The sequence below is a fragment of the Furipterus horrens genome, unplaced genomic scaffold (assembly GCF_987537825.1).
Source record: "Furipterus horrens unplaced genomic scaffold, mFurHor1.1.pri manual_scaffold_17, whole genome shotgun sequence".
Lineage (NCBI taxonomy): Eukaryota > Metazoa > Chordata > Mammalia > Chiroptera > Furipteridae > Furipterus > Furipterus horrens.
The window spans coordinates 23,584,899-23,656,566 of NW_028327187.1; the positions used below are offsets into that span (position 1 = coordinate 23,584,899).

General features: G+C 39.0%; 2 pseudogenes; both read right to left on the reverse strand.

Annotated features, from left to right (window-relative positions):
* Positions 1-27,672: 27,672 nt before the first annotated feature.
* On the reverse strand, positions 27,673-27,987 carry LOC149990692 (peptidyl-prolyl cis-trans isomerase A pseudogene; annotated as a pseudogene).
* A 14,724-nt stretch (positions 27,988-42,711) lies between these two features.
* LOC149990693 (glycylpeptide N-tetradecanoyltransferase 1 pseudogene) lies at positions 42,712-59,857 on the reverse strand (annotated as a pseudogene).
* Positions 59,858-71,668: the final 11,811 nt, after the last annotated feature.

A 71,668-nucleotide genomic window follows, 5' to 3' on the forward strand; every position in this document is an offset into this window, starting at 1 on the left:
GATCAGGGCACATAAAAGAATCACCCAATGAATGTATCAATAAGTAAAACAACAAATCAATGTGTCTCTCTGTCTTTCTTTCTCTCTTATTTCTTCTCTTTCTCCTTTCCTTTCTTTCTCTCTAAAATCAAGAAATTAAACAAAATTTTAAGAAAAAATTTCAATTTGTAGCAAGCCAATACTTTTATAAAATACAGTAAAATGAACTATTAGAAGAACTTTCATTTAAAAACATTACTAAGATATAGAAAATTAAAATCCAAAAATTTTAAAGATTCTATAGACATGGAAATTACCTTATCAAATTTCTATAAACATTTAAAATGCTTAATCTTAATTACTGTATTTATCTAGGCTTGGAATGGTAACAAAGAGTCCACAGACTACTCTTTCAATAGCATATCCTCAGGGAGCAAGGAATCTTGTTAGGGTAAACAGTATGAGAGTACATATCACTTAGTCCAAAATTGTACTGAGATCTATGCTACCCCATACCTCAGCAGCCTGGAGTAACATAAGATACATGATTGCTGTGAGATTATTGAAATATATATATTGTTCTCAGTCCATGATTTCTGGCACAGGAGTCCTAAAGCTTTTGTATTGTCCTAAGTGGTAAGAACATTAGGAGCATCTTTATTCTAGTATTTTGTTTTTGACCCTGATTCCTGACACAGAGCTCCTAAGTCCTTAGGAATTTCCTGGGTGATAGCAGTGTCTTTTGTTCTAATGAGGTGACTGTTGGTTGTCTCTTGGGGCTGGTCATCAGAAAGACCAAGAGAGAAGAGCTAGAAATGGAATTAATAATTGATCATGCCTATGTGATAAGGCTACTATAGAAGTTCCAGCAGTGCACGGTTCAGGAAGCTTTCAGGTTGGGGAATACATCCATGTACCTGGTGGGTGACATATCCCAACTCCACAGGGAGAGAAGCCCCTGAGTTCAGTACCCTCTACCCTCTCGGACCTTACCCTATGTTATCACTTCATGGGGTTGTTCATCTGTATCCTTTATCATAACACTTAGTAAACTCATAATGTAAGTACCTGTTTCCCTGTGTTCCGTGGACCACTGTAGCAAATTAATTGAACCTTAGGAAGAGGTCTTCAGAACCTTTGATTTATAACAGATGGGTTAGGAGCACTGGTGATAACCTCAACTGGCGATTAGCACCTGAAGAAAGAGATGGTCTTGAGGGACTAAGCCTTCAACCTAAAGGATCTGATGCTATCTCCTGGTAGATAGTGTCATAATTGAGTTAAATAATAGGAAACCCAGCTGGTGTCACAGAGAATTTCTTGGTGGCAGGCCTTTCCTTCCCATTTGGTGTCAGAAGTGTTGTAAGCAGGGTGGTAGAGTGAGAGTAAAAGATATACAGGAGGAGAACTGGGGTTTTTCCTTCTTATCTTAAAGTTGCATACAACATGGGTAGGGGAGAATATGTCTCTGTTCTCAGATACACAAAAAAGATGTTAACAGTTATAAGAAGTAAAACTGTCAAAAATAGATGAAAACATCTACATAACTTGTGAAACATTTTATGGTTGTTTTAGTTGCATAACTGCAACATTCACAGATTTCATGTAGAAAACGGCCATTATCATGTCTAAATAATCACGATGTGGTCAGAAGAAGTCACACACATCATTTTTCTGGATTTACTTCCATCCAGTCTTGTGGAATCTCCATTTTCCCTCTATACCAACCCTCACCCCATTATTTCTTGGAATCTCCAAGAATGTAATCTCATTCATACTCACAGCTCTCAAGTGGCCTTCTTTCTACTCTTGCATTATTTGGTGACCTTCCTGAGGAAATCTGCTTCATTGGTAGCAGTTTGGATCAAATCATTAGCAACTGTAGCACGATGTTCCTTCTGCTCTGGTAGCAGAAGCCATGGAATAAATTTTGCCATGACATGATTCATGCCAAGATCTGGCATCAGTATCTTGGATACAGTAGTTTTTGGAATCCCCAGATCAGCTTCTAGTTCTTGCACTCAGCTGCCAATCTTTGTTGATTGCAGCCCGTACACACTCAACATTCTCAGGTGTTCTGCTTTTTCCAGGTCTTCCAGAACATGGATCACTTTCAATAGATTCTCGACCATCTTTGAAGTGTTTGTGCTACATTTTATTTGTGCTGCACTCATTGTATCATCTCTGAAAGCCTTCTGAGTCAGCTGAATAGTTTCCACAGAGGGATGTTCAAGCTTCACGCAGAATTTGATGCAGATTTGTTGCTCTACTCTGTCATTTTGAATGTGATGGCCACACAGCACACATGCTCACTTAACAGTGTCTCCCACCCCCACTGACTAGTACAGTGAAATCATCATTGTTCACACATGCACATTCCAGTCTATTCTCCTTGGCTGCCAGGTTATATCAATATCATGCAAACTCTTCTCATTATATTTACAATGGCTGGACTTTTTCCAGACAGACCTCATATGTACTGTTGGCTGGTTCAGGGTGATTCCACATCCTTTAGCACAGCATCCCAACCTTACAAGGTGTAAGTTTCCCAGGTAGTACCATAACTGAATCTTCAGTAAGCCTTTCCAACAATTTTTGAGACCTGCTGCTTCTGTGATGATCTACAGTGAATATCATGGACTTCAATCCAATTTAGAAGTGATAACAACAAACTTTGAGCCCCACATAAAATAACATACTTTGAGATGACTAGCCATACCCATGTGGAGGGTTGATTGCACTGGACCCCTTCCATCATGGATTGGGTAACAATTTCTCTCACTAGAATAGAAACTATTTCTAAATTTGCTCTCCCTGACCCTGCTGGTACTATCCCTCTGCAATCGAGACTAGGGCCTTTTGGGAAGTATTATACTCGAAACATGAAATTCTCACTCTCTGGGCCCATTCTCAGGCATTCTTAACATTTTTATCTTTCAAAGGCTTTGATAGATAAGCTCCTGGCAAAGCTTATGAACCCTTTTTCAAAATAATATTTTTTAAGTGCAACATATAAGTACTTAATATTATTAAATAAATCAGTATAATATAATATATTGTTCTATCTTCAGACCACTTAGGGTCCTGTGGACCCCAAGTTAAGAGGTTAACCTTGTTACCAATCCTCCATTTCACTTCTACCAAATCCATAACCATCTGACCAAATCATTAGCTTCTGCCAATGAACTAGGATAGACAAGAGTTTGCAAAACTTCAGTTTGTTGCTTGCCTTTGTAAATAAAGTTTTATTGCAACACAGCCACACCCATATATTTACATACTATCTATGATTGGTTTTTCATTACTAGAGTTGAACAGTTGCAACAGAGATTGCATATAGCCTGTAAAACTAAAAATGCTTACTATATCACACTTTAGAAAAAAATATTTGCTGATCCTTTGCATGTATCTTCATCTAAAGACCGAACAGGCAAATGGACTGCAAGTTGTACTCCTTGAAGTTCTGCCCACTAGGAGGGTTTTACTTCTCCACTGTCCTTCAAGAATAGATCTCAGGGCTATAATGTTAAAACAGGTCATTTTGGCTAGTTGCAGTCATATTATGCAGAGCTGGTTGTAAACAAGCCCTGAGTTCCCATGAGGTTGTAGGTGTATGTGTGAGGTTGTTAGAAGAATAGCTATTTGGCAGGATAGGTATGGTAGGACTTTTACCTTCAAGACTTGTTCAGGCCACATTCCAAATATATAGCTTCAGTTGAATATTAAATGCTTCAGAGCACACCCAAGTTGATAGCTAGGCAGCTCTCAGCACCCAATTGATGATGGATAGTTTGGGTTACATGGTCACTTGAAGTTATACATTAGAAATTCAATCTCAACCAGAAACTAGCAGCAAGAAAACAACTGGTTTTAAAGAAAAAAAATGACTTCCCTAAGGGAGCATGCATTGATTTCAGAGCTCCAGAAGCTTCTTGCTGTGATTCTTCTGTATGGACTTCCCACAGGCTGTCATGTTCCAATCTGCCACAAATGTTTTGGTACTACAGTACTCGGTACTACAGTATTCGGTTTATTGGGCGATAAGAGCCAGGTGGTATAACCATTCTCACTACAGCCTGGACCAGAGAGAGCACCATCTCTTGCTCTGAGCCCTCTCAAAGGTAGAAGATTACAGCTTTGCAGACCACAAAATTGAAAGGGGCAGCTTGTCAAATGTGATATATGTTACCTGCAATATCTGTTGAAGCCCATTTAGTGGTAGGGGGGTCCAAGACACAACAACTTTTCATTCACTTTGGAAGAGATATCCAGTACATTCCACATCAGTGGACACACCTATCCTCCCACCAAAATTTACTGACGTATCAGCAGGCCTCTGTATTTTCTAGAGATTTATCACCCATTGCTTAGCATCTGGCATATCTGTTAATTTTTGTTCTCCAGAGTCTGTCAACATGATGTCATCAATGGAAGACCAGCATAATGATGTCCTGTGACATGGTGAGATGTTCAAGATTCTCTGGAAATTAGTAACACATGACTGAAGAGTTGACATCCACTGTGGCAAGACAGTGAAAGTGTTATGCAACTGGTGTTCTCTGATTGTTCAATCTGTCTCTAAAACTTTGCTCTCTTTTTTGGTATTAATTTTAGTTTTATAAAATATTGCTTTAAAATATTATTTATTTTGGTTACTGAGTTTTTTCGCATTCCCTTAAATTTTGTGCCAGAGGTGAGTGCTTCACCCACCTCACCCTAGTTCCAGTCCTGTTGATACACAGAGAAAATGCTTTCATTAAATCAATAGCTAGTTGCCAAGTACTTATAAGATTATATCTGTAACAGAAGTCACAATTAAAGTTGATATACAATTAGTGATAATCTAAGGCCACTTTGAGACATGCTTTCTTTTGAAAGTAGCCAAATAGTAATTAAGTCATCAGTCCTACATTTTTCAAGTCAGTGGTGGCAATATCTATCTCTGTTGTTCTGAAGGAGGCAGTGTTGCTTTCTTGTTAGGGATGTGCATTTCATTTATCAGGTACTGAAGATATTTCCACTGCGTTTGGCAGTGTCATTAGGCTTATAGTGAAACTGACTAGGATTAAAACTGTATTTACATCTTGTCAATCCCTATTCTAAATATCCATGACTGGTGGTCATAGTGTTCTGGTTGTCCAGAAATCACTGTTAACTCAGAACTAAGATTTACTATCCCCCAAAATTGGGGTCTTTTCCTTTATTCAGAGAAAATGGCTGCAGGTTCACTGAGGGAAGGTGAAGTGGAAAATGCACACACATTTTTGGTGTTCTTCCTTAATGGTACCTTGCCTCCCCTTCATTTGTGGGACATAATCAACTCAGATCTGGTCACTGGGTGAAAGGTTATGACTCCTGATTTTGGTAGGTCAAGTCATGTTTTCATTCACTAAACCAGGAGTTTTGTCAGTTGTACAAGGACCTCAGTGGATGCCCATCTGTTTCTTTCTAGAGTCCTTGCTCAATTATATAATGCCAAAGAGCCCTGTGAATTACAGTAAAGATTGGTTTACGCAGGAATCATGAATTGATACTAAAACGAAGAGGAAATTTTGATGAGGATCAGGATATTTACATTGTTCTCAAAGTGTCTCTCCACAAACTTATTATTTGTTTTTAGAGGAAAAATAGTAGCTTTAAATTGGAAAAATCAGAAAAAAATAATCTTGATTTGGTGATCAAATTTACACCACCCATGAGGGACAATTGGGGGGTGCAGATAGATATCCTGTGCCTTCCAAACTTATGCCCAAAGAAATACACAGCATCAATTATATAGTTTTCTAGCCAGGAATGCATAATAAGAATCTAAGCATGAAGAAATATTAGACAAACTACAAATGAGAAACATCTTATTAGAACAAACAAAAGGACTATGTTTTTCTAAAATCTCAGTGTCTTAAAATAAAGACTTTATAAATGTTCCAGACTAAAGGAGACTGAAGAAACATGACAACTAAATGCAATATCTGATCCTAGACTGGATTCTGTGTGAAAGGGTAAAAAAGTGTTATGAAAGGCTATTGTTGGTTCATTGACAAAATTGAACTGTGGAAGTTAAGAGTAGATCAAAGCTTTTTAGTAATGTGAAATTTAATGAAGTTAATAACTGCACTGTGGTTGTGTAAGAGAATATTCTAAGAAAATATACAATAAATTATTTTGGGATAAAGGGTCATGATGTTTGCAACTTATTCTAAAAAGTTCATATAAATTCACATATACATGAACTGTTATATTTTATATATATAAGTGTGCAAATGATAAAGCAAATGAGGTAAAATGTTAACATGAATTTGGATAAAGGGTATACAAGTATTGTCCATTTTATTCTTGCAACTCACCTAAAAGTTTTTTGTTATCTTTTAAATAAAAGATATTTGGGTTTAACTCAACAATTTTTCTAAAGTTCTTAGTGAAAGATAGTCATCTGCCTGTTCACAGGACTTAATTAGGGTGTGAGCAGGCAACTCACATGTGATCAATTTATACTAGCACATTTCTCTTGTTAACTCCTTGAATTCCTTCCTCTGCATCATGCCAGGATATTTCTAAGGTCTCAGCATCTGGTCTAGATTTGTGTTAATCACATCAGTAAATGAATAGAAGTGCATCCCAATGTTCCAGTTAGTAAACATATGGACAAACTCCATCTTTGGTAGAGCATTTTCAATGCCTAGATTCCTGATACATAGAAATTAACAAATTCCTGCAGGAATTTTTGACACTGACTTTACATTTGGGGTGTTAGAGGTGGAGGGGCAGCTTTCTTTAACCAGAGATAAAATTCTTTTGGCAGGGTCAAATAAAAACTGGAATTTCAACCCATATTTTGAAGTAAGAAATTAGGGAATTATTTTTTTTTAGTTTAAGATAAAAATTTTTATTTTCCTGAGCATAGACCATGAATCATACTAGGGAGAAAGAGGATCCTATTACAAACATTTTTTTGTTGGGAAAAAAAAAAAGGAAGACCTTGAGGAAAACAGCTCTTTCTCTGGGCAGCTGGCCCAAGCCTTTGAAGCCTCTCCCCCTTGACTCTCTGAGCCCTGCCCTTCTAGTCATAAAGCAACCCCCTCCTTCTTGACTGCCTAGAGCCCTTCCTTCTCATCTTTCTGAGCCCCCTTCTCTGGCTTCCTGAGACTCCAGCTCCATTAGGTTTTTTCTGCCTTTAATAAGGAATTCTCAGAGAATTCCAGTTCCGTATGACTTACTCTGCAGGAATCTATGTGGCCTGTTACCTCTCCCAAGTTCTCCCAAGCCAGCACTGAAATTACCCTAGAATTATTTTTTTCTTTTAAGATCTTATTTACTTATTTTTCGAGAGAGGTTAAAGGAGCAGAAGAGAAACATCGGTGTATAGTTGCCTCTCGCACGACCCAAACTGGGGATCAGGCCTGCAACCCAGGTATGTGCCCTGACTGGAAGGACCTAGCCTGCAACCCAGGCATGTATCCTGACTTGGAACTGAATCAGCGACCCTTTGGTTAGCAGGCTGGTGCTCAATCCACTCAACCACACCAGCCAGGGTGATTTTTTTTTATTGCTGTTCTATTACAGTTGTCCCAATTTCCCTCCCTTGCTGTCCCCTGCCCCACCGCTCCTCCCACAGTCAATTCCCATCATTCTGTCCATGTCCATGGGTCATTTATACCTATTTCTTGACTAGTCCCTTCCCTTTATTTCCACCCATCCCCCTCCTCCCTCCCCTCCACTCGCTGTCAGTTTGTTCCTTGATTTCATGCCTCTGGTTCTATTTTGCTCACTTGTTTGTTTTTTCATTAGGTTTCTCTTATAGGTGAGATCATACCGTATTTGCCTTTTGCTGCCTGGCATATTTCACTTAGCATAATACTCTCCGGTTCCATCCATGTTGTGGCAAATGGCAGGAGTTCCTTCTTTCTTTCTGCTGTGTAGTATTCCATTGTAGAAATGTACCACAGTTTTTTAATCCACTCATTTACTGATGGACACTTAGGCTGTTTCCAGCACATGGCTACTGTATGTAAACAATACTGCTATAAACATAGGGGTGCATAGGTTCTTTCAAATTGGTGTTTCAGGATTATCTGGGTATAATACCAGCAGTCGAATTGCTTGATAAAAATGAAGTTCCATTTTTAGTTTTTGAGGAAATTCCATACTCTTTTCCACAGTGGCTGCACCAGTCTGTGTTCCCAACTACAGTGCACTGGGGCTCCCCTTTCTCCATATCCTTGCAAGCACTTGTTTGTTGATTTGTTAATAATAGCCATTCTGACCACTGTGAGGTGGTATATCGTTGTGGTTTTAATTTGCATCTCTCTGATGGCTAGTGATGTCGACTATCTTTTCATATGCCTATGGGCCCTCTGTATGTCCTTGGAGAAGTGTCTTGCTGGTGTTGAGTTGTATGAGTTCTTTATATATTTTGGAGATCAAACCCTTGTCTGAGGCATGATCATTGATAAATATGTTTTTCCATACAGTTGGTTCCCTTTTCATTTTGAAACAACTATTGTATGTTATAGCTAGGGCTTACCTGGAACAAAGTGTTCACCTGAGGAAAAGGTTCTGGGGAACTGCAACAGTTTTGCTTTAGAACATTAATGTAAAATAGTAGCTAGGGGGTAGAGATGTTGCATTTTACAGCATTGCATAAATTAAAACAAAATCCCTAATTTCTAAATCCAAGATGGCGGAGGAGTAAGTGGAACCTTCACTAACCTTCCAGGTCCAACCTGGAATTACAACTAAATTGTAGAGAAATCATCTGGAATAACCAACTGAACACCAGCTGAAGAGAAGCCTTATAACCAAGGATAGACAGAAGAAATGACTTTACCACAAGGAGACTGGTAGGAAGTGTGGAGGAAGCATGTGAGGGCTGGCTAGGCTTTCACAGGTGGCAGCTAAAATGCCAGTAGGAAATTTCAGCAGCCAGAGAATTCCCCCTGAGAAGTGTGGGGTCTAAACCCCAAGCTGGGGTCCCTAGCCTACAGCACCAGAGCCAGGAAAGGAACTCAGACAACATCCAACTGTAAAAGGGGCAGGGTTTCTCTCTGCCAGGGCAAGATAGCTAGAGATGCAGAGAGTCTCTTAAGGGGCGAACACACAAATTCCATTTGCAGCCACTTACCCTGGGTGCTGGAAGAGAGAGGACAGAGTGGACTAGAGACATGTGAGGAGAATCCAGGGCTGATGGCTCTGGGGAGAGAACTAAAGGGACAGCCTCCAGGATCCCTGTGCCCAGTCATTCCCTGTACTGCAGAAGCCATCTTTCTCAGGCAGAGCAATCCCCTCCAAGTGACATCAGCCTGAGGGGAAGCAATAGCCCTACCCACAGGAATAACTGTGCCCCACCTTGTGGAGCTTAAACCTTGCTGTTGATTACAGTTAGAGGCTATATCACTACCTAAGTTTAACAACTAAAGTGGATCTCTGGGAGCTCTGAGACTTTAGCAGATCCTCCCCCAGTCCCGGTGCTTGTAAAAGCTGGGCTTGGTGTGCAGTCTGTTTCTTTTTACACACAACCAGGCCCAGCAGAGGGAGCTACAAGCTGTGGATCGCTGATAGCTCTAAACAGTTTGCACAGGGCCAGTCACAAGCAGAAACTGACAAAGGCCTGCACCAGAATCTTTGCAGATCTGCCTAATACATAGAAAGAAAAACAAAGAGGCAGCCAAAGTAGGAGGATAAAGAAATAGGCCCAAAATGAAAGAACAAGAGAATTCTCCAGAAGACGAACTAAATAAATGGAGGAAAGCATTTTATCAGATAGAGAATTTAAAGTAATGATTATAAGGACACTCAACATCATGAAAAAAGACATAGACACCATAAAAAAGGACCAGTTAGAAATAAAGAATGCAATATCTGAAATAAATAATACACTAGAAGGAATAAACAGTAGGTTAGTTGAAGCAGAGGATTGAATCAATGATTTGGAAGAAATGTAAAAAAAAGTCAACATCTAAGGAGAGCATCAAAAAGAAAAAAGAATTTAAAAAGTGAGGATAGCTTAAGAAATATTTTGGACAACATGAAGTATAACAACATCCACATCATAGAAATATCAGAAGCAGAAGAGAGTGAGCAAGGGATTGAGAACCAATTTGAAGAAGTAATCACTGAAAACTTCCCTAATCTGGTGAAGAAAAAAGACACACAGGTCCAGGAAGAACATAGAGTCTTGAACAAGTCAGACCCAAAGAGTCCTACACGGAGACACATCATAATTAAAATGGCAAGGCTTAAAGACAAGGAGGGAATCCTGAAAGCTACAAGAGAAAAGTAGGTAGTTACCTACAAGGGACCACCAGTTAGACTGTCACTTGTTGTCACAACAGAACCATTTTAGGCCATAAGGGAGTGGTGTGAAATATTCCAGGTGATGAAAAGCAAGGGCCTACAATCAGGGGTGCTTTAGCCAGCAAGGCTATATTAAAATCAAAGGAGAAATAAGGAGCTTCCCAGACAAGCAAAAGCTAAAGGCATTTGTTAACACCAAGCTGGTACTGCAACAAATGTTAAAGGACTTGCTTTAAGAAGAAGAAAAAGAGAAATTAAAAAAAAAAAAAAAGAGGAAAGCAGTCTAACAATAAAATGGCACTAAATCGTATCTATCAATAATCACCTTAAATGTAAATGGCTCTAATGCTCCAACAAAAAGACATAAGGTAGCTGAATGTATAAGAAAACAAAACCCATATATATGCTGCTTCCAGGAGACCCACCTTAGATTGAAAGATACATGCAGACTAAAAGTAAAGGGATGGAAATAGATATTTCATGCAAATGGAATGGAAAAAAAGGTGGGATAATATTAGTTATATCTGACAAAATAGACTTTAAAGCAAAACTTCTAGCAAGAGACAAACAAGGACACTACATAATGATTAAGGGAACAATCCAATAAGAGGCTATAACCCTAGTAAACATTTAGGCACCCAAAATAGAAGCTCTTAAATATATAAAGCAAATCTTGATGAACAAAAAGGGAGAGATTGACAGAAATACAGTCATAGTGGGGAGTTTTAACACCCCATTTACTTCAATGGATAGATCTTCCAGACAGAAAATCAACAAAGAGACCACGGCCTTAAATGACACACTAGATCAAGTGGATTTAATTGATATCTTCAGAGTATGTCACCTCAAAGCAGCAGAATGTACATACTTCTCAAGTGAACATGGAACATTTTCTAGGATAGACCACATGTTAGGACACAAAACAAGTCTCAATAAATTCAAGAAGGTTGAAATCATATCAAGCATCCTCTCTGACTATATGCTATGAAACTAGAAATCAATCACAAGAAGAACACTGGAAAACACACAAAGACATGGAAGCTAAATAACATGTTAAACAATGAATGGGTCAACAATAAGATCAAGGAAGAAATCAAAAGATACCTTCTAGCAAATGAAAACAAGTACACAACAGTCCAAAATCTGTGGGACACTGGGAAAGCAATCCAAGAGGACAAAGGACCTGAATAGACACTTTCCCAAAAAGGACATACAGATGGCTAATAGACATATGAAAAGATGCTCAACATCACTAATCATCAGAGGAATGCAATTTAAAACCACAATGAGATATCACCTCACACCTGTCAGAATGGCCATCATCAATAAATCAACAAACAAGTGATACTGAGGATGTAGAGAAAAGAGAGTAATTTAGCACTGTTGGTGGCAATGCAGATTGGTGCAGCCACTGTGGAAAGCAGTATGGAGATACCTTAAAAAATTAAAAATGGATCTGTCTTTTGACCCAGCAATCCCACTTCTGGGAATATATCTGAAGAAACTCAAAACACTAATTTGAAAGAGGATAAGCACCCATAAGATCATTGCAGCATTATTTACAACTGCCAAGATATGAAAGCAGCCCAATTGTCCATCAGTAAACGAGTGGGTAAAACAACTATGGGACATTTACACAATGGAATACTATTCAGACATAAAAAGTAGAAAAAAATTTACACTTTGTGACAGCATGGACAGACCTGGAGAACATTATCCTAAGTGAAATAAGCCAGTCAGAGAAAGACAAATACCATACAAATCTAATGAACAAACTGAACTAACAGGTAAAATGGGGACAGACTCATAGGTAGAGAGCAGGCTGACAGCTATTTGGGGGGAGAGGTTAGGGGGTAGAAGGGTGGAGCAGAAAGGAAAAAGGACTCATGGATATGGACAACAGTGTGGTGATTGCAGTGGGGAGGGAGTATAAGGAGGTTAAATGGAAAAAATACAATAAAATTCTTTTTTAAAAAAGAATGTATGCCCTGGCTGGGTTACTCAGTGGATTGAGCCCTGGCTTGCAAACCAAAGGGTTGCTCGTTCAATTCCCAGTTAGAGCACATACCTGAGTTGTGCACCACGTCCCCAGCTGGGGCACACAAGAGGCAACCACACATCAATGTTTCTCTTTCTTTCTCCCTCCCTTCCCTTCTCTCTAAAATAAATAAATACATTTTAAAAAAGAAAATAACTGTTAATCTTCATTATCTAGACAATCTAGACACATCTTGGATATGACAACTGAAGCACCAGCAATTAAAGAAAAAATAGATAATTGGGATTTCATCAAAATTAAAACTTTTTACTTGATAGGGTAGCATCAAGAAAGTGACGATAGAATCCGCAGAAAACTAGAAAATATTGGTAAATCACATAAGCGGTAGGTGTCTTGCATAAAGAATATATAAAGAACTGTTGCAACTCAATAATAAAAAGACACCCCAAGTTAAAAATGGACAATGATTTTGATTGTACATGTCTTCAAAGATGATGCGCAAGTGGCTAATAAGCATATGAAAAGATGTTCAATATCATTCTTCATTAGAGAAATGCATTATCAGAATACAATGAGATACCAGTTCGTACCCAGCAGGATGGGTATAGGGGCTAAGATATACTATATATAACAAGATGGACAATAATAAATGTTGCTGAAATGAGAACCCCTAAGCATTATAGTGGTAATGTAAAATGGTGTATCTACTCTGGAATACAATCTGGCAATTCTTGAACTGGTTAAACAGGGTTTTGATGTGATCCAGTAATTTCACTCCTAGGTATATATCCAGTAGAAACAAAAACTAATATCCACACAAAAACTTGTACATAAATATTCACAACAGAATTATTCATAATAGCTCCCTAATAGAAACAAGTCAAATGTCTCCCAGCTAATGAATGAATAAAAAGAATGTGTTATATCTGTGCAATTGAATAGCATTTGGCAATAAAAGCTAAGAAAGTACTGATACCTGCTACCACATGGATGTAGCTTGAAAATATTGTGCTTCATGAAAGAAGGCAGCTAGAAAGTACCCATATTGTATGATACGTTTAATATGAAGTGTCCAGAATAAGCAAATCTATCAAGGCAGAAAGCACATTAGTGGTGGCCAGTGGCTGATGGGAGGGAGAAATGGGGAGTGATTGCTAATGAATAAGGATTTTCTTTTGGGGATGATAAAACTTTTCTGGAATTAGGGACTGGAGATGGTTGAACAACCTTTTAAATATATTAAAAATCACTGAACTGTATATTTTAAAATAGTGAGTTTTTGGGTGTGTGAATTATTTCTCAATAAAAATCTCGGATCTATAAAATTGCTTGCTCTTTCTTTGTAAACAATATAAACAGATGGTATAAAGATTGACAATTTCACTTATCAAGTTAGGGTCTACGATATAAATGCAGTTCACATCTTTCAATTCCTAGAAGGAGGCAGAAAGACTGTTCTCTGTTGTTTTGCAAAAGTATACTCTTTCCTACAAATAAAATTCAAATGGAACAGCAAGTAGATGCTATTTTTTGAGGATAATCTTAAATGTTATTTACAAATTTGCTATTCCTCTTCTCATGTGAGAAAATTGTAGAACTCTTTTCAAAACAATTTTTTTGTGTGTTTAAAATGTGTTTAAATTTTCAAATTTTAAAAATGGAGAAGCCTCTGTGTTTGATTCCCAGTCAGGGAACATACCTAGGTTGTGGGTTCGATCCCTGGTTAGGGCACATACAGGAGGCAACTGACTGATATTCCTCACTCTCCTTTCCTCTCTCTTTAAAACCAATAAATATATCCTCGGATGAGGATTTTTTTAAAGTTAGTAAACTAAAAAAAAAAAAAAAAAAAAAGGAAAGAAAAGAAAAGAAAGGAAAAAGAGAAAACAGGAACTTCCTACAGAGTCATGGTTGAACAGGTAACTAACTACCTATATTCTGATTTTACAATAGTCACTACAGGATCTTAGGCTATTGAGGGTGAAAGAAGGGAAACATGATGCAGTAGCCATCTTTCTTCAATTTTTTATTATTGTAGACAAAGTATGTAGAAGGTAGATTGAGGCTATGCAGAAAAACATAAGTCGCTCTGGTCAAAATTGTGCTCTCATCTCATTTTGAAAGTATTAGGATTAGTAAAGGGATAAAGAAAGGATTTTGGAAGACCACTCATTGGGAGCCATCATAGAGAAAGCAGGGAACATAAATCAAAAATCTTACTCAGATTATGTGTTTTTGCACTAGCCTACTATTTGAATTAACCCCACGAACTCAGTAGGAAGACTTTGAGCACACCCCTTTCTGAGACAACAAAAGTAAAGGAAGATCAACAAAGTGCTGAGGAACAGAAAAGTATGTTGGTAAGAAAACCCAGATATTTTCCTTTTTACACAAACCCAAGATATCTCTGAAGTTAGAACACTATCACAGATTTTGATTTCCTCACTGCCAAAAAGACTGGAAGAAGCCACAGAAAGTCTGGAGAAGAGCATTTTAAAAAATTAAGTGAGTAGAGGAGACTGTTATATGAGGCCATGCTAAATAAATAACATGGCTTTTCATGAAGATAGTGCCAAAAATGAAGAAGAAAGCTCCTGACCCTCGCAAAGTTGAAGGCAAAACAAAGGCTTTGAAGGAAAAAAAAAAAAGAAGAAAATAAAAAAGCAGCGATGAAAGGAATTCACAGCCAAAAAAAAGAAGAAAAAAAAAGAAGGTCCACACATCACCCCAAAGCAGCCTAAATACCCTCAGAAAAGTGTCCCCAGGAGAAACAAGCTTGACCACTATGCTATCATCAAGTTCCCCCTGACTACCAAGTCAGTCATGAAGAAGATAGAAGACAACAATACACTTGTGTTCATTGTGGATGTCAAGGCCAACAAGCACCAATTCAAGCAGGCTGTGAAGATGCTTTATGGCATTGATGTGACCAAGGTCAACACCATGATCAGTCCTGATGGAGACTAGAAGGCATATGTTCCACTGGCTCCTGACTAGGATGCTTTGGGTGTTGCCAATAAAATTGGGATCATCTAAACTGAGTCCAGCTGCCTAATTCTAAATATAAAACTTTTACACTGCAAAACAAACAAACAAATAACATCATGTACTTTTCAAGCTAGAAAATGAAATCCAAGAAATGATATTATACACTGTGAAATCAGTACAGTGACCATAGGCTTGTTTGTTACCTTTTAATATTAGAAATTTTCATTTCTTACCCCTCTAGCCATGTTGTAACATGTCTTGCTGCTTCCAAACTTGAAAGCTCAGTCCTATCAAATATGAGAAACACCTGGAAAGCAGACAGGCTATTTAGAGCTCCCCAAAACAGTGAAGTCTTCCTTCCCTAAACCTGGCATGTTAGGGCTCTCCAGGAAAACAGAATGATTATGAATATAACATATTTGGATTTGTCAGCCTCCATAATCACGTGAACCAATTCCTTAGAATATCCTCATATATAAAATAATACATTTATATATTTATTACATAACTAAAAATAAATATTATAAATATATAAATAAATATAAAATAAACTCTAAAGTATATAAAGAGATTTACTATAAGGAGGCTGACAAGTGCTAAGATCTGCAGGTTAAATCGGTAAATTGGGGGACCAAGAGAGCCGATGGTGTAGTTCCAGTCTGTGAGCTTAAGATCTAGTAAAAGTTTGTTCTGTTCAAGACCAAAGGCAGGAAAAAGCTGATGTCTCAGATCAAACACAGTCAGACAGGAAGAATTCTCTTCTACTTGGAGGAGGATCAACTTTTTAACAAAAATTTATTTCTTTTTATTTCTTTCTAGAGAGAGAGGAAGGGAGGGAGAAAGGGAGAGAAACATTAATTGTGGTTGCCTCTTGTGCACCCCCAAATGGGGACCTGGCTGGCAACCCAGGCATATGCCCTGAATGGGAATTGAACTGACAACCCTTTGTTTCACAGGGAGGTGCTCAATCCACTGAGTCACACCAGCCAGGACTCGACTTCTTAAAAACCTTCACCAAAGGATACATTTATTGATTTTAGAGAGAAAAGAAGAGGAGGGGGGAGGGAGAGAGACAGACAGACAGACATTGATGTGAGAAAGAAACATCTATCGGTTGCATTCCATATGTGCCCTGACCAGGGATCAATCCCACAACCTAGGTATGTGTCCTGACTGAGAATACAACCTACGTCCTTTCAGTGCATGGAATAATATTCCAAACAACTGAACCACACTGACCAGGTTGAGGATCAACCTTTTTATTCTATTCAGGTCTTCAACTGATTGGATGAGGCCCTTTCATATTGTGGAAGACAATCTGCATTACTAGGCCTATTAGTTTAAGTGTTAATCTCATCCAAAGCATCTTCATACAAGCACCTAGAATAACGTTGGACCGAATATCTGGACACTCCATGGCCCAGTCAAGTTGATCTATAGTAAATATACCCCTGGCATATAGTAAATGAACCCTAAACACTTTATTTTCTCAATTTCTCATGTTTTTCTCTTTCTTGTACCATGTTTGCTAGTCTGAACATCTGGAATTTTGCCTTGGTTTCTTGGACTTTCCCTCTTGCTCTTCTCAGCAGCGCCTTCCCTCACTTTCTATATTCTGATTTGTTGGTTAGCGTTCTATTCTTAACTGGATAGACCACACCAAACCACATTGCTGACTCACACTTCATTCACAGGTTTATTTATTCCAGTTTGGAGACTCCTGCTGCCATAGTTCACTCTCCTAGCTGACTCCTTAAGATGTTATACTAGTATAAATCAAGACCCAAATTATCTTGACCTTTTGGCTAGTGATTTAAATCGTTAGCTATCATTTATAGGAGAGAATCCAGCAGCTGAATTAGTTTCCCCAACATGAGCCTCACTATTCATAGTGTCCTCTCTTTCCCTGTGGTCTTTCTGTTGAAATACTACTTCATATACATAGGTTCACTTAAAGTATAAACATAACAAGGTTGTACCTTTCACCTCTCACTTTACCTTTGGTCCAATTTCACAGTTTTGAAAGAATTAGACTTAAAGGAAAATACAGTGAATTAGACTACATCAAAATTTTAAAATGTGTTGTAAATAATATTATCAAAAAAATGAAAAGACAATCTATAGAATCAGAAAATATATGCAAATAATATATCTGAAAGGTCATAATACCCAGACTACATAAAGAACAATTACAACTCAACAATAAAAAGACAAATGACCCAATTATAAATGGGCAAAGAATTTCAATAGAAATTTCCCCAAAGAAGACATATAAATGGCCATTAAGCATATGAAAACATGCTCATCATTATTAGTCAATAGGGAAGTGAAAATTAAAATCATAATGAGGTACCACTTGAACATACTAGTATATTTATAATTTTTAAAAAATCAAGCAACAGGCCTTGGCCAGGTAGCTAATTTGGTTGGAGCATCATCCCCATACACTGAAGTTTCGGGTTCAGTCCCTGGTCAGGGTACATACAAGAATCAACCAATGAATATATAAATAATTGGGACAACAAATCAATCTCTCTCTCTCTCTCTCTCTCTCTCTCTCTCTTTCACACACACACACACACACACACACACACACACACACACACACAAGTAAAGGAAAAAAAAGTCAGGGAATAACAGATGTTGGCAAGGACATTAAGAAATTGGAACCTGCATACCTCATACATTACTGTTGAATATAGAAGGCTTAGCTTCATTGAAATGTAGTTTGGCTGTTTTTCAAGAAGTTAAACAAAAGGTGAACATATGACCCAGCAATACTACTAGAGATATTGAAAATACCCAAGTAAATTGAAAACACATGTCCATGCAAAATTCTTTTTAATCCTCACCCGAGGACATGTTCATTGATTTGAGGTTGGGGGAGAGGAACATTGATCAGTCAGTTGCCTCCTGTACATGCCCCAACTGGGGACTGAACCTGCAGCCTAGGTATGTATCCTGACTGGGGATAGAATCCACAACCTTTTTGGTGTACAAGACGATGTTCCAACCAACTGAGACACCCGACTAGGACCATGCAAAATTTTGCATAAAAATATTTATAGTAACATTATTCATAAAAGCTAAATTAAAGAACAACCCAAATGTCCATCAGCTGATGAATAGATAAGTAAATACTTTATATTTTGTGGCTGAGTAATATTCCATTTTATAAATAGAAAATATTTTATTGAATTAAAAGGGTACATCCAAATGAAAACTTGCATGGATTTTCACATAAGCATTATTCATAATCGCCAAATAGTGGAAACAAGTAAAATGTCCATCAACTGATGAATGGATAAACAAAATGTGGTATAGCTGCACAATGGAATATTATTCAATAATAAAACTATAAAACACTGATAAAAGAAATTAAAGCAGATACAAGTAAATGAAAAGATTGCCCATGTCTATGGATCAGAAGTATTAGTATTGTTAAAATATCCATATTACCCAAAGTGATCTACAGACTGAATGTAATTCCTATCAAAATTTCAGTGGCATTTAAAAATATGTATATAGAAAAACAATCCTAAAATTCATAAGGAACCACAAAGACCCCAAATAACCAAAGCAATTTTGAGTAAGAAAACCAAAGCTGGAGGCATTACACTTTTTGACTTTAAAATGTATGACAAATCTACAGTAATCAAAACAGTATGGCATTAGCATAAAACAGACATATAGATCAATGGAATGGAATAGAGTCCAGAAATATATTAAGGCATATGCAATCAACTGCTCTTTAACAAGACTGCCAATATTATTCAATGGGAAAAGTACAGTCTCTTCAACAGTGGTCCTGGGAAGACTAGATATCCAAATGCAAAAGAACGAAATTGAACCCTTATCTTACACCATATACAAGAATTAACTAAAAATGGATTAAAGACTTAAATAAGACCAAAACTGTAGAACTCCTACAATAAAATAGGGGAAAATCTTCCTGGCATGGGTCTTGGCAATGATTGTTTGGGCATAACACCGAAAGCATGGCCAAGAAAAGCATAAATACACAAGTGGGACTGTGTAAAACTAAAAATCCATGTCCAGCAAAGGAAACAATCAACAAAATAAAAGGCAACCTAAGAAATGGGAGAAAAATATTTGCAGATTATATATCTGTGAAGGATTAAGATCTAAAATGTATAAGGACTACCTACACCTTAAAAAAAAAACAACAATTAAAAAATGGGTCAAGGATGTGAAGAGGCATATTTCCAAAGAAGAAATACAAATAGCCAACAGGTGTATGAAAAGGTGCTCATTACTAATTACCAGGGAAATGTAAATGAAAACCACAATGAGATACCACCTCACACTTGTTAGGATGGCTATTATGAGGAAAAAAAGAACCAACAAATATAAGTTCTGATGAGGATGCGGATAAAAGGGAACTCTTGTGCACTGTTGGTGTGAATGTAAATTGCTGGAGCCACTATGGAAAAAAGTATGTAGTTCCTCAAAAAATTAAAAATAGAACTACCATATGATCCAGCTATTCTACTTCTGCATATATAGCCAAAAGAAAATAAGGATATCAAAGAGATATCTGTACTTCTATGTTTATTGTAGTGTTATTCACAATGGCCAAGATGCGAAAGCAACCTAAATGTCCATATATAGATGAATTGATAAACAAAATTTGATAATTATTCAGCCTTAAAAAAAGAAAATCCTGTCACATGCTACAACATGAATGAACTTGGAACTCATTACGCTAAGTGAAATAAGCCACCTGAAAAAAGACAAATACTGCATGATTCCATCTATATTAAGTATATAAATAGTCAAATTCATTAGAACAGAAAATACAATGGTGGTTGCAAAGGGGAGAGACTGAAAGGAGGGGCAAGGGGGAGCTGTTTTTCAATGGCTATAGTATTTCAGTTTTGCAAAATGAGTAAGTTTTGGAGGTTGAGTACACAACAAAGTGGATATATTTAACAATACTGAACAATAGAAAGGGTTAAGATGGTAAATTTTATGTTGTTTATTTTTACCACAATTAAAACTTTTTTAAAAGAAAGAAAAAATTGAGGTGCTGCTTTACACCACAGGCAGCAAATTCAAGAACTCAATTAGCCATCTTTGAAGATGGCTTATATAGGTTCGTATTGTAAATAAGTTTGAAGTACAATTATAGGTGATAACATTAAAAAGGACTTTTAATAGAAGTTGGGTTGTTTTGATGACACCCCAGATTTTTAAAACAATCACTAATTAAGGGACCGTTAGACTATCAGTCAACCTAGCTCTTGGTACATATGAAAGAGAGACTTCTGGCCTGGAAGGACCACAGCTCTGAGAGAATGAAACTATTACTACATTCCAGTAAAATTAGAAGTCTAGAGTGTGCTTATTTAATTATTCAATTGCTTAAATAGTATTACAGTACTTTAATGTAAGTTTGTTGAAGCAAAGTGATACTGTACAGAGCTCTGTATAACAACCAAACCCAGACAGTGCTATATATTTCATAATCTAAAAGGACCCTCAATCATTAAATCATTATTTTATAGTTCTATATTTTCATGGCAGATGTTGACATTTTACCATTGTCCCAGAATCAAATGTCAAGTTATTCCTGTTCAGAATTTTCCATTTATATTTTCAAATAATTCCATTTGCAGCTGTATTTATAAGTGAATTCTGTTTGCAGAAAAGCCCAGCATTTCTAAGCAGGTTTGTAAATAGGTTTGAAGGAGGACATGCAAGCACTGGAGACCATCCTGGGTTAATTAATTCTCTTTTCAGACGTTAGAACCTACACAAGGAGGCCAGCTGGAGGTGAGTGTTTCTTTTGAAAGTGATAATTATATGCCTTGTCAATTGTTTCCTTTTCCACGTTTCCCCCAGTCAGATTCCCCAGAATTCGTCAACTAAGTATCTGGAGAGGTGTTCTTGTCCTTCTAGGAAACTGAACATGTAGATGAGCTGAGATAATAATTGTGGATAATACAGATAGCTTGAAGGTCTGGATGATGCATACAAATAGTTGCAAAGAGGGGATTGTGCTAGATATAGCATGTAGAAACTACTATGGCATTGTGAATTGGTAATTATGCTTCCATTCACATTGTCTTTCTTATTACTTCTGAGATGCTATTCCCTCGGTTTTCACACTATGCACTTTCCCCCCCCCCAGCAGAGTGCTGAGGTAAATGGCTCTCTACATCACCTAGCATGTGTCAAGCAAGGGGGGCTGGCCCCTTTCCATCCCCAGAAGAGAGCATGGTGCCTCAGCACCAGCAGAGGGTGGTTAGGAAGGGGTGGGACTCAGCTGGGATTCCCCTTGCAACTAGCCTTTATTTCTCCCAAGCTGACTTCACCCAGATGATGGCATCCCCAGGCAGTTTGTTAAGTGAACAAAAGTTTTCTTTCTTTCTTTCTTTCTGTTTAAGGCTCAACTATGCCTGACAGGCCCTCGAAGGAACTGTCCAGGCCTGCTTCTTGAAGCAGTATGAGGCTAGGGAGAAAGTTCTGTGTTCCAGGCTACTTATCAGGATGTTTGCATAAACTCGATGCAAATCTGAATTTTACTCCCACTAGTCTTTTCTTAACTGTTTAGAAAACAATCTGTAAAGACTACAAGTTTCACATGCTTCTCCCCTGCCATGCCTACGACTGTGTTTGCTCTATGCTGTTGGGGTAGTGGAGCTTTATAAAGCTCAAGAACTGCAGTTCCTTGATGTCTTCCCTCTTCCAGCTTCATGTACACCCAAGGGAAAGACTACATGGGGAACAGGTCAAGAATGTCCTTTACTTGCTGTGAGGAATAGAAGGGGACCAGAGGGAGGTTGTCTGGTAGCACCTAACTGAGATACAGGTTAACAGCTTTCTCCACAGTAGAAGCAGCAGGGATAAAGGAACAAGTAACATTGTTGACCAGTTCACAGCAGCTTCTCCTTCTCAGTTCAGTGCTGTTTTGTGCCTCAGGCTCTTGCAGATTTATTTTCTCATTTTGCCAGTATTGCTGTGTTGATGCCTCTATAGAAGTAAGGGAATCCTGGTGCCTAATGTCTTCTCCTCATCCTGCTGTTCAGGAACAAAGTGTGTGGTTATTCATAAGTGGAATAGATAAACAAAGGCTCCAGACTGGCTTATTTGTATGAAAGTTAGTCTACAGTGAGAAAGAGTGGGAGGTTTTTTGGTGTTAGTCCATGATGTGGAAGATGGGGTAAAAGCTGAGCAGCCCTATTCCCACTAGCCCCTTCTTCATGGGCCTCTTACCTTGTGGATCCCACCCAATTGCTCCATTACACAACTATAGGCCAGGAGTTCCTGATGGCTTTTCTTCTCCTCCTCCTCCTCTTCCTTCTTCTTTCTTCTCCTTCTCCTCCTCTTCCTCCTCCTCCATCTTCTTTTTTGTCTCTTGTTACATGCAAAGCAAATTTACAGAAAAGGGAATTGAGTATAATTGAATCTTGCATTAATTGAAAAAATGAAAGGTTCACTGAAGGAGATTTTTGCGATAGGTACAGAAAGGGTAATGCTACATATGTTCATTTGAAGCAGAAGAGAAGCTGGTCTATAGAGTTTCCTGTTAACACCAGCATCTCCTTCATAGGCCACTATTGCCCAGGGCCTGGGAGTTTTAGAGAACTTGTTTCCTCTCCTTTAGAGAGACTGAAAAAGAGCAGCTGCATTAACGCTTTTACAGAGACTGAGAACTGGAAACACCCTTGGATTTTCCATTTTCCTACAGATGATATTTTATTTTTAAAGTTTATTCATTTTTAGAAAGAGGGGAAGGGAGGGAGAAAGAGAGAAAGACAAACATTTGTGTGTGGTTGCGTCTCGCACACCCCCGAACTGAGGACCTGGCCTGCTACCCAGGCATGTGCCCTGACTGCAAATTGAATTGGGAACCCTTTGGTTTGCAAGCCGGTACTCAGTCCACTGAGCCACACAAGCCAGAGGCAGCAAGATCTATTTTTGATAGAAACAATAACACAATGACTGCAATGGAGCTGGATCAGGAGTGATCCATACCTTGTTTCATATATTTTATCTATTTATTTATTTATTTTATTGTTTTTCAATTATAGTTGTCCCATTTTTCCCCCACTGCTCCCCACCCAGCCTACCCCTTCTCCCACAGTCATTCCCCACCCGTTGTCCATGTGCATGAGTCATTTATACATGTTTTTTGACTAGACCCTTCCCCTATTTATCCCCCTTCTCTCCCTCCCCCTCCCCCCTAATAACTGTTATTCTGTTCCTTGTTCAATTTTGTTCATTTGTTTGTGTTGTTCTTTAGTTTCCTGTATTAGGTGATATCATATGGTATTTTTCTTTCTTTGCCTGGCTTATTTCACTAAGCATAATTCTCTCTAGTTCCATCCATGTTGTCGCAAATGGCAGGAGTTCCTTCTTTCTTTCCGCTACATAGTATTCCATTGTGTAAGTGTACCACAGTTTTTTGATCCACTCATCTACAGATGGGCACTTAGGTTGTTTCCAGCACTTAGATATTGTAAACAGGGCTGCTATGAACATAGGGGTGCATAAATTCTTTTGAATTGGGGTTTCAGGATTCTTCAGGTATAATCCTAGCAGTGGAATTGCTGGTTCAAAAGGTAGTTTCATTTTTAGTTTTTTGAGGTAATTTCATACTTTTTTCCATAGTGGCTGCACCGATCTGCATTCCCACCAACAGTGCACTAAGGTTCCCGTTTCTCCACATCCTCACCAGCACTTGTTGTTTGTTGATTTGTTGATGATGGCCATTCTGACAGGTGTAAAGTGGTATCGCACTGTGGTTTTTATTTGCATCTCTCTGATGCCTAGTGATGTTGAGCATTCTTTCATGTGTCTATGGACCCTCTGTGTATCCTCCTTGGAGAAGTGTTTGTTCAGGTCCTTTGCCATTTTTTAATTGGGCTGTCTCTCTTCTTGGTTCCTTGTTTCATATCTTGGAAGGCAGCCCAAAGGACAGTTTGGGGGAACTCTGGTATATGTCTCCAGAGAGAAAGTAGTGGTGGAGAAAACGTCAGTATGCTGTGGTGGCTATAACCTCGTTTACATGCCGCTATTGCGCTGTACCTATAGGCTGTAGCTACCACTCCTCTCTAGTTTGTTAAAATAAAATTTTAATTTTTGAATAGTTCATATATACAGAAAAGTTGTAAAAATAGTACAGAGAACTCCTATGTAGCCCATACTCAATTTCCACTCTTTTAAACATCCTACATATTTTGGCCCATTTGTCATAACTAATGAAGCAAAATGGGCACATTACTATTAACTAAACGGCACACTTTGAGTTTCATTTATTTTCCCTAATATCCTGTTTCTGTTTCAGGATTCCATCCAGTCTGTTAGGGTTGCCATAGCAAAATACCAGAGCATAAATGGCTTAAAAAAATAAAGAGCACCAGTGAGGTTACCTACCTAGATAAACATAAAATATAGTATATATGTACTTTTGTTTATAAGTTATTTTTTTATCTGAGTTGATTTAAAAGACAATTGCAAAACCAGGTGTCATAAGTCTGTGTCCATGGATGTACAATGCACAAAGTTGCAAAGCAAAAAGGAAGGGAGAGGGAATGGAGTTTTATGAGAGTAAAGTTTTTGTATGCTATTAAAATTAAATTGAGACTGGTTTGTGGGTTATGTTGCATAAATTAACATGTGTTTTCTGTTTTCAAAGGGCATAAGCCTATGATCTCATTACCTGAGTGATTGTCTGTACATATAGACCTCACTTACTCCTGTCTGCAGCGCTGCCTGCTGAGACTCAATGGTTTGGCTGAACTAAGTGGCTGGGTTGGTGAATAATGGGGTGGTCTGTCGGCTTCACTTTAAAACTGGTTTCTCTTTTCTATCCTAATGACTTGGATGGAAAGGACCCAGAGGTCTGAGAGGGGGGAACCTAAAATATTTCCCTCAGCCCAAGCTAAATATAATGGGCAAAACGGTTTTGGACAGGTGTGACATGCCTGGCACACCTTCCTCCAAAGAAGCCCCCTTTTTTTTTTTCCCTAATGTGGGACATTGAAAAATTAATCCCTGCCTTTTGTCATGTAGTAGTTATGGATTGAACGATGCCTTTTAACCCTGTTGCCAAATCTCTTGCCTCTAGAATACAACAATGATGCCAGCATGTTAAACAATGCGTGCCATGGTCCAGGGACAGCCAGCTGACCTGGAGTCTGCAAGATCCTTCCCCATGTGGGAAGACCACCCTCCCCTCCACACCCCTACTCTTATTAGGGATTTCTGGACCCAAGGATAGGTAGGATGATGACCATGTCCAGCTTGAAGCAGCTAGAGGAGCAGAAGACCTCTATAAGATTATAAAGGGTCTCAAGTCTGAGAAGGGAATTGTTATTTTTTTATTGTTATAAAAACAACTAATTAATTTAAAAAATAATAATAATATAGGAAAGGGAGAAACCAGAGAGCTTGTATGCGTGACTCATGGGCATGGACTGGGAGGGGGGTTGCTGGGGCAGGTACTGGATGGAGGGGAGCAAAGGGGAAGAAATGGAACTATTGTGACAATATAATCAATAAAATATACCTAAAAAAATTAAATTGATATCACACAAACTAGATTGTTATAAATTAAGATGTTAATTGCAATCACCAGAGCAATCACTAAGAAAGTAACTCCAGGGAAAAAAATGGGACAAATATAATAGAATAACAATAATAATTTTAAAAAATTAAAAAAGTAAATCCATGTTATTATGCTAAGCAGGGAATACTGGGTTACTCTCTTTACATCTGCTCTGTATGTAGCATGGTGTGCTCTCTCCCTTACTCAGTTCCCTGTGTTTTTCCTCCAGTGCTGTGAAGTTAGAACCTTGACAGAGCTGGGGGTGTAAAGTGAGGGAGACGTTGTTTATTCTGCTTCATACGTTTCTGAGGTAAAGGAACTAATTATGCCCAATCCTGTGTTAGTCACAAGTTATTTTCATCTGAAGTTAATTGAAGCAAAAATAATTCTTTTGTGAAATTACTTTTGATTGGTGAGTCAATTCTGGCTGGAAGGGTTGACTTTCTGAGCCCTCTCTCTATCTCAGTCAGGCTGGCTACACACAAGCCTCATGCAAACTATGTGTCTATGGTTCATAGTGCGTCTGTGACTGCAGTCACTCACTTCAAGGAGCTTAGGGACCAAAGAGGGACTTTCAGGGACAGTATCTGTATAAGGTACCAACTGAGTCACAGTACATCTAAGAAGGATAGAAGTACAGCTTACTCTGAATGTTTCACAAGAGCTTCTCCACAGGACTTACTTGCTTTGGGCTGAAAACCTTTGTTGATCTCACCCCATTTTCTGCCCCCTTTTAAATTTTACTTGCCTTTTCCCCATCCCTCAAATGTGGGGTTAGTTATTTTAATATTTGTTCCCTCTAAAATAAATGTACTTTCTACCCACACCCCATAGTACTCACATGCTGCCCTACCATTTGAAAAGAAAGAAAAAAAAATTATTTGGTTGTGTTCCTTTCCTTTTCTGCCTTTCTTCCCTTGCTTTCAGACTTGGGAGGCTGTCTCAGTTTCTAGAACAACAAGCTGTGGCTCAGACTTAGGCTGTGAGGAGCACCAAAACGGAATCACACTGGGATCAGATAGGGCCAGAGACAACCAGGAAGCAGGTAGTACTTCGAAGTGTTTGATGTAAAGGCCTCTGTTTTTCTTTACTACACAGATCTGGTGCAAAGCCAGGCCAGCGGACAAAGTGTGACCACAATAGACAACAATGACAATCAGTGTTGGGGGCAGGGGTGGTTAATGTGTGTGCCATAAGAAATGGGAGGCACATCTAGACAGGCGGGTTATTATTGGTTGGATGATGTGAGAAGTCAAAGCAGGATGTCACTAGGAAACAGGTATGAAAGTCTAGAAGTGAATAAGATTTCGGTCCCTAGAAGGTGAGCCAGCAAGGTTGGTGTTGTGATATCCAGGAACTAGGCAGGACACCCGAGTGAGGGCTTAGGATCAGGGAGGAGGTATATAGGTCCAGTAACCAGAACTGAGGCCCAAGGAAGGCCTGAACCTTAGGACAAGGTATGTGCAGAGTGGTCAAGAACACAGCTTTGCAGCTTTTCATTCATCTTGAAATTTCAACATGTAGGCATTGGGCTAGGTTCTGGGTATATAATGACGACTAAGCCTTGCAAAGTTGGGGGAAAAAAATAGCCTTGCCTTAACTCTGTTACTCGATGTGTGACTTTTTTGTTTGTTTTTTGTTTAGTTTTTATTTCATAATCATAAACTTAACTCTGCAATCCAGCTAGACTTGGAAGGGATAAGGAAAATATGGAACCCAGTGAACTGAGGTGAGAGCATGAAGATTACAGAACATTCCAAGCAGAGAGGGGTGAAGCGGTGCTCTCCTGAGCTACAGAAGGAATGGTCTGGTGGTAAAGATAAAACAAAAGTCAAAGTTATTAGAGTTGTCCACAGTCAGTAATGGTGATCTTCTTGCTGGTCTTGCCATTCCTGGACCCATAGTGCTCCATGGCTGTCACAACACCCATGCCGTCTTTCACCTGGCCGAAGACCACATGCTTGCCATCCAGCCACTCAGTCTTGGCCATGCAGATGAAGAACTGGGAACCGTTTGTGTTGGGTCCAGCATTCGCCATGGAGAAGATGCCAGGACCTGTGTACTTCAGGATGAAATTCTCATCATCGAATTTCTCCCCGTAGATGGACTTGCTGCCTGTGCCATTGTGGTCTGTGAAGTCCCCACCCTGGCACATAAATCCCAGAATACTTCTGTGAAAGCAGGAAACTTTATAACCAAATCCTTTCTCCCCAGTGCTCAGGGAACAAAAGTTTTCAGCTGTCTTTGGAACTTGGTCAGCAGTGATGTCGAAGAACACAGTGGGGTTTACCAGGCTGGGCACAGGAAGCTCCAGGATGGTGACATCTACAAGGCCTTGATGTGTGACTTTGGGCAAGTCATTGAATTACCGTGTGGCTCAATTTTCTGAATTGTGAAATGTTTTTAGACTACAGCAGCTCCTGAATTTCCAGTCTTGTTGAAAGGAGCAGAGATGTGGTAGGCTAAGGAACTGGTTTTGAAGATGCTTACACACAGTAAGCAGAGTTTTTTTTTTTTTAACATTTTATTATGAAAACTTTCAAACATGCAAACAAGTTGAAAAAAGTGCCGGGCACACACCAAATACCCACCACCTAGATTCTACAGTAGTTAACATTTTTGCTATATTTGCTTTATCATACTTATCTATCCTTCCCTCTATCCATCAAAATAACCTGCAGACATCAGTATACTTTATCCTTAAATGCTTTAACATGCATATCACTAATTAGAATTCAATATTTACTTATGGTACTTTTTATTTTGATGTAAAACTCTCATACCTGCATAAATCTCAAGTGTCCTATTAGTGAATTGTGACAAATCCATACATTCATATAACCCAAGTCCCTATCAAAATATACAGCATTTTCATCATCTCAGAAAGTTCCCTAATGCTTTTTTCTAGCCACCCATCCTGCTCCACACACCCACCCCGTATTTATTTCCTAGGGCTACTGTAACAAATTTTTACAGGCTAGGTGGCTTAAAAAAAGAGAGAGAGAAACGTATCATCTCACAGTTCTGGAAGCTAGAGATCCAAACTCAAGGTGTTGACCAGGCTACATTCTCTCTGAAGATTCTGGGGAAGAATCTGTTTCATTCCTTTCTTTTAGCTTCTACTGTTGCTGACAATCGATGGCATCCCTTGGCTTATAGATAGGTCACTCCAATCTCTGTCTATGCCATCACTTACGGTTCTTTGTGTGTGTCTGTGTCTGTCTCTGTCTCTCTTCTTATAAAGATACCAGTCATATTGCATTAGGGCCCACCTTAATGACATTATCTAAACTTGGTTATATATTCAAAGACCCTATTTCCAAATAAGATCTCTTTCAGAGATACCTGAACATGTCTTTTGGGAGGACATAATTCAATTAATAGCATATCCATAGATGCTATTATTGTTCTAACTTTTCCACCATTGAGTTTGCCTGCTCTAGAATTTCATATAAATAAAATAATACAGTACATAGTGTTTTGTGTTTTTTTTTTTTTTTGTCTAACTTTTCTCACTCAGGATGCTTTTTGTAATGCATGAATGTTGTTATATGTATAAGTTTTTATTTCTTTTTTATTGTTGAGTAGTATTTCATTGAATGGTTATACTATAGTTTGTTTATCCATTCTTCTGTGGATAAACACGAGCTGTTTCTAGTTTTTAGATATTAAAAATAAAGCTTCTATGTGCATTGATATTTAAGTCTTTTTGTAGACACATGTTTTCATCTCACATAGGTAAAAACCTAGGAGTTAAATTGTTGGTTGATGGGGAAGAAGAAAGAAAGGGAATGAGGGAGGGAGGAATTCTCTTTAAACAAACTGAGCCGCAGGAACAGGACTTGTAGCAATTTGATGTTGAGTCTTAGAGTGGAGCTTCTTAAAATCTGCTGACAAGGCTGTGTCTATGGCTAGCACTGAGCCTTCAGCTGAGATCAAATTGATATTCCAACTGTGGGTACAGGAGGCCTATGGAGCCTGGAATAAGACCATCACATAAATGACCTTAGAGCCAGGGTCAGGAATTAGGATTTACTGTATTTGTTTTGATCTATGCCTATTACATTAGCTCCTTCTTAACTTTTATGGATACTGCCTATAGGGACAGGGGTCTATGTGTTTGAAGTTTTGATTTTTGTTGAAACACCAGTTGTTTCTGTGTCTAATACATATATTTTAACCAAAGGTCCCGGAGGCTAAAAAAATGATATTATGGTTTCCAAATTTCATATTAGTGGCCCCGTCCTTACAGAAAAAAGAAATAGACTTCCAGCCAAGATGGAGGCGTAGACAGACACACTGCATCTCCATCCACAACTAAGAAGGAATACAGTTACCTCAAAACTAGAAACAATCAGAAGTTCCAGAAAATCAAACTGCATGGAAGTTCAGCAAACAAATAGATAAAGAACAAATACTCATCCAGACAGGTAGGAGGGGCGGAACCAGGGCGGAGAGGATGCGGTGTGGTGGCGGCAGCAGTGGCAGCAGTGGCAGGCTGGCAGAAAGCACAGTTACACGTTTAAGAAAGTCAGAAGGGACACCTGGGGAGCATTCCCAGCTCCTCACTGGACCTCACAGCTCATGGTCCCAGCACCGGGGAAAATCAAGCCTCATTGCTTCCGAACGTGCAGACCAGTGGGGGTTGGGGTGGAGGCAGAAACTGCCAGTCTTTCAGTAGAGTCCGCTTGTTTAAAGGGCCCCCACAGTCCTAGAACATCCACAGACCCACCCACTCTGGGAACCACAGCCAGGGCAGCAGCTAGAAGAGCGCCAGCCTGATGAGGAAGTGGGAGAGGTGCCTGGAAAAGGGGCAAATGCTGGGCAGGCAGCATTGTTCCCTCTCAGACCCCTCCCCTACATACAGCGCCACAACGTGGTGAAACAGGTCGCCCTGTACTGAGGAATCCCTAAGGCTTCACCCCTTACACTGTAACAGGAGCAACAGCTCTACCTTGGACGTGGAGGCAAGCAAACACAGGATCCTGTCAGAATGAGGAGATAGAGAAGTATGGCCCAAAAGGGGGAACGGATCAAGGTTCCAGAGGGAGAACTAAGCAATGAGGAAATAGCCAACTTCACAGATGAGAGATAGACAACCTAAACAGATGCATAATTCAAAACACTGGTGATAAAGATGCTCACAGGCTTGACAGATATGCTTGAGTATGGCAAATGCATAAGAAAAGAAGTGAAGGCTATGCTAAGTGAAACTAAGAAAAATCCACACAAAACCAATGGGAAACAGAAGGAAACCAGGGTTCAAATCAATGATTTGGAATATAAGGAAGAAAAACACAGTCAATCAGTGCAAAATAAGGAAGCAAGAATTGAAAAAAATGAGGAAAACTTCCCAAATTTTGTGAAGGAGATGGACATACAGGTCTGGGAAGCATGGAGGGTCCCGGGTGAGCTGGACCCAGAGGGGACCACACCAGGACGCATCATGATTGAGATGCCAAAGGTGAAAGTTAAAGAGACAGCCCTGGGGGCAGCAAGAGAGAGGCGGAGAGTTGCCTACAGGGGGGTGCCTATAGGACTATCAGCAGATTTCTCAGAGGACACTTTGCAGGCAGGAAGGGACTGGCAACCAGTATTCAATGGGATGAAAGGCAACCTGCAACCAGGATTACTCTATCCAGCAAAGCTTTCATTTGGAATGGAAGGGCAGATGAAGTGCTTCTCAGGCAAGGTAAAACTAAAGGAGTTCATCATCACTAAGTTATTATTATATGAAATGTCAAAGGGACTTACTTAAGAAAAAGAAGATCAAAACTGTGAACACCAAAATGACAACAAACGCACAACTATCAACAGCTGAATCTAAAAAATAAAAACAAAATCCAACTAAGCAAACCAGAATAGGAACAGAATCATAGGTATGGGGATCATCTGGAGGGTTATCAGCTGGGAGGGGGAGAAATGGGGAAATGGTGCAGGGACTAAGAAGCATAATCGGTTGGTACAAAACAGACAGGGGGATGTTAAGAATAATATAGGAAAGGATGAAGCCAAAGAACTTATATGCACGACCCATGGACATGAACTAAGGGGGGTGGGATTGCTGGAGGGAAGGCGGGTACTGGGCGGAGGGGAGCAAAGGGAAGAAAAAAATTGGTACTGTAACAACATAATAAATAAAATATACTTATAAAAAATCATAACTGGGCAGGTGAAGGTGGGCAGTCACACCCTAGACCTATAACTTCTTTAGTAAAAGGTTATCTTTGCCTTAAAAAAAAAGAAAAAGAAAAAAAAGATGAATTAAGTAGAATCAGAGAGTCCAGTGCTCTAGGAACTACTTCTTGGTACTATCTGGTGGCTTCATTGGGGGTAAGTGATCCCTACAGACTATTGGGAAAGCTAACCTAAGCAACTGGGTAAGATCCAGGTTGGCTGCAGCCCACCCATGTGGAATTCCATATTTAGTTCATCTATAAGTTTCTGAGTGTACATTCCTGGGTGTGTGTGTTTTCTTTTTAGGTTTGGTTGTAATTCTTTCTGTGGTTGCACAAGGAGTCAAAGCATGTTTACCTACACTTCCATCTTGATGGGAAGTCTCTACAGTTTAGAAATTAATAATGTATTAGGGACTTTCAGTCAAGATGGAGACATAGGTAAACACATCTCACTCCTGCACACAACTATAGCAAAAAATACAACTAGGCTACAAAAGAGATATCACTCAGAATTGTCAGAAAATCAAGCTGTATGGAAGTCTGACAACCAAGAATATAAAGAAGCCACATTCATCCCGATGGGTAGGATGGGTGGAAACACAGAGAGACAGGGAGAGGCATGAGAGCTGCAGAGAGGTGGAAATACATGGAGATACAGAGTAGTGTGGTGAGGAGCAGTGATGGGAATGGTTGGTCCCACACCCATGTGTGGTGTATAAAAAGTGGGAGGTATAACTCGGGAGCAAGGGATCCCAGCCCCAGTCCAGACCACCCAGCCCAGGGTCCAGCACCAAGAACATAAGTCCCTATAACTTCTGGCTGTGAAAATCAGTATGAATTGGGGTGGCAGAAGAAACTGCAGGATTTTCAGGAGACTGTGGTAAAAGAGCCCGCATGGACTTAGAACATATGAAGACCCAGCCCCTCTGGAAATCAGCACCAGGGCAACAGCTGGAAGGACACCAGTCACATATAAGGGGAGCAAGTGAAGTGTCTGAAAATGGATCAAGCACTGGGAAAACCTCCAGAAATCAGGCAGCTGCGTTGTTCCCTTTCTGAGCCCTCCCCACCATACAGAGCCACAAAGCGGTGAAGTGGGTTGCCCTACACTGGCGATTACCTAAATGTCCACCTCACACAATTTACATGTGCCTTTTCCAAAAGAAGCCAAGCTACTAAGACAGAGAGTCAAAGCAGTTCTATCTAATACACAGAAACAAACACAGGGAGGCTGCCAAATTGAGGAGACAAAGAAATATGGCCCAAATGAAAGAACAGGGAAAAAACTCAGAAAAAGAACTAAATGAAATGGAGATAGCCAACCTATCATATGATGAGTTCAAAACACTGGTGATCAGGATGCTCTATGAGCTCATTGAATACAACAACAACATAAAGAAGACCCAGGGAGAAATGAAGGTTACGCTAAGTGAAATAAAGAAAAATCTACAGGGAACCAACAGTGGAGGGGATGATGCTGGTATTCAAATCACTGATTTGGAACACAAGGAAGAAATAAACATTCACCTGGAACAGAAAGAAGAAAAAAGAATTAAAAAAAAATATATATATATATACTATAAGGAGCCTCTGGGACAACTCCAACTGTAGCAACATCCAAATCACAGGGATCCCAGAAGGGGAAGAGGAAGAGCAAAAAATTAAAGACTTATTTGAAACTGTAATTTAACAATAATAAAAAAAGAAATTAAAAAAATAATGAAAGAAAACTTCCCTAATTTGGTGAGGGAAATAGACATACCAGTCCAGGAAACACAGAAAGTTCCAGGGGGAAAATGCGGGGAAAGGTGCAGGGATTAAGAAGCACAAATTGGTAGGTACAAAATAGGGGGTTGTTATGAACAGTATAAAAATGGAGAAGCCAGAGAACTTATATGAATGACCCATGGACATGAACTAAGGAGGGGATTGCTGGAGGGAATGGGGGTGCCAGGTGGAGGGAGCAAAGGGGAAAATTGTGACAATTGTAATAGTACAATCAATAAAATATACTTTTAAAAATTTTTAAATTAATAGTATATTATATTGGAAAGAGAGGAATTGTATACCGTAAATAAGGAATTGTATAGTATGTGAATTATTTCTCAATGAAGTTGTTAAAAAAAAGAATGGACCGTTGACACATACAACCACTTGGATGAATTATGTTGAGTGAAAGAACCCATACAAAACAGAGTATATACCATATGATTCTATTTATATAAAGCTCTATGAAATGCACACTGATCTATAATGACAGAAAGCAGATCAGTGGTTGCTTGGTATGGGAGATGGGAAAGGTCAGTAAGGTGGGATTATAAAAGGGAGCAAGAAAACTTTTAGAAATAATGGATACATAAATATATTTTGATTGTGATGATTGTTTCACAGGGTATATACATTTACCTAAGCTCATCCAATTCACACTTTAAATATGTGCAGCTTATTTTATGTCAATTATATCTTTTAAGAGCTGTTTTTTACAAATGTGGTTATTTGTTTCATATGGCTGGCAAGAGGTTGAAATGAGACAATGAATGAAAATGGCCCAGCACAGGGTAAGTGCTTAATAAATTGTAACTTTAAATAACAATCACGTGCTGGCTGATGTGACTCAGTGGACTGAGCACCGGTCTGCAAACCAAAAGGTTGCCAGTTTGATTCCTGGTCAGGGCACATGCCTGGGTTGTGGGTCCCCAGTTGGGGGCATGCAAGAGGCAACCAATCAATGTTTCTCTCTCACATTGATGTTTCTCTCTCTCTCTCTTTCTCCTCCCTTCCTTTCTCTCTAAAAATAAAACTAACTAAATAAATAATCTTTAGAAAAAGATCAGATATGCAAATAGCCAATAAGCACCTGAAAAGATGCTCAACATCATTAGCTATTGAGGAAACGCAAATCAAAACCACAATGAGATACACCTCATACCCACTAACAAGGTTATAACAAAGAGACTGATGAGAACAAGTGTTGGCCAGGATGTGGAGATATTGGAAGCATTGTATATTGCCCTGGCTGGTTTAGCTCAGTGGATTGAGCGTCGGCCTGCGAGCTAAGTGTCGCTGGTTCGATCTTCCAGTCAGGGTACATCAGAGAAGGAAAACTCTGACTCCAAAAAACCTCCGCTGCCTTGCGGCATACCTCTTCAGGGGAAAGGCTAAGGGAGTAAACCCCGACAGAAAATCCGGAGCCGGAGTCCCTAAGGCGGTTTGACATTGTAGTCAACACCGGCAACTCCTGCGGCGCACCTGAAGCCAAGCTGTATTGACTCCATCTTTCCCTTGGATCCTTCAGCTGCGAAGAGAGGGGGGGTCTGCTGCATGGGCAACAGCAGACCCTCCATATTACCCTGCCCAGGCTCTGTAGCTTCAGCGTCATCGCAAGATGTCGATTCAACACGGGAGGAGACAGATACTACCATGTCACTCCCGAGGCGGACTGCACAGCCATTCTCGGCGGTGCAGATAGACTCTTAAGAAGCTACACCATCGTCTCTCGAGACGGACGGCTGCCGACGGACGATGTATATTGCCGGTGAGAATGACTCTGGAAAACAGTTTAGCTGTTCTTCAAAAAATTAAATACCATTAACATATGAGTTCATGTATACCTAGGAGATTTGAATACATACATACACACATCAAAAACTTATAGGTAAATGTTCACAGTAGATAATTTTTATTCTTTTTCTGTAATAAATTGTAATCATAAGTATAAAAAAATGTTCGCAGTAGAATTATTCATAATAACCAAAAATGGAAATAACTCAAATGTCCATCAGCTGATGAATGGATAAACAAAATGTTGTATATCCATACAGTGGAATATAATCAGCCATGAAAAGAAATGAAGTACTGATACATGCTACAACATTGATGAACATTTAAAAGATTAAGCTAAGTGAGAGAAGTCAGTCACAAAAGATCACATAACCAGAATAGGCAAATTCACAGAGACAGAAAGTAGATTGGTAGTTGCCTAGAGCTGGAGGGGTTAGGGTGAAATGAAGAATGACTGGTATCTTTTTGGAGTATTGAATATACAGTCATACCTCAGTACTTGTCAGCTTCAGAACTCATCAAACCCTCTACTCATATTTTGATGAGAAAAAAAATCTTTCAACAATTGGCGCTTGTTTGGGACTTGTCACACTTGCTAGAACTTGTATTAGTCACAACTCAACCCCACAAAAGAAAATGCTTCATTGTTCGGTACTCTCATCGTTTTTGGCACTCGTCACAAGTTCTGGAACAAATTAACCATGAGTACCAAGGTACCACTGTATTCTAGAATTAGAGGCTGGTGATGTTTGCAGAACTCTGTGACTATATTAAAAACCACTGGATTGTACACTGTTTTATGGTATGTGAATTATGTCTCAATCAAGCTACTATTTAAAAAATGTAAATCAGCCAACAAGTACTTATTAATTATTTTCTCTGTATTTGATATTGGGATAGTGACCCGAATGCCAGCATCTCCTACTTAGCAATGTGAATAAAGGACATTTTGGCCCTGACTGGGTAGCTCAATTCATTAGAACAAAAAAAAAAAAAAATCAATATTTCTCTCTCTCTTTCTCATTAATAAATAAAAATAAAGAATAGAGAACATTTCAATTCAGAGAAAATATGGAAACATTTAAAATTTTTGTTGAGCATGTTGGAAGGATAAATGAAAGAAGTGGCGACTAAAAACATGTGTGTCATGAAGTTTCTTGCAGAATATAAAGTTTCTTGTAGCCTAAAGCCTTGCTGCTCAAATTGTGATCCAACAGCATGAGCACCACCTGGGGACTTGTTAGAAATGCAGAATCACGGGTCCCATGGAGACTTACTGGATCAGAATCTGCATTTAAACAGGATCAGCAGGTGTTTGGCATGCACATTACAGTATGAGAAGCGCTAGTCTGAAGGTTAGCAGAATGACTTCAAGACACTTTAATTTACCTTGTAATCAGTCTGTGAGATGGTGACAGAGTATTTAATATTGTATTATGTTGAATATTCTCTATATAGATTAATCACATATAAAATCAGAATCTTAAAAATTGAATGTGAATCATTTTAGTATAATTTCTGTTCTTCTATCTATTCATTTCCATAGCCTTATGTAAAATCTTATATTTCTTTTCAATGATAGTATTTTGGTGGTAATCTGTCATTATAATGATGAATACTTGCGGCTTTCAAGAAGACACACCTGCTGAGTCAATTTTTAAAAAGTTCTTGGAATTTTAAATTAAAAGTATGGATACAGGCCCTGGCAAGGTAGCTCAGTTGGTTAGTGTTGTCCCCATACACCAAGGTCACAGGGCACGTACAAGAATCAACCAATGAATGCATAAATAAGTGCAAAAGCTATCGATGTTTCTCTCTCCTTTTTGCTCCCTCTCTCAATTCAATAACAAAATAGTAATAATAAAAAGTATGCATACAAAGATAATTTGTAGTTTTAAGTCAAAGTCAGTAATAAAGGGAACTATTTAGTGTATTATTTGTTTAGTATACCAAGTAGGTGAGTTATACTACTCAGTTAAAAGCCATTCATTTTTATCTCTGGCTCATGTGACTCAGTGGATTGAGTGACGGCCTGCAAACCAAAGGGTCACTGGTTCAATTCCCATTCAGGGCACATGCCTGGGTTGTGGGCCGGGTCCTCAGGTAGGGGTGTGTGAGAGGCAACCACACATTGATGTTTCTCCCTCCCTTCCCCTCTCTCTAAAAATAAGGAAATAAAATCTTTAAAAGCCATTCATTTTCAATTATTGTTGTGTCCTTATTAAATTGCTAAATTACATTTTCAAGTTTATGGCACTGCTCTTTCACTTATGTAGAAATTAAAATAAAATGATAGATTAGTTAAAATAAAACTGTTAAGTACATTATTTTGAGCAATATTTGATAAGTATATATTGCATATATTTTAGAGGAGAGACCATATAGTAAACTTTGAAAGCATTTTGAGGTATTGATCATATCTATGCATTTTTATAAAACCCAAATAATTCTCTTCTTGCCTTCCTGTAGCAATATATGCCTTTTGAATATCCATTTTGATGATAAAATGGTTTTCTTGATCCTCCTATATTGCTGGGGATTTTATTTTGTAAGTCAACTACAAGATCTCTCAAATATGATCATCTGGCCATTAATAATCACCAAGTTGAGCAGAATCTGTGTTCATTTCCTTCCTAAATTGTTGTGGCACGAATAAAATGTAGTTAATTTGTGGCTTATTTTAGGTATACTTCATTAACATGGTTTGATAGCACATATGATCCCATTTCTTCCTGCCTTTGCTCTTTTCTGGCCCACTACTTTTCAGAATAAAAGGGACAACTTACTGTTTATGAATGACTGTTGGGTAATCCATGGAGATTGTCAAGGAAGAGTTCAGGTATGAAAGGAATGACCATGCCAGCAGAAATGAGATCAGAGTTATCTACTAGCATTTTATTGTTGAAAACATTTCTGAATATTGACTGCATCATAAAGCCTTGCATCATCTGGCTTCTTCCTCACTCACTGTGAAGAAGTTTTAGGAATATTATATCTATTTTATTTCACTTTGTCTATGTCTAAAGTCTAAAAGAGCTCTTTCAGTAAATATAGAATAAAAATTCCAAATGAAAAGAAAGCATCAAGTTATTGTTTGCTTGGCAGTGTTTATCTTATCTTAGAGTTGCATGAAATAGTGTTTTATAATCATTGCTGGTTTAGATTTACTGAAATTTCATACTTTCTACTATTATATATACCTCAGTGCATTTTCTCATGCAGTTACTCCTGCCTGGAATCTTTTTCCCCTTTCTATGCATATTTTAACCTTTCTTATCTTTGAAGCCCCAGAAGCTCAATCACCTCCTCTTTGAAGCCTCTCCTGATATCACCAGCTAGAAATAATCTGCTTTTGAATTCCCATATCATTTAATCCCATTTGTGGTACTTACTATTTTTTTTATCATTTTTTATATTTTGTTGTTCAATTACAGCCGTCCCAATTTCCCCCACATTGCTCTCCCTGCCCCACCCGCCCCTCTGCTCCCACAGTCAATCCCCACCCTGTTGTTCATGTCCATGGGGCCTTTATATTTCTTCCTTGATTAGACCCTTCCCCTTATTTTTATCATTTTGTTAGTTATTTGTGTACAGGCCTCATCCCTTTTTCTAATCTGTAACTTTATTCATATATACATCTCTTACAATATTTTGAATTTAATAATTATATAAATAGTTGGATAAAAATAATAATATTTGGCCCTGGCTGGTGTGGCTCAGTGTATTGAGCACCAGGCTGCAAACCGAAAGGTCACTGGTTTGATTTCCAGTCGGGGCACATGCCTAGGCTGCAGGCCAGGTTCCTGTGCGACAGGCAACCAATCGATGTTTCTCTCCCTCTCTTTTCCCCTCCCTTCCCCTCTCTCTAAAACAGAAAATCTTAATAATAATAATAACAATAACAACAACAACAATAATAATAATTGGATAGTAGACACAAAGTAGGTCCTGGAAGTCCTCTTCTCTTCTATCACCAAAATTGACTCTCCTTTCCACCTCTGAAATTGAACAATATGTCTTACCTATTTATTTCTTTGGGTTAAGCATTGCCACCTCCACTCTGTAAACCCTCACACCGGAGAACTTCAGTGTAAATGAGTTTCTAAGGTCTTTTTGACAATGACTGGAGATTCGAGGAAACCTAGTGATCAGTGAAGGAGGGAATACACAAGTGGGAAAAGGAAACCAAAAGGGAAAAAGAGGCATTGCAGATGGCGAAAGGCTGGCATGTTGGATACCAACTTTTTCCAAGGTCTGATGGAGATACTACCTTAACCTTGAATCTGATGTTATTGTTAGAGCTCACATGCTTCTCAGGAATTTCTCAGTTATCATTGTATTGTCTCTTTTTGATTTTAAAATGTATTGTAAAAGCAAAATCAAAAAGCAATTTTAGAAAGGAAAAAATCGACCTTAATTCTCTTACTTAAACATGACTGTTTTAATCTTTTCATGTTCCATTCTAATATTAATAGACACATATTTTTGTATTCAATTTTTATTATATGTGTATACTGTAAGAATATTATATATATATTCTCATGTCATTACATAATCTTTACAATTATTATTTTTAATAGTTACATAATATACCACGAGTACTAATTTATAGAGCATACTTTCTTTAAATATTTCTCATTAATTGCACATTTAAGTTGTTACAGTGTTTGCTACTGTAAGTAATACAATTATTCACATAATGCAGAGATAAAGTAAATATTGATGCATACAGCTTTTGTTCATTTGACTTTGTCTCTTAGGATAAATTCCCAAGAATGTCTAAATTGCTTTCTGCAGTGGACATTGTGGTTCTCTTCTTAGCAACTAGTTGATATGTGTGGAATTGATTCTACCACTACCTCCAAGTGTGAACCCCATTAGTCTTAGCGAATCTAAGTAATCCACCCACTTTGCTATGGTATTTAGCTGAGGTAGCCCAGCCCTAAATTACTCAGACATGGTTTTACCCTGGCCACAGAAATTGGTTCAGTGGTGACCCAAGCAGTATAAAGCTCAGGACTTCTTTCCATGCTTATAAAAGGCAGCAGTCTTTCTTTCCCAAGATATTCAAGAGGAAACATATAGCCTCATTACTTTGCCAGCCATTTTGCAACAGTGAAGGTGGCGGGTAGCTTGAGGATTAAGCCAAAACAAAGAGGCAGACAAAGGTGAAGGAATTAAAAAGAAACAGAGATAGAACCATGAGTAAACTGTGCCTTGAATCCTCTTTACCCCTGAACTCTTGGTTATATGATTTAATAAATCCCCTCAGTTTAAGTCAATTTGAATTGAAAATCCTGTTAATTACAAGCAGAAGCATACAGACATATGCATATACTTTTTCAAAGACAGGTCTCAATTTATACTGCTACTAATTGAACTGAAACTTCATTAAGTATTTTAATTGCTAATTTAATAGGTTCCTTATGATTGTCTTAATCCTTTTTATTTAAATATTTTTTCATTTTTGCTTCTTATTTTTGTTCTCTCATATAAATTGGCTATTCACGTCTTTTATTCATTTATATACTCATTTGCCAACACATTTTTCTTTTTTTTTTTATAATTCATTTATTTGTTTGTTTATTTATTTATTTTTAGAGAGAGAGGAAAGGAGAAAGAGAGGGTGAGAAACATCACTGTGTGGTTGCCTCTCACTTGCACCCCCAACTGGGGACCTGGCATGCAACCTAGTCATGTGCCCTGACTGGGAATCGAACCAGCGACACTTGGCTCGCAGGCCGACGCTCAATCCACTGAGCCACAGCAGCCAGGGATTAACACATTTTTCTTGAATGCTTACTCTGAACCTAGTCTTGATGTCATTTTTATTAAGTTCTAATAAACTTCTTTTTCATGGATCAAGAGTTGATATTGCTAAAATGTCCAGACTTTACACAGTCATCTATAGGTTTAATGTAATCCCCTTCAAAATTCCAACGGCATTTTTCACAGAAATAGAAAAAAACAATTAGAAGATTTGTATGAAACCATAAAAAACCCTGACTAACCAAAGCAATTCTGAGGAAGAAGAAAGAGCAAAATGAGAGGTATCAAACTTCCTGATTTCAAACTATCTTACAAAACTATAATAATTAAAACATTATAGTACTAGAATAAAAACAGACATATACATCAATGGAACAAAGTTGAGAACCCCCAAATAAACTCTTTCACATATAGTTAACTAATATTTGTCAAGGGAGCCAAGAATACTCAACAGGGAAAGGATAGTGTCTTCAAAAAATGGTATTGGTAAAACCGGATAATCACATGCAAAAAAAAAATTAAAATTGGACCCCTATCCTACATCACTTACAGAAATGAACTCAAATGACATAAGTGTCATAATACTTGAAACTCTACAACTTCTAACACTGGCTAGATGGCTCAGTTGATGAAACATCTTCCTGTACACCAAAAGGTTGTGGGTTTGATTCCCGGTCAAGGCATATTATCTAGGTTGTGGGTTTGATTCTTAGGTTGCTCTCTCTCTAAAAATCAATAAAAAACGTATTTTTGGGTGAGGATTTTAAAATACTGTAAAACTTTTAGAAGGAAACAGGAAAACTTTCTCTCTATATATACTCAGTTATTCTGAATGCAATGGCCACACAGTACACATGCTCACTCACCAGCATCTACCACCCCCACTGACTAGTACAGTGAAGTTGTCATTGTTCACACATGTGCATTTCAGCCCACTCTCCTTGACAACTAATGACAGGTTACATCGATGTCATGCAAACTGTTCTCGTTATATTAACAATGGCTGGACTTTTTTTGGACATGTGTGTGTGTGTGTGTGTGTGTGTATTCACTTTTATTATTCACCCATTAATTCCATAATATGTCAATCACAAGCTAGTTTTCAGCAGTAACATTCCCTTGATCACAGCTGCATAAGGTTGTGATTAACTGGAAAACAGAGAGAACAGAGACAGGGCCAGAGGTGATATCACACAGCCTACACCACTGCAATACAATTGTCAAGTTCAGTGGCAGTTTAGTAAAGCCAGGTTGCTCTGTCTCCTTTGTCAGGGATTCTCACATTTGTGAAAATTGGACCAACAAATGATGGGTTCCATTTCCTGGTTTGAATTCTCAGTGGCTTTATCCAGAACCTCACTGACAGCTGGTTATTGTAACACCAGCCCAACCTTCTCTACCCCCATGCTAGGGCACTTCCAATTGTGAAGATAATATGTACTGCAGGTTGTCATTCCCTATGCCAAACTTGAGTGTCTCCAGGAAGGTTTTTTCTCCATGAGATCCAGTGCATTGAACATGCCAAACCTTTTAATTTTGAAGAGAAAAAGGGCATTGCTCATAAGGTCTTGAAGAGGGGTCTGGTTGTGAACATTGTAGAAAGAATAAGCAACCTTTAGACTATTATGGGTTGGATGGTTCATGATGGTGGAGGGAAACTTTTAAAAGCTCAGGCAGTCTGTCACCTTACACTTTTCATTCTCCACCACTAAAGTGTCAATGATATTCTCCTGCCAATTATATTCTTCTGGAACCAGTGCCCACCACCTCCTGGAGCATGACTGGAGTGAGATGAAACTGCTTCAGGTGCTTGGTGAGGAGCTGATACACTACTAGAATGTACTTTTTCCCCATTGGTTCCAGTCCAGCTGTCTTGGGAGACTCAGGCAGTTGGTAGAGCTTCATGGTAGCTGCATAGTCATATTTCTGTTCAGGAGGAAGAACTTCAATCACTTTCCATGGATTTAGGGACCAATGCCAGTACCTGCAGGTGGCAACAGGTTTTGTAATACTACCCCAGCAGTGTAAACAGCTTGTCAAAAGCCTTCCAGGTGAACCTACCAGGTTATGATCAAGACTGGAGCCACCCTCTTGGAGTGCACCTTCTGTGGACTCACATAAAGTTGATCTCCACCACCATCTTCTCTGTTTCATAGATGTGAACGTTTGCTGGGTTGGCTCTGATGAACTACTGGAACCCCACAGTACCATTGGAGGAGCAATCTAGGTGGCCAGAGAGCTCATAATAGGTACTCTGGGTGATAATCAAATTAGAACATGTTGTCATCATCTTCCACATGATTCTTATTCAGAAAGGTGTATAATCCTTTCAGCACATCCCAGTCCCCCAGGCCCAAGGCATCCCAGATGGAGCCCTGGAGCAGGGTGTAGTGCTCCTGGTCGGTGTTGTGTTTATCACACTCCACAGGACCTTAGGTGTTTAGCACTTCTCCCAGTTTATGGACAGGCTGCGTGTCCCAGAACTAGTAGATTCCCTTTCTAGCATCCTCCATTTTTTTTGGCAGGTCCTTGACCCACTGAAAACAGTTCAATGGCCTTCTGTAGCTTCTGGATCCTCTCTGGTCACAAGGAGTTCGTCACAGGGTGATCCAGAGCTGAATCTATCCCATTGCCTTTCTCTTTCTTCTTTTTCTTCCCTTTTGCTCCAGTGCCATTGGCCAGACTCAAACCACCTCTTTCTCATAATCACTGCAGTGCTCATGGCCATTTTTGTTCCCATCTATCTCTGATAAATTCTTTATATAAAATAACCATTAAGCTTCTGGCTATCATGTTTGATGCAGTTTTTTCTATTATAGAGTTTTCCTTTTATTTTAGCCTTTTATTTATTCACTCATCAAATACTTACTGAGCTCTATCTACTACATGCCAGGTTTGATTTCACGTCTTGGGTGTACAGCAGTGAAGAAAATAATTTCCCTGTCTTTGCAGTCCTTAAATTCTAGTAGGGTCAAAACTTAAGAAATGAATAAACAAGTAAATTTATGGTAGATTTATGCTGGAGTTCAAGGAAAATAATGGTCAGTGATGATGATAGGAAGTACTGGATGGGGGTGTTGCTACTGCATAAAGGGTAAGGGATATTTGAGCATGTGTATAGCTGGACAGAGAGCATTTTGGGCAGAGGTTAAAACATCAAGTGCAAAGGCCCAGAAGAAGGATTGTGCATGAAATGTCCAAGGAGGCCAGCATGTGTGGGGCAGAGTAAGTAGAGAAGGAGATGAAGACAGAGAGAAACCAGCAATCCAGATTATACATATCCTTACGGGTTATGAAAAAGATGTTTGCTTTTATTATATAGAGGCTTACTCATTTAAACGGTACAGTCATAAAAAGTTTATTATTTCCTTTTAAATTTATTTTTCTGAACTATCCAAAGATATAAATGCCTACTTTCCTCTAGTTCCTATTTGTTTAACTCAGTTCTCAATACTTAATATTTTATCCGCCCAAAATTTATGGTGCATCATGTAAAGTATGTATTGAAACCAAATTTTCCTCCAAAGTGGCTATAGTTACCCTAACACTATTACATCAATATTTCTTTCCCTGTGTTTGATGGTGCTTACCTCAAATGTCATAGTAAATTCTTATATATAAAGTGATTTATTTCTGGATTGTTTTTCTTTTCGGAAACTTCTCTTTATTTTCCTATTTTATAGCAGTACCATATTGTTTAGATTTTAATTATTTTATAATGTGTTCCAACTTTGGTAAGGTTGGTACCTTCTATTTCTTCCATTGCAAAATGTTCTTTTGATATAATTGACTTGTATATTTTTTTCCAAATAAATTCTACACTCATTTTGTTGACTGTTCTAGCAAACATGTTGGGATTTATATTAGATATTTATCAAGTTTCATACATTGTCATTGAGTAATGATCTGCCACAATTGGGAAATATAATTTTAGCTGTGATAATAGGTATCTAATTGAATTCTTCCTTGATCTGGAGATTTGTTTATATGATGGTTTTACTTTTTGTGAGGATAGATTAATATCAATTAATGTGGTCAAAAATTTGAGATTAAATTTTTTTGAATAAATAATAATTATTTTACTTTAACTTCTGTGGGGGTTAATGGCAAAGGAGAATGCAGTATCCCACAATGTGAAATTGAAGATGCAGTCATTCATTCATTCATTCATTCAAGAAATATTTGTTGAATGTCTCCTATATATGCTAGGTTTTGAGATCACAACAGTGGATAAAACAGACCAAAATCCTTGTTCATGGAGCTCACAGTCTAAGTACAGAATGTTTAATAATTGGTGCTAACAATTGAAATACATGCTTCCAGGCTATAGAAGATTTTACTGAGAAATGCTACAACATTGCTGGTCCATAATTTAGTGTGCTTTCTTCTTGTTTTATTTGGAATAATTCTGAGGTTTTGCCAAGGATATCTGGGAATGACTTGTAATGATATTGAGTAATATCCAGAATGTAATGTGAACATGGAACTGTCATCAAAATACGTTGCCCCTGCACCTGGATTGCAGCTGTACCATTAATCTTTATTCTGAGAGGAATGGGTTTCTTGTTTGGCTCTTTATGAGTTTTGTGATTGCATGCTCAGTGGCCCAGGCAATATTGTGAATGTTATAGTACATTAGGCTTACAGAAATTGTTTAACTTGAACTGCTTAGTATGTTTTCCCTAATAGTTCTTGATATTTGATTTGGTTCTTTAGTCCGATTGGCGATTTATTTGTTTATTTATCCTGTTCATTTGCATAAACACAACAAGAGCAGCAAATGATCACTTATGATCTTTAGTTCTGCTTTGCTGGAACTTACACAAGGAACCTTTAGGGATATTTTCAGTCTGCCCTTCAGGGCACAGGAGCTGAGCCACATACCTGCCATTCAGCCTTGCCTGTAAACACCTGTTTTTTCCAAGTCCTTCAGGTTTTCCATTGTGCCTTAAGGTTCCTTCTAGCCATCTTTCAGGAAAGATTGCCATGGACCGCACAACCAACCAAGGTACCAACCCTTTTTCTCATGGGCTTTTATTACCTTTGAAAGTCAATCCCAGTTCCTCAGGGCTTTCTGGTAACCACCAGAGCCCAAGCATTGATTGGCTATTTCTCTCTGCCTAGGGACTTGGGGGAGTTGAAAACAAGGGAAAAAATGCAAAGGCAAATATTAAAAGCCATGATAGAAAAACTTGAAGAACAGATGGTATCTGTATATAATGGTAACTGGCATGAGGACATGGATAGGTTGGGAAAATATGGCAAAGAAGTATAAAGTAAGGTAAAGGAAGATTTGTAGAAATCTCCAGGTCACTGATGAAGTTAGACTCAGCCTGGAAATTAATTATGGCATACTCAGTTGTCTGAAAAAATTCCTTTTGGCATGGGTCTAAACTGAGCAGTTTGGATTTCTCAAAAACAACAGTTGCAGTAGAACAGCTGTTATTTTACATCTGAGAATCTCTACAGGATAAGCCCTGTGTCCTGGATTTGACTATTTTTCATTTATAGGGCTGGATTCACTGGAAGAGAAAGAATTCTTGGATCTTGGGATTGAGAAGAGTACTGAGCCTTGACACCCTGGCAATTTAATAGCAGCTTGTAAAAGGGCATTTTGCAGGGAGGGAATATTTGAAGAAGCAATAAGAAAAGTCAAAGAATAATGAAAGAGTGGAGGGAATCAGTAGTAAACTTGCCTGTGACAAAAGGATAAGTAATTAGATAAGTGTAGAAAAACATGAAAGAAATAATTGTGGGGTTATGACAGAGGACACTGAATTTATTAAGCTTTAATAATTACTAACATTGTGGTTGGCTGGGTTGTTCAGTTGGTTAGAGTGTTGTCCCATACAACAAAATGTTGCAGGTTTGATTCCCAGTCTCTTAGAGAGAAAGGAGCTGAAATGTGGGTAAGGACCATAAAAGAGCCAGGTATAAGGGTCTTCTTGTGTTCTGATGAGTGCTGGCATAAAGTTACCAAAAGAGAAATTAGAGCTATAACAAACTCATAGATACAGAGAGAAGATTGAAAGCTGTCAGAGGAGAGGTGGGTTGGGGGTCTGGGTGAAAAAGGTGAAGGTATCAAGGAAAGAAAAGAACTTATAAACACAGACAGCAGCATGGTGATGACCAGAAGTTATGGGGGGTTGGGGGGGTAGAAGAGAGTATAAAGGGGCTAAATGCTGGTGGAAGGAGACTTGACTTGGGGTATTGAACACACAATACAGTATACAGATGATGTATTATAGAACTGTACACCTTAAACCTATATAATTTTATTAACCAATGTCACCTCAATAAGTTCAATACAAAAATAAAAAAAATAAAATACTGAAAAAAAACCTCTTTATATTTTGGACAGGGTGTGGAGAAGACTCTCCTAGTGTACTTTGAGCTTTCTCTCTTAAGGGTGTCAAGTAAAATATATTAATAGAAATTACCCCAAATTTCCCTTTCATAAGCAATTTAGATTCTCTGCATCTCTAGTGTTACTTTTACTCTGGAATGTAGTGCTAAATAATAACAAATTTATTCCAGGAGGATGTGTATTCTTATAATATTTAGGGTTTCCATCTATGAACATGGCATGTATTTCATTTATTCAGTTCATCTCTTGTATCTTCCAAAAGAAAAACTTTGACCTTTGTTAATTAAGTTAAGCCTAGATCCTTAACTCTTGTCCTTGACAATTGTCTTTCCTTAATGGTCGCTGGGAATAGTAAGTTAACGAGAGTACGGAGCTTGAGCTTGGGCAGAGCTGTTTCTATTCGACCTCTGCTATTTCCCTTGTTGTATAATTCCTTACGAGTCTCTGAGCTTCAGTTTTCTCACCTGTCAATTGGGATTAAGAAAATTGTCTACCTCATTAGTTTATTGAGAGGGTTGAAATGAGATAACGTGTGTAAAGCAGTGCCTATCTCAAGCACTCAATTATTAATAATTACTGACAATCCCATTTATGCTTGCCTGTGAAAAAAGAGGTCCTGCTCTCCCATCAGTACTTCGGTCTAAATGTAGACATGTTAATCTTTCCTGAGTACCTTCTAGCATATTTGAAGTCAGGATGAAACATTTAACAAGATTGTTCTAAAGACTGGGAATAACAGCAGATAAATAAACACAAAGAGTAATATGAAACCAGATCATTGTACTTTACAATATAGCATAAGACTTGCTTTTCAGAGCCTTATCTTACTCCTGGTTCTCATCTATTTCCACAAGGTGGGTACCATCTTAACAATCCACCAGCCATGAACCCTCTGATGTCTGAACCCAAGAGTGCTAGACTTAGAGAAAGACAAGCAATTCATTTCCTTGCATTTCTAAGACCTGCTTTCTTAGTCACATTCTTGTCTCTTTGATCAGATGATTGATTATCTAAAATAACCACTATTTTCAAGACTCCATCCATGCTTTGCCCACAGGAGATAGCCTTTTCCTACAGCCATAACATGACAACAATATTAGACAAGAATGCAATTGTATCAGCGTTCATATGGAAAACAAATATATGGATAAGGAGGGATTTTTGTTATACACTCTAACAATTTTGTAGTTTATATTGGTAATATACCTCTTTTGGCATGTTTATTTTTGAATTCTTTATATTTTCTATCATAATTACTTTATTTCTTTTTCATATCTCATTGAATTGATCAGAAGTTCTAAAACAATATTTGAAACAAAATGATAGAAAATGTTTTCTTTGTATCATGATACCTAGTTTTGTTCACAAAATTGAGATGCTGTTTAAGATGCTCCAGGAGAATGTTCTCTAGCTCAATATTGATATTAGTACCCTCAGCAGATGGGAGGCAACAGAATGGAGATGTTCTCTGACCAGATCTTGTTGAACAGATGTCTCAACTCTTCTTCATGTAGCTCTTTCCCACTGGGGGGACACTGCTATCTCTCTGATTTTTTCTAATAACTTATGTTCAAATTTTACTTTTTGCTCCTTCAAAAGGTTTTGTATTTTCTTTTCACTAATTAGATCTGCACATTTTTTCATAATTTCTACTCTAAGCCCCTTTTTAAGAATCTTCAAATCTTCCTTTCCACTGAGACAAGATATCTCTATCTCTGTCTTCTCTAAAATACCTTTCAAGTTCTTGGTTAATGAGTTCATGTTTTTCCACAACTCAATTGTAATAGAGCTTCTCTTGATCTCAACTTTTCTATCCTAAATCTGAATTCCTTTGGTGTAAAGAATTTCTGCTACCTTATGAACTGGGATAAATACTAAAAAAGCTTGTCAGACCCTCATTTAGTTTTTCTCTTCATCTGTTGCATTGCTTTTCTTAAAATGAGCATTTTTGTAAACCAGATAATTAAATCCAACCAATTAAACACTATAGTTTGCATCTTCTCTGGGAGTTTTAGAATTAGTATATGCTTCTGTAACAAAATCTTCAAACTAATGTTTTGTCAAAAGTTTAATTTGACTATTTGTTAGAAATAACCCAAAACATGTAATTTACTTTTTTGATTAATCAATAGCTCAAGTAATACAAAATTACAGAACAAAGAAAAATAAATGGAGATAATTTTAAAAATGAAATGATAGAAGATATCTTTTTTTTTTTTTTTTTTTTTTTTGCCTATTTTTTTAAAAGGGAATACTTTTGCCCTGGCTGATGTGGCTTAGTAGATCGAGCACTAGCCTGTAAACCAAAGGGTCACTGGTTCGACTCCCAGTCAGGGCACATGCCTGGGTTGCGGGCCAGGTCCACCGGTTGGGGGCGTGCGAGAGGCAACCATACATTGATGTTTCTCTCCCTCTCTCCCTGACTTCTCTCTCTAAAAATAAATAAATAAAATTTAAAAACTAAAAACTAAAAAGGAAATACTTTTAATATTCTTCAGTATTATTTTGCCTCATGTTTAAAAAGATGTTCTTTATCATGTTATTCTTATCATTTCTGTATATATTCTTAACATATTTATTCTTCCATTTCAAATTTTAAAGAATGTGCATTAAACGTTATGATTTTGCTCTTTTGATCCATCTGGCAAAATATTTATTAAGCTTCTACTATGAGTCAGATACTGTGCAAGGATGCTGGAGAGACAAAGATGAATAGCATCACAGACTAGTCAGAAGGAGAAGATACTAACCATTATAATACATCGTGATAAATCCTAAAACACACTTAGAGTGCAGTTGAACCCAGAGCATCTCAATTGATGCACCTGACAGATTGGGTCTGGGTTGCAGACAGAGCTGACATTCAGCTGGTACACACTAAATCAGTTAGACAATTTAAAACACTGAAATAGTTGCCATTAGGACCCTGAGTGCTCTCTCAATGACCCAGCTATTCTCTGGGATGTCCATCCCCAGACCTCTGGAGAATTCATCAACTGAAGGGTTTAACACCTGGCACAGCATGGAGCAGCTGGGATCCTGATCTAATACTACTGCTCCAACATCAATTATACATTCTGATTGGTCTATTCCTGTGCCTTACCACTTGACAAACACTGTGAATAGTACCCCTGGTTATAGATGTACCAAGAAATATATCCCCTCAGTTCTCAGGGTGGCCACTGAGCTTAGAACAGCCAGAAACCCCTTCTCCTTTCCTCCAGCTAGAAACAGACTTATTTGTGTCTCCCAGTGGCTCATTCAAATATTTTCACTTTCTATGCATACTATAGAAAATGTTGGGATTCACTGATTTGAACCATTGTTGCCTTCCTAGAATCAATCCTTTGTGATTGTGATGTTTTGCTTCTGTTAAGCTTTGCTAAGCTATGTTTGCTAGTGTTTTAGCTCAAGGTTTCATACTTATGTTCAGATTTTATATTGGTCTTTGATTTTCATGTTTTATTTTACCTTTATCAGGTGTGGGATCAGGACCATATTTATCTCATGGAATGAATTAAGTGTATTCTAACATTTTCTGTTAGAATACACTTAACTGAACTTTGGAATCTACTTTTCATTAGGTTTAGGGACCTTGTGTGACAGTTTCTCAATTTATTTCTCAGTTACTAATTTATTCAGATTTTGCACTTATTGTAGTACAAATTTTAATATTTTGTAGAAAAAAAACATTCATTGCATTACGTTTTATTTAGTTTTCCTTTTCTATGTATTTATTTTTATTGTATTTTTCTATTACCATTTATCCCCCTTATACCCCCTGCCCCCACAATCACCACACTATTGTCCAGGCCCATGAGTCCTTTTTCCTTTTGCTCCATCCCTCCACCCCCTAAGCTTCCCCATAGCTGTCATCTGCTCTCTATCTATGAGTCTATTTTGCTTGTTAGTTCAGTTGCATTAGATTTTAAATTTTTATTAGCATACAATTGTGCATAGCATTTCCTTACAATTAAAAATATTGTTTATATTGGTTGTCATATCCCCTTTCTCATTTCTAATTTTATGTGTGTTTTCCTTATATAGTTTGCCAGAGGTTTATCTACTTTATTAGCACTTTCAAGCAACCAGCTCTTGAATTTATTTATTGATTTCACTGTTTTTGTATCCTCTAATGTATTTTTGTTTTTGTCTTTATTATTTCCTTCCCCTTATTTTCCTGTGCAAATTTTTGATTTTTTTCTAAAATGTTAAGTTCAATGTTTATTGGCCTCAAATTGTAATAGTGAGAGAGATAAAGACAATCCCGTTGTATGTGTGTCAAAAGCCCCTCTTTCTGAGCCAGATAGATGTTGGAGGAAGTGGAAAATGGGGACTGCTTGGAGCCCACAGTCAGAAATAAGAATATGGCAATGAATGTTTTTTGTTTTTCTCACAATAAACCCTGCACATCAACATCTTCCCAAAAGTGCTTCTCCACGGTGGGGCAGTAGGGAGTAAGAAGTGTTGGACCAATCTTCCAGGAGAGGAAAAGGTATTCTGTTGTGCTCTGAAACTTGTGCATATTTTATGCCAGGACCCCTCCACCCAGCCTGTCTGCTGTTGGTGCAGAGGCTGTGCTTGTCATTCTTGCGCCCCGGTATTTACTTTTTCGGAGTCTTGCTTTTCTTCCTGCTCTCCGTAGTTGTTAGGAAGTTCAGCTCACCAGATTGCTATTTTAACCCTGTTAAAACTGCCTGACTCATTTCAGGGGTCAGGCAGAAGAAGATTTTGAGCTTTGAGCTCAAGCTGGGATGTGGCTGCTACCCCTGTTATAACCAATTCCTCCTCTTATCTGACTCAAGGTTTTTTATATTAGAGGCTCTAGGCACAAATTGGCTGTCTCATGGTCCCAGGAGAAGTTGAAAAAGATGGCTTGTATATTTAAATAGTTTTAGAGATGTGTGTGGAGGAGTAGAAGAAGGAGGAGGAAGAAGGGTAGGGAGAAGGAGGAGGAGGAGGAGAAGAAGGGTAAAATTGGAGTATGCTACAAAGGAAGGTATTCTCAACGAAAAGAGAATGCAGGTGCAGGGAAGGCCCGTGCCCAGGGGTCCTGCCTCTGAATACCCCCCTTCAAAAACCTGTTTCTTCCACTGTGGCTATTGTTATGAATCAGTAGAGGACAGCAGTCACAATCTTAAGTGTAGGTACATTACGAGGTGCTCAATGCCTACAAATCCCTATAAAGATCTGACATCTACCACTTATGCTTTTGTTCCCGGTGCCCCACACATACTAGCCCTCGTTTCTATCCTTCAACATGCCAAACACTTTCTATTGTACCTCCTTGCCTTGTACCTTCGGGTCCCTCAGCCTGGAACATACTTCCTCTGGCTCTTCTCATGGCTGGCTCTTTGTCCTTTAGGTCTCAGCTCAAGCCATTCTCACTTACTTAGAGAGGCCTTCCCTGACAACTTTAGCCTCACAAAACACTGCCCACCCCCATCTCAAGCTACACTTAATCCCATTTTCTTCACAGAAAAACTTCTTTGTTTACTTGACTGTCTCCACCTGAATGTAAGTAAACTCCACTAGGGCAAAGATCTTACTACCTTGTTCACTATTGTATGCCCAAGTGCCAATAACCAGTATTTAGCACATAGTATACACTGAATATATCTGTTTTGAAGGAATAAATGAACCAATGTGCCAAGCATTATGTTAGGTGCTAGTGGTACAAACCAAGAGGGAGTTCATAATACAGTGGGAGAAAAAGATACTTAAATAAGTAATCATTTAATAATGGGAGGCATATGTCCTGTACCATCATAAGCCATGTCTATGCATTCAGAAAGGCCTAGTTTTAAATCCTGGCTCGGCCATTTACTAGATGTATGACTTTGAGTGGTTGTCCAACCTTTCTGTGGCTCAGTTTTTTCATTTGTAAAATGAGAATAATAATAACAAAATAATAATAATACTTATCCCATAGATTATTATAACATTATGTGAGATGACATATATAAAGGGTAAATACAGTGTTTAATAAATAAGAGTTATTATTATTTAAGCCTTAGAGTCATATACAGTCATACCTCAGTATTCATTGGCTTCAGAAGAACTCGTCAAACCCTGTACTCATCGCATTTTGACGAGAAAAAAATGTTTCAGCACTTGGTGCTTGCTCGAAACTCGTTGCACTTGCTAGAACTTGTATGAGTCACGCCGCTGCCCTGCAAAAGAAGATGCTTCATTGTTCAGTGCTTGTTGGTTTTGGCACTCTTCACGAGTTCTGGGACGAATTAATGATGAGTACTGAGGTACCACTGTATATAGAATGTGCTGTGATTCTAAATTTTTGTTGTTGTTATTGTTTCTTTTGCCCACTTCTGGTTCCGGTTGCTCTAACTGAAAGCAATCCAGACCCAGGAGGAGCTGCAGTGAATAGTTGGGGCCTGGTTGATGAAGTTGAGAAGTGCTTCTCCAATAGAGAGTAGTATCGCCTACACCCCATTCCATCTTAAACAATCCAGGCCAGTGTAGAAAAAATAATTCAGGTTTTTAAATGCTGATGAATGCATAAGCATTTACTGCTAATATTTCAGTCGACTGTCAAAATAAAATTGATTAAAAGAGGATTCAGAAGCTTCTAGCTGATGGAGTCCATATTCCTTAACCATTCTAATGTAAAACCATTATGTTAATTTTTTTACCCCAGTAAATGTCATATTCTAATGTTTTAATGAAAGAAGAGTACTATTTTGTACAATGCCATTTGGTGTTAAATTAAGAAAAATATATTTTTAGTGCATTTTGTATCCATTTGGTTCTCTGTAATTTTAGGACAAAATAAATATATACTTGTAAGCAATCAGTGTCAGAGCTGGAAGGGATTGTAAGTATTATTCAGGTGAATGCTTCATTTTGTAGGGAAAGGACTGTGGCCTAGCATCTTGCTTGAGAACATTAGACTTCAAGAAAGGAATGTTTTAGAAAGGTTAGTCTTGTAGCAGAGGAGAAAACTTCCCATTGGTCTGCTACCAATTAAGCCTCCATTCTTCTGTTCTGGGCCAGACCCTCGTGTTTTCTCATTAATTCTACCAAGTTATTGAGTGCATACTGTGTGCCACAGCCCTGGCTGGTTTGGCTCAGTGGATTGGGCGTCGGCCTGCGAGCTGTCGCTGGTTCGATCTTCCAGTCAGGGCACATCAGAGAAGGAAAACTCTGACTCCAAAAAACCTCCGCTGCCTTGCGGCATACCTCTTCAGGGGAAAGGCTAAGGGAGTAAACCCCGACAGAAAATCCGGAGCCGGAGTCCCTAAGGCGGTTTGACGTTGTAGTCAACACCGGCAACTCCTGCGGCGCACCTGAAGCCAAGCTGTATTGACTCCGTCTTTCCCTTGGACCCTTCAGCTGCGAAGAGAGGGGGGGTCTGCTGCATGGGCAACAGCAGACCCTCCATATCACCCTGCCCAGGCTCTGTAGCTTCAGCTTCACTGGAGAGGACACTCCAGCGTCATCGCAAGATGTCGATTCAACACGGGAGGAGACAGATACCGTGTCACTCCCGAGTTGGACTGCACAGCCATTCTCGGCGGTGCAGATAGACTCTTAAGAAGCTACACCATCGTCTCTCGAGACGGACGGCTGCCGACGACGACGACTGTGTGCCACATACTTTAACATGTGCTGGGTGTGAGCAGTATACACACATGGCCCCAGTCGTTGTTCAGCAGACAGTCTAGAAGAAAGACAAACAAAAAGACAAGCAATAGGAGAAGTACAGGATGTTGGAGGGGCACCTAGGAAGTTTAACTAATCTAGACTGGAAAGAAAAGGGAGGTGAGAGAGGACTGTCATCAAAAGCTTCCAGGAAGAAATCTTGTCATTCCATCTAAACTAGAAAGTTGAAGTTAGAGTGGGAGTTAACCATGTGAGTAGGAGTTGAGGAGGAGCTATGTGTTAATAGATGGAGGAGATACTATGTACAAAAGTCAGGCAATGAAAGAGAACATGATATGTCCATAACAAGGAATGAAGTACTGATACATGGTATCACATGGAGAAACCTTGAAGACATTATGCTAAGTCAAAAAAAAGTAAGTCATTAAAGTCTACATATTGTATGAGTCCACTTAAATGAAATGTTCAGAATAGGTAAATCCATGGAAACAAAATTGACTAGTGATTACCTAGGGCTGGGGCAGAGACGGAGAGGTTTGGGGGGTGATGGCTAAAGGGTGTGGAACTTCTTTTTGGTGTTATAAAAATATTCTAAAATGCAGTGTGGTGATGGGTACACAATCCTGTGAATTTACCAGAAGCGATTGAATTGTACACTTAAAAAATATAGACTGTGTTGTGCTGTAGAAACTAAAAGACATATGATGTCACTAGAGGATAGAGAGAAGGGGGAAGTAGTGGCAAGATAAAATGTCAAAGAAATAATATTACTACTAAAGAAAACATCTATAGAGCACTATTTGTACACAGTATATATTAACAGAATATTCAAAATAACCCTTGGGAACTTTCGGCCAAGATGGAGGCCTAGACTGACACACTCCATCTCCCCCTACAACTAAGAAGAAATACAACTACCAGAAAACCAAAATAACCAGAAGTTCCAGAAAATAAAGCTACATGAAAGTCCAACATATGAAGTTGTAAAGAAGTTGTGCTCATCCGGATGCATAGGAGGGGCGAAGCCAGGGCGGAGAGGTCAAGCTGTGTTGGTGGCGGCAGCTGCGGTGATGGCAACAGGATTGCGGTAAGCACAGACAGCTGTATTTAAGGGGAGGCAAGAAGCGCCTGGGGAGCATTCCTGGCTGCAGACCAAACCCATTAGCTTGTGATTCTAATGCTGGGGAATGCTGACCCCCATTGTCTCGGACTGTGAGGGCCAGAGAGCATGTGGACAGAGAAGGAGGCTCCCGGTCTCTCAGCGGAGAGTGAATGGCAGGGATCCATCTTGGACCCCCGCCCCCTTGCAAAAAGTCACAGTGTGGTGAGAAGGGTCGCCCGGTTGTGATGAGTGCACTGGGCTCCACCCCCTATAGTGTAGGAGGTGTGACAGCCCTGCCCAGGAAGGAAAGGTAAACACAAAACTGTCAGGATGGCACAGATCATGATAGAGATCCCAGTGATGCAGCTGACCAGACAGCAAATATCTAATCTAACTGTTCAGCAGATGGGAAATCTTTCTGAGGCACAGTTCAGAGCTTTGGCTATATGAATGCTTACATACCTAACAGCAGATCTTGAACAAGATAGGGAAGGAATGAAGGCTATCCCTGCTGAAATGAATGAAAACACATATAAAACTAGTGGTGAGGGAAAGAAACCCAGGGATAAAATCAACAAATTGGAACATAAGGAAGGAACAAACAGTCAACCAGTGCAGAAAGAGAAAATGAAAAATGAGGAAAATGAGGAGAGGCTCAGAAACTTATGGGACAGCTATAAGTGGGCCAACATCCTAATCATAGGATTACCAGAAGGTGAAGAAGAACCAGAAATTGAAAAATTATGTGAAAAAATAATGAAGCAGAACTTCCCTAACTTGGGGAAAGAAATAGACTTATAGGTCCAGGAAGCACAGAGAGTTCCAGAAAAACTGGACGCAGGGAGAACCACACCAAGACACATTATAATCAAAATGTCGAAAATTAAGCATAAAGAGAGAATCTTAAAAGCAGCAAGAAAGAAGAAGAGAACTACATACAAAGGGGTCCCAATAAGACCATCAGCTGATTTCTCAAAAGAAACTCTGCAGGCAAGAAGGGACTGGCAGGAAATATTCAAAGTAATGAAAAGCAAAAACCTACAACCACGATTACTCTATCTAGCAAAGCTGTCATTCAGAATAGAAGGGCAGAGAAAATGCTTCCAGGACAAAGTAAAACTGAAGTAGTTCATCAGATCCAAACCACTGTTATATGAAATGTAATGGCAGCCAACCAACAGGCGCATAGCTTCTCCCTTCCTTCAACATGTCAAGAAGTTCCACCTTCTCTTTTATGGTAAGCATCTTCCTCTGGCGCTTGGGTTCACTGCCAGAATCTTCAGAAGATGCAGAATGTTTGGGTGGCATTGTAGGGCTTGCAATAAATTCAGTCTTTAAGGAAAATTTCACAAAACACAACACCACAGAGCAAAACTACGCACAGCGATTGGAGGTAGGAGTGAAATGGGCAAGGCGAGATGCTGAATGCATGCTCACAGTGTGGGATAGCAGACAGACTGATGCTACAGTTAGTGAGCCAATCAGCGCCCGGGATACACAAGACAATGCTCTGGTTGGTCACCTTCCATCAATCAGCCAATCATGTGCTGTGTACAATCTCATGTAGGCAAAGGAGCTCGAGTGTACATCTCGTTTTCAGCATAATGTATGTGTTCGTCTGTAAAAAAAAACCCACATACTGTAAACAGTGTGCAGTATTTTATTTTGATTTAATATTCTTTTAATGTTAGAATCACTTATTATATTTTTGTATATTTTTTGAAAATTTTTAGGCAAAAATCATTAAAATCATAAATACTACGCATATAAATACATATACAGTACTGCAAAATCCTGCGATATAGAGAAAAATCTGTGATAAATAGTTAAATACAGTATTTTTAAAAATCCCGTGATACAGTGAGGCTGCGATAAGTGAACCGAGATATAGAAAAGGGCTAATGTATTGAAAAAAATTGATTGCATCCTTATTGCAATGTGACCAAATATATTGGGGGCGTGGCAAGATCAGAGGCTCTGAGTTCTGTAAGGAACTGGTCAGAACATGGGGCCTGAAGTAAGAATACCTATAGCAATGGGGATAAAGAGCAGTGGTTGGATTTCAGAAATATTTAGGAAAAATAACTGACAAGTCTTGATGATTGAATGTGGAGAGGGAGAGAGAAGGAGTTGAGGAAGACTTCCAGAATTTTCACTTGGGCAGCTAGATTGTTGATGCTATTGTCTGAGATCATGGAAACAGGATTAACTCATATTTGGGCATGTTGACTAAAGTTCAAGTTTAAATATTGAGTAGGATGTTGGATATTAAGGTGTCTGAAAACCAAGAGGACAGACCACACTGGAAATACGGATCTGGGGAATTTTCAACCTATAGATGGTATTTGAAGACATGGGAGTAGATGAGAATGCTCAGGGTTTTGCATCAAGTTAGAAGAAAGCCTAGGACAGAGCCTCAATGTACACCACTGCTAAAGGATTGACAGGTATGAGGAGACTGAGGGGGCTATGGTATTGTAGAAGCCAAATGAACAGAAAGTTTCAAGAATGAGGGAGGGTCAGCTGTGTCAGATACATCTGAGAGATAATGACAGAGAAGTGCCCGTTGGGCTTTGCAATAGGGAGTCCATTGGTGAGTGCAATTTCTGAGGAGTGTGGGGAAAGAAAGACTGATTATAGTTATTGAGAGTGTGATTCTTAAGAAGCTTGCTTTTTCCCTTTCATAGATCTCACTAGCTGATTTTTTTACTTGAGTTTCTCTGTCTAGGCCAATCTCTCCAGACCTTGACACTACCCTAATTTTGGTAGCTCCTATTAGACACTCAGGTTCCTTTCCCTTTAGAGCTCCATTTTGGTTTAAGGCTTTTACTGGTGATAAATAAGTACTTACAGACAGAATTTTTTTTTTTTTTAATCCAAATCTGGGGAAGTAAGTTAAGGCTTCTTTAAATCTAATACTTTTCTTACCATGGTTATTTCCTAGACCAGTATTTAAAAAAATATTTTCTGCAAATATTATGTGATAACAGGGTGCAATAATCAAGCATATTTTTTTTCGTTTTTACTCTCTGACATTTGAGAGGCTTTAACATGCTAACACGCGTTGTGAATCTGTGGGCGCACTGAGTGCAAATTAATTCTGCAATGTTTCTCAGACTCACTTGGTCATGGAACCTTTTTGCTGAGAAGCATTTGTGAGATTAATTTTCCATAGAACACACTCTGGGAAAGTTTACCTGTGTTTATAGTTTGAATACACTTTCCAGACATTTGCATACACTTCTAGACAACTTGAAGCCCTCTCACTATTACTCTTCCACTCCTGAGGGTGGAGCTCATGCTCCTTCACCACCTCCTCAGAGTCTACATCCTTTTTCTCTTCCCGCCACCCACGTAAAGCCTGATACAGAGATGCATACATGATTGTAGAGGCTGAAGGATGGAAGCCCAGCCACGAAGCCATTGCCGATGTCCAGCAGTTCCTTTATTTATTCATTCATCCATTCATTTAGAGATTTATTGAGTGCCTACTATGTGATAGAAATGTACATAGTCCTGGGGATATAGCAATGAATTTAGTAGCAACAGCCCCCCCCCACACACACACAAAAAAAAAAACAAAACTGTTCTCATGCAGCTTACATTCATAGTAGGGGTGATATACAATAAACAAGTGGACAAAAATATATAAGGTGATTTTAGGCAAAAAGGGATGAATTTTTAAGCCAAGTAAGGTAGAGGAAATAAGAATAGATTAGCTAAGCTTCAGGAGTGGGCTTAAGGAGTAAGCAGAAAAGTTCAGTTTTCCAAAACTGAATGAGTAAGGAACCCTGTCCTGGGCTTAGCATCACCTGTCCCTTTTTTGCTTATACTTTTCTTCCTCAAAGAAACTTTGGGCAGCTGTTTCCCTGCCTATTTATATGACCAATTGAATTTGTTCCTGTCTTTTGCCTGGATCAGGATGTGAGAAAAAACACAGAATATTCTGAAGGACATTAGAGGGTAGTTTTAGACCCCTAACTTGACACAAGTTGCATAATAATAACTTGCCCTGTGCTTTGTATTTTTCAAAATGCTTTTTCATCCATGGTAAGATTTATTGTCTCCATTATATAGAAAAGGGAATTGAGGCTCAGAGGCTGACTTGCCATAGATTGTGTAGTTGTTCAGTGTTGGGGCAGGGACTTCAAGTTTTTAGCTGGCAGAACATCTATAAAGTGGTTACATTATTGCCAGTTTTTCCTGTTCTCATGCTCATGGACATATCTTCATTATTCTTGTGGGGAGTGGGAGGGGAGAGCAGAGAGGAGGAGGTTGAGGTAATGAATAACTCTCCTTAGTGAAAAAATGGTCCCTGTTAATGTTTTTGGATTTAATGAAAGACTTTTCAGGGCAAGGGCCAAGTAGTGATTAGATCTTTTTCCTTCCAAGTAATCCCCATTCAGGGTTGCATAAATTGGAATCCTGAGGGGAGGAACTGCGAAGCAACAAACCTTTAGTCTCTCTCTCAACTAGTCGGATCCTTTGAGTGAGAGCATTTGGATGGAGTTTGTGTGAAGGTTTGAGTTTTTAGCTTAAAGGCAGATGTGGTGAACTTGAAGAAGGCTGAAAGGAGATGATGAAAGGATTGGAGAGTTCAACTTTAATTTTAAAGGTTGAAAGGATTGAAATTGTTTTGTTTGAGAACTGCCTACCTCTCACATCATCTCTTGTCGCTTCTTGCTTTGCGCTACGTGCTTCAGCAATACTGAAATGCTTATAACATTTCACCCCCATCCTCACCTTCCTATAGCATTTCTTATCATCATGCCTGTGTATCATGCTGTCCAGTCTGCTTAGAATACCCCTTTGTCCACGTATTTGTCATTTACTAGGAGTCAGTGCTTACTGAGCTCTTACCTGGTATCTACTACCATGCTAAATATTAAATCTTTTAATTTGTTGATTTTTTTGAGAAAGAAAGAGGCATCAAGTTGTTGTTCAGCTTATTTTTGCATTCATTGGTTGATTCTTGAATGTGCCATGACAGGGGGTTGAACCCAGAACCTTGGTGTATGGGGATGATGCTCTAAACAACTGAGCTACCTGGCCAGGGTCATGCTAAATATTTTAGATGCAGTAGTTCATTTAATCCTCATAGAAATCTTTTTAAAAAGTTTTTTAAAAAGATTTTTTAAATTTATTTTTAGAGAGAAGGAGAGGGAGAGAAACACCAATGTATTGTTGTCTTTCACATGCCCCCTACTGGGGACCTGGCCCACAACCCAGGCATGTGCCCTGACTGGGAATTGAACCAGAAATCCTTTGGTTCACAGGCCAGCACTCAATCCACTGAGCCACACCAGCCAGGGCTTAATCCTCATAGAAATCTTTTGAGGTGGATAGTGTCACTTCCATTTTACATAAAAGTGAAAGAGGCTCATAGAAGTATGCTCAAGGATACACAGCTAATAAGAGGAACCAGGATTTGAACCCAGATATTTCTCATTCTAGTCTGGCTTCTTATATTAGTCTCGCTCCTCTGATAAGGTGCACAGATATTATTGGGAGAGACAACAGTATGGGATAAACTGGGGAGGTTGCTAGAGAATACCGAGAGAGCCATCAGACTGAGATGTAAATCTGACCCCTGGTGAAGGGAGAGGGGAAATGGTTAGGTGGGAACATCCAAGATTGCCATGCAGTTAAAGAAAGGTTCAATAAGATGCTTAGTGAGTCTTTGAGCCAAAGTCTGTTGTCAGTGGAGTCTTATATCTTCTTACAACAGGCCAGCCTTAGTGCCCCGGGTGTGCTTAGTTCCTTAGTCAGAAGCAGTTTTTTGCCTACTCAGTGATGAATTTTGGAACACAGCACCTTGGACGCTTGCTTATGCTCCTTGTAGTTCAGTGGTTCTCACCTTGGACAATTTTTATCCCTCCAGGGGACTCCTGGCATCACCCAGAGACATTTTTGATTGTCACAAGTCAGGGGAGTTGCTCCTGACAATATAATTAGGGTGGAGCCCAGAGATGCTGCTCAACATCCCACAATGCTGAAGCACAGAATGATCTGATCCAAAATACCAATAGTGCTGTGGTTGAGAAACACTGCTCTGGTTGGAAGCCTGCACAGTGTATTGTCATGTCTGCTGTAGTCTCCACCATAGAGCCTCTACCAATATGCTTTCTCTCCTTTTCCCCTGACACTCGGTCCATTAGGTACCCTTACTCTCTGGCTCTCACAGCACTGTGAATACACCCATCATAGCACTGACCAAACTGCATTGTTATTGCATGTTTACTTAGCCATCTCCCTCTGTGGACTGTGAGAACCTTAAAGGCAAGAGCTCTGCCTTCTTTTTCTTTGAAATTCTTGCACCCAGTCTAGGGTCTGGTACCTAGTAAATGTTTATTAACTAAATGAAGGTGACAGCAAGCTCTGAAGCAGTTTAATAGTAAATTTTTAGTATATGACAGAGTGTCACCTAGCTCCTTCTCAGGACCTATCTACCCTAGTGGTTCTTATAACTCTCTGCATAATGGTCTCCAGTATCGCAAATTCCCTTCTGAACATTTTCACTTGACCATCTTATAATAGCTCAAACTCAATATGTCAGTAATAAAATGTATGGCACTTTCTCAACCTGATTTTCTCTCTATGTTCCCTTTATTTGTGAATGGACCCGTTATATTTATCCAGTTATTGAAACTAAAAACTTGGTAGTCACATCCTTTTCCTCATTCCCCCAACACCCTCACATCACTAAATCCTAAAATATTGACTTTTTTTAGTATCTTTCAAATCTTCCTCCTTCTCTCCATTCCCCCTGCCATTGCCTTAACAGTGGCTCTCATCATTTCTCTTCTGAATGATTGCACACGTCTCCTAACTCATCACTCTACTTCCAGCCTTGCCACACAGCCCCTTCAAATTTGCACTCTGCACTGCTGCTAGAGTGATAGTCTTAACATCTAAGAACATTATCTTCTTGCTTGAAATCCTTCAAGGACTGCTTGTGATCTTCAGGATAAAGTCCAAACATCTTATCACAGAGTGCATGACTTTTATGACCTGGACCCCTGCCTGGCTTTCCAACCTCGTCTCTTATCACTTCCTTACACATACCTTTGGCTCTAAGTGTTTCTCAACTGGGGGTGATTTTGTCCTCCAGGGAACATCTCACAATGCCTGGAAACATTTTTGGTTGTTGTAGTTCAAGGAACTGAGGTGCTACTAGCATCTAGTGGGTAGAATTCACGGATATTGCCACTAAACATTCTGCAATGCACAGGGCAGTTTCTCACAACAAAGAATTACCCAGCCAAAAATGTTGATAGCAATTGTGTCAACTACCTATATAGTTCCTGGGATGCCTCTCTTTCCCTTTTTTTATTTGGTGAACTCCCACTTGCCCTTACAAAGCTCGATTTAATTCTTACCTCTGCTGGGAAGCCTTTTCTTTCCTCCCAGTCTAAATCAGGTGTCCCTCCTTTGCGCTCCCATGACCCTCAGTTCCTCCCCTCTTATAGCACTTATTAGATAGCATTGCAAATATCTGATTGTCTGCTCCCTGGAGAGACTGAAAACCTTGGCAGAAGGAAACACAATTTATTCACATTTGTACCCCCTGTAATTGGCATATTGTACATATTTCAATAAATGTGTGAATATATGAATGAATGATCCAAATAAATGACTGCTCAAATCCAAAAAAGACAGGTGGTACCTAAAATCTTTACTGTGATGTTGGGCCAGTCAATTGATTAGATATTGATCTTCAAAGGATCCCTTGATTTATCCATCACTATTTTATTGGCTACCTACTCTGTGCCAAACACTGAGCCCTAGATACTGAGAAACTAATATTGAATAAGACAGACATCTATAAGTTGCCTCAAAGAACTTACAAATCCAGCAGATTATACACATTTGACTGAAATCTAGTTAGTCTAAGTAGACCACTTTGGGGGAACTCAGTTAAAGGTCTAGAAATAAAATATATTTAAAAAGTTAGAATACTTCTTAGTCTGGTTTGATTTGCTTGCAGTAACTTGACCACCTTGCAAATCCTTGGTGTAACAGGCATCCCCTTCCCCTGAGAAATACCCAGAGTATAAATGCAGCTAAACTGGCTCTATTTTGGGCCCTGACTCTCCAGCCACCAGAAAGACTATCTGCAAGGAAAAAAAAAGGTTACTGATCTGAATAGGCTGCAAAATAAGTGAAGACCACCAATTCCTTTAATTTACTTTGTACAAAGAAAATGAAAGCTCATTACTGATCTTGTCAGTTTCCTCACATCTCTGGAGCTAGGGCAGCAATGGAATAATGAAAAGCTCACTAGTGCAGAAACAGTTAACATTAACTACGGCACTGTGTGTCAAGTGAGGTTTGGGCCTGTTATCTGTTCCACAAGAGTCTCTCAAACTCAACTACAACATTAAGATATCCAACTGCAAAAGGGTAAGTCTCTGCATTTTTAAAGTAAGTCTAATGATATTTATTTGACTTGAGGAGCTTTGGGCTGAACTAATGCTAGAAAATACTTATTTTTACTTCAATTGGGAAAGTGATAAACTCCAGTGTGGGAGGGACAGTATCATCCAGATGCCCAGAAAAATTTCCGACTGAGATAACCTCCTTGTGAGTTATTATGAAATCTTTGGACAGCAGAGAAAACCTCCATTTTATTCATTCATGCACTGAACAAATATTTATTGAGCAGCTACTATACATCCAGCATGATTGTGGGTGCTAGAGATACAGCAGTAGGGGTTGGGGGCAGATGAAAATCCCCAACCTGATATCTGCATACTAGTATGTCTTACGTACTATTGGGTAAATATTTGGTGAACAAAGGTGAGCTGTTTTGCATGTGTGCAAAAATGCCTGCTGGGTTTACGGTTAGCCTTTCCAACACCCCCTTCACCCTCCACCCACAAGAAGGTCTGGCAAGTACAGATGTTGGGTTCTTTTACAGATTTAGTAACTTTGGAATAACTGTACTAGATGGATATGTCAAATCATCAGTGAAACTGTCTTGACCCTTAGGTGCAATTTGAGTTTCTCCCTAAACACCTACCTTGCCTTTCAGGACTTGAAAGCTGTAAACCAAATCATTCTCAGGATCCATAATTAAGCTCGTCTGTTTGCATGTTCAAATCTTGAGTGTGCCTCTTGGGCATTTGGAGAGCATTTAGCACACTCAGCAGCCTCTGCAACAGAAGCCAAAGTGGCAGCAGGAGTGCATTCCATAAAAGCAGCTCTCTTCCTAGAGCCCATAATTAGAACGTGTTAACTACATCCTCTTTGCATCTGGTACACAGCAATTCAAGGGTGACAGAGGCAGAATGGAAATGGGTCCCATAAAAATGCTCTGCTATCTGTAAAGGTAAGAAGTTGGTCTTTATTCTCACTTGTCCGCTAGAAGTTGTTTTTTTCCTGCCCAAGATTAGACACCCATGGAAGCCAAACTATTCTCAAAGCTAAGCATTCTATGTAAAACAACACAATTCCTGGCACACCATAAGAGTTTAAAAAATCACAGCTGTCATAATCATCATTGTCATCATCATCATATTAGCATGTCACTGTCTTACAGAGAATGAAGTACTGTAGAAGAAAATACATTGGACTGAGAAGAGTTCCAGTCTGTGATCTGGTTTTGCCACTGAGTAATCCTGGGGTCTTTGAGAAGCTCACTTGAGATTAAGACTGGGATGACATCCTGGCACAACACAAAGCAGTCTTTGGCAGTAAGGACTAAGGAAGAAGGAAGAAGTGGGAGGAGTTATAAGTGGAGCAGATTGGGGCTAAGGAGGAAATAAGCAATTTGCATAGTATTACTGAATATCCAGATCTGCTCTTCAACCTGCATGTGGCATGGGAGGTTGACCCATATGGACTGCATTGATGGGATCCCCTGCCTCTTGGCTTCTCCTTCTGTCTGGCACCAATTGGAGATTGGAGGGTGAGAGGAGAGTGCAGTTGGAACAATGATTTCCGAAGCTCTCTCTTGATGAGTGGAGCATTGCAACGTCTGCTTCCCTCTACTGAAGGCCATCAGCTCTTATAAAGCCACGGTCTTTAGACTTTTCTTTGATCCTTGGCCTTTCAGACCTACAAGGGGTAATGGTTCCCTGCTGTTACTATCTGAAGAGTACTACCCAATCTCTAGTAAGGTTCCTACAGTCTACCTACACGTTTTTAAATAGCCCGATTGTGAAATTCTCCACAGATTACTCAGTTTGAGTGTGCCCAGATCTTAAATGATAAACCTGGGTGATTTATCTTCTCTATCCTAAGCCTGGAGCAACATCAATATCATGTGGCATAAATCATCTCTCCCTTTTGTCTCTCAAGCCCCTAGCACAGTGCTTGACACAGTTAGGCACCCAGTATAGATTAGTTAGTGAATAAATTAATGAGCTTGGGTGAGGATAGCTGGGTGAGCTAAAGGGAATAGGTAATTTAGGTATAATTCTGGTCAAGGAAAGGCATCTGGTAAATCGAACAGCCTTCGGATAAGTGGATAAGATTTAGGGAGAACGGGACCCAGATCTCAGAAGAATGCTGGCAGAAATTGAGCAAGTAGAGTAGCTAAGACCCTAGTCACTGAGGTTCTAGGCAGGGCCAAAATATGTGTATTTAAGGGCAGATAAAGCAGCAATGCATAGTTAGATGTAATTATTAAGATTTGGTGGGGAGGGGAGAGTGTCCTGACTGATAAACATAAGGTCTGGGATTTATTGAGCAGGAGTAAAGGAGTCTAATTCAGCAGGCTGGCATAGCTTGAGGACTCATGTAAGGTATTCTTATTTTGACACTCAAAAATTTTTTTTTCAGAATTTTATTCAGTTTCCATCATCTCCTTTCCCAGGGAGAGAATGCACAAAGTAGCTAACAGTTCCATTTTTCAGTATAAAATAATGAGTGACTGTGTGTGTAGGGGTTAAAAACAGACCCACTGGAATCAGTCAGACTTTTGTAAGAATCCTAACTTGACTAGCTTGGGCAAGTCATGTTTCTGAGTCTGTTTATTTACTTTAAAAATGAGGATGGTGATAGTATTTTTCTCATAGTATTGCTATGAGTGTTAAATGAGATAATTCATGTAAAACACTAGAACATTTCTTGGCATATAGTAAATAAATAGTAAATCAATTTTAGTTTATATCTATATGAGTATTTATCTCTCTGGTTTATCATAGGTCAATCCCTTGGGTCTAATGAGCTCTAAAGCAGCACGTAAAAATAAGTATCTGAACCTGCAACACTGAGGAGACCCACAACTTGTGGCCACATCTTTATGATGCAACCGAAGCCCTTCCTTATTATATCTCTGTGCCAATCACTAGTGTTGTTTAGAGAACAGTTATCTGTCCTCTGGGCTTCACCAGCTTTTGGCTAGTGCTTCTTTAATAGTGCTTATCACTTTTTACATGCCTGTATCCCCTGACAGTGAGCTATGCAATGAGAAGGCTAGGCACATGAGTAGGGGCTCAGAAATACTTATTGATAGTTTTTAAAAATAAAATTACAGTTGCACACATCCTCCTAGAACCTCACCCTGTGCTGAAGAATAAGTTGGGCATGTCATTCAGGACATTAGGGCACCTGATCTTCTCTTATTCCTATCTCTATTCCTTCCATTTCCAGACACCTGCCCATTGCTCTAAACAAGTGTTGGAAAGCAAATATGGTAGAAATAAATACCATTAAAGCCGTGCCTACACGGCAGGGAGCCCATAAAAGGAAAAGGCCCCTCTAAACTGGAGATCTGTTTATTTTGCAATTAACAAAAGGTCAAGAGGCCTGGTCTAGAATCCAAGTGTTACTCTACGGTGTAAGCAAGAATTGTGGGGGTTTGCAAGTTATTGCTGGGGATTTGGAATTTTTATTATGAATTCCAGGAAGCCAAAGCTTTCTGGGTAATATGTGAATCACAACAAAATATTCTGCCATCCTTTAACCCAAAGTTAGCTCCTTTTTGGTGATATAACAAGGTCAATAGGTCATGGGAGCTCCATTGGGTTACCTTAAAATGACCCCTTTTGAGGATGTAACAGATTATTAATCAGGAGCCATATCAAGGAATGATGGCTAGGGAGGAGCAAGCTTTCAACCTTTGATTTAGGAGCCGGGAATTTACAGTTCTCTTTGTTCTGTGGGGCCTTAAATTGACTTGATATAACTTTAAAAGGAATATTTGTTTAAGTATTGCTCTTTCAACCACAGGGAATTATGGAATATCATCAATTCAAAAAACATATTGAGCACGTACTATGTACCAAGAGCTGAGCTAGATGATGGAGCACACAAAAGAACAAGACCTTGTCCTTAAAGCTCTTGAAGACTAGTGGGGACCAGAAATGCAAAAAGTTGTTATGAATGACATAGTGAGACCTAAAGGAAAGAGTGGCCCACTGTAACCAGGAAAGGAGTGAGGGACAGGAAAGACTTCATAGAGGAGATGGTATATTTCAATTGCATGAATAAAAAGCATCCTTTAAATAAGAAACGTGCCTCTGAAAGATTAACTGCCATCTGCTTTGGTCACAGCATCATTGATGCCATATTTACTTTAGTTCTCTTTTATTGGCTTATATGAGGGCTATCCAGAAAGCATCCAGTCATGTAGTATGAAAAATAAAGACATTCACTGAAGAAGATACCAGAAACATTGTACATAGGAAAATGATGCCTCAGTCCCCTTCAAAGTAAACTCCTTGGGACCTCACACAGTTCTCCCAACAGCCATCAGCTGCCCCGTCGTATTTTCCTGAATCTCATCGATGGTCTGAAATCTCTTCCCTTTCAAAGGTGATTTTAGTTTTGAGAAAAGCCAGAAGTCACAGGGTGCCAAATCTGGGCTGTAGCGGGGCTGAGTCACCTGGGTGATTTGATGTTTCCCCCCAAAAAACCTCTGCATGGGACGTGATGCATGTGGGAGCGCGTTGTTGTGATGAAGCTGCGAACAACCAGTTGCCCATACTGCAGCTTTCTGAATCATCCAAACAGTTTCCACAGAGGGTTGTTCAAGCATAATGCAAAATTGGATGCAGATTCATTGCTCTACTCACTCAGTCATTTTGAATGTGACGGCCACACAGCACACATGCTCACTCAATGGCGACTACCACCCCTACTGACTAGTACAGTGAAGTCATCATTGTTCATGCAGGTGCATTCCAGTCCACTCACCTTGTCTCCCAGGTTACATGGATGTCGCGCAAACTGTTCTCATTATATTTGTAATGGCTGGAGTTTTTCTGGATGGACCTTGTACATATTTGTACTTTGAAAACTGGTTTTGAAGTCTTAATGGTAAGACTATGCATCTCAAATTTGTTGTCTTTGCCTTTGAAGCTGAAATGCTTTTGCTCTTCTGTCCCTCAGTTAATGCATATATTTGGTTACTTACTTAACAATTGAACATTTTTGTACTACATATCATCTCAGACTGGAAACCTTGGAATGAGAATCCCTTTGTTTTTATAATCTTCCTGCCTCATAAGATTTTAAAGGTTATTTCCCGAGGTACATGCTACGAGATGAGGAATGATAAAGTATTTGGGTGACAAAGCCCTGTTCAGAATACCCTCCTCTTAGCACCAGCCTGCCTTATGTTACCTGATGCTAACCAGGTAAGCTGATATCACCACAGCCTAGGCACTTCCTTGCTATTGATGAAAATCAGAACCAGAGCAGTCTTTGCTCCTTTTTTATTCCTTTGGCTCTCAAAATGCTTTCTCAACAAGTCACAATTCCTGTGATATAGGAAGGAAACACAACTTTTAATTGATGTATATTAGAAGGCAAAGACCTATTTTAAAGCTTCTGAACTTGGTTTGAGGTCTTCCTGGGAAGCTCCAACTAGTGCATACAGACTGAAACCCTTGGCGTGATGGGCTCCCACACACTTTAGAGGTGAAGTGCCCTTCTTTTGATTAGAAAAGCTAAATTATTATTTAAATATTCTCTTTCCACATGCCCCTTAAATAGCTATGGTTAATCTTTTTTTTTTTTTTTTTTTTTTGAGCCTGTGGTTTATAGTTTTATGATCTTGGAAAACACCGTTAAAAAATAGTACATCACAGGTATCACTGCAATACAAGGGAACATTTCAAAGAGTTACAGGCCAGAGCATCTTCTAGGAATACTTCTAAGTTATCCCACTGAAGAGCATTTGAACTTCATGTTTACAAATGAAATGAAAGCTATTAAGTTGGCATTAGCTTAACAATGACTTTCATGAATCCAAAAGCAAGTCAGTCTTACAAAAATAAAGCTGTCTGGCCCTAGGCAAGAAAATCAGTGCCCATTCTTATTGTAATGCAACTTTCTTGTGAAAAACAAGGTAAATAACAAACAGGGAGAAATTGTCACTTACTGATCTTAATAGTGTCTCTGTTAGAGAGAGAGAGAGAGAGAGAGAGAGCCCTCTTTTTCTTTATCATTTGGACTAATAGGGGTGGGGGCAGGAAGACCAATCTGAATTAGTGACAGGTTGGAATTCCGGAATGTTTTAAAACATGTCCTTTTATTTGTTGAAGTCTATGTGTACAATAACTCAAACTAACTGCTCACAGTTGTTCCCAAGAGAGATCCCCAGAGACCTGCTTTTGAGAATAGATAAGACCCATTTGTTATTAGCAGTTTCCATTGACTCATAAACAATGTGCTGAAGTACTTAAAAACAATTTGTTCCTTCAAGAAGATAAAAATGCATTTGTCGTGTGGTTTAAAGATTCCCGCCAAGTAGACACCTTCATGAAAAGTGCAAATAGATCCCTCTCTGGAATCTCACACACACAGTTGGTGGCAACTAAAGGAGTGAGGTGTGACTGTACTGGTGGGGTAAGGTAAAGCGGGTTCACCCAGCTGTCTCTGTTAAGAGATTCTTAGAATGTGGAATTGGGAGAAATAACTGCAACCTCACCCCAGCCTGTGCTGTTGTGCTTCTGAGCAGCAGAAATGAAGGTCACTACATTTGGAGACTGGTCAGTGCTAATGTTGGAAATGTTTTGTTTTGTTTTTTCCTCACCTGAGGATGCTTTTTCATTGCTTTTAGGGAGAGAGGAAGGGAGAGAGAGAAACATCAATGTAAGAGAGAAGGATCAATTGGTTGCCCCTCATATGTGCCAGACTGAACGAGGGACCCAGGATTGAACCCACAACCTGTCGGGGCACTGAAAATCAAACCTGTAACCTTTCAGCTACAGGACAACATTTCAACCAACTGAGCCACACTGGCCAGGGTGGAAATGTTTTTTACTTTACTCTCCATTACTTG